At 36.2% G+C, this 72,089-nt stretch overlaps 1 long non-coding RNA gene and 1 pseudogene across 4 annotated transcripts; one reads left to right on the top strand and one right to left on the bottom strand.

The window, feature by feature from the left end:
* Positions 1 to 18,148: 18,148 nt before the first annotated feature.
* Positions 18,149 to 18,629, bottom strand: LOC125112566 (60S ribosomal protein L21-like; annotated as a pseudogene).
* An 8,729-nt stretch (positions 18,630 to 27,358) lies between these two features.
* Positions 27,359 to 41,005, top strand: LOC125112558 (uncharacterized). 4 transcript variants are annotated; one of them, XR_007131176.1, is made up of 5 exons: positions 27,359 to 27,577; positions 27,960 to 28,003; positions 31,886 to 31,932; positions 32,953 to 33,035; positions 40,929 to 41,005. It is a non-coding gene; the product is annotated as an uncharacterized LOC125112558 (long non-coding RNA). The 4 variants fall into 4 exon arrangements; XR_007131179.1 differs by lacking the exon at positions 27,960 to 28,003; XR_007131180.1 differs by lacking the exons at positions 27,359 to 27,577; positions 27,960 to 28,003 and adding an exon at positions 30,479 to 30,508.
* The last annotated feature ends 31,084 nt before the right edge of the window (positions 41,006 to 72,089 follow it).

Here is a 72,089-nt window from a genome sequence, read left to right as displayed (position 1 = left end):
AATAGAAAAATATTTTTAAGTCTAAAATATATTCATCTACTTGAAAGTCATAATTGATAATTTATTTAAAGAAATTATTGTTTAGTTTAGATGCTCTGTGTAGGCCACATTCCTTGGTTTCTACATGTATTGTTTAATTTAAACATCATGGCAAACTTATGGGGTTACTATCTCTAGTTTACATCTAAAGAAACCAAGGATAGACAAGTAGAAACTGATGGAGATAATAAGATTTAAGTGCAGGCAATCTTGTTCCAAAAATGGGATCTTTAACATTATACCCTATAGAAAACAGCAAAGATTTACACACACAGAAATGCTCTAACAGTGTATAACAAATTTCCTTTTACTTTTTTTCTGGCATTTAAACACTGTCAAGTGATAATATTGGGTTCATTATTCCTTTCTTTACTGAACTCCATTGAGAGATGTCTTGCCAGGGAGGTCTCTGATCATGAAGTTATCAATAATTAAAGCTTTATTTTTAGTTTACAAAATAGGCGATCTGAAGTAATGCTCTTCTAGTAGAACCTATTTCTTTGGGAGCTCCGCTATGCTTCTGAAATTCTTTTCCTTTGAGCAGATCTTTCCAGTTAGAGAATTGTTTATATAGTAAGCCTCTATCTTTACCCCCTGCTTTTTCAGTAGCTTCTCAAAATTATCAGGTTGCCTTTTTAGAAATTAAACACCTGAATTTTTGTCAATTTTTTTTGTAATAAGCTTCTTTAATTGGAACTAGTGATAAATACATTTATTAGAAGTTAAAGGCTACAACTAATTTTTTATGTAGAAACATCCTAAATAGAATAACCCCTCTTCGGCTTGGAGCCCTCCTTGTTAATAGGTAATTATTATCTAATTATCTCCCAATCCTTGCTTATATATGAATATGAAAGAAATACCATTAATCTTTCTAGTCTTACTCACAACTGCTCATGCAGAAATTCCACATAGCTTCCTCAGGTATTTCTGTGGGGCTCATAGGGATGCACTGCAGGAATTCACACACCTGTCATCATCTGCAGTGCCAGAGGCATCCATCAAATCCTTTCTTTCTTGTTCTGTCTCCTCTATGACGTTGTAGAAGCGTAGCACCCATGTGAGTGGTGGCAAAGCACATCCTGGGAATATCATAAAAACACGGTGTCTACATACGAAGGATGCTGTCCAGGTATGCACCCATAGCTTCTCATCCTTGCAGGGCTGGAGATGTGCTGAGTTCTGTGCAGTCAAGGAGGAATTAACATCTCTTCAACTCTGTATTGCCTTGTGTCACCCCAGTCTAGAAACGGCAATATTTCTGCCCAGAGTCTCCCAGAAATAGCAACCTCTCTTCTACTCCTGTGTCATTTGTCATAAAGAGCTTAAATCTAGTCCAAGTGATTGGGCAGAGAATAGATGGCCAGAAATAATCTCCATTTCTTTTTAGTTCTTTCTCCCTTGGGTCCCTTTATAAAAACTAATGTTAAAACTCCTCTCGCAATGTTCTGCTAAATCCTTACCCCCTTGTCCCCACATAGGAATGCTTGGAACTGGAGTGGCAGTTGCATAACTCCACTCAGCAGCATCATTTATCCCAGGATTTACTTCTATTTACTTTTCCATGGCTGAGAGCATTTTGGTTCCACCGAGTTATGATTCACTTTTATTGGGGAATAATTAGGAGAAGAGAGAAACTAGAAATAAAAAAGGGAAATGAAAGAGACAAAATAATAAGAATGGAAGAACTTGCAATAAAGTTTGGGAGCTATAAAAGTCAACCAGAGTGTCAGAACTGCACTCCCAAATTTATTAGAAAAATTGAATTTAGATAAACCTTTGGTTTAAAGTCATTCTTTTTTGCTTTCTTTAGGGCCACACTTACAGCATATGGAAGTTCCCAGGCTAAGGGTCTAATTGGAGCTACCACTGCTGGCCTACACACAGCAATGCCAGATCAGAGCTGTGTCTGCACACTACACCACAGCTCATGGCAATGCCAGATCCTTAACCCACTGAGTGAAGCCAGGGATTGAACCTGCAACCTCATAGTTCTCAGTCGGATTCTTTTCTGCTGCGCCACAAAGGGAACTCCTAAATTCCTTTTGATTGAGCTAAAATTCTATAACCATGTGTCAAGGAGAGCTGTTGGAAAAAAATACCTTTTTAGAATAGCTGAGTATATTAAACAAAGATACTCCTGGTGGTATAGTGAGTCTAATGATCCATTATTGCCACTGCTGTTTCTTGGGTTACAGCTATGGCACAAGTTCAATCCTTGGCCTAGGAATTTCTGAATGCTATGAATGTGGCCAAAAACCAAAAAACAAACCAAAAAAAACTCTGGAATTTTCCATCTGAAACAAATTATTATCCATTTCCAGGACAGTGGGGAGATTACAAAGGAAATCAATAACTCTAAATCATACATCAAATAGCTGTTGACATTTAGATGGAGCCTCAGGTCCTGGAAAATAAAAACACGTCTAAGTATATATATTTTCTGCAATCAAGACAAAATGATTTTTAAAAAAAATATCGCTGAAGGTTTTGGTGAGAGAAAATCTAAAGTTATTCTCTAGTGACCAAAGGGAAAATAAATAGAAATAAATATTAATGTATCATTAGTAATGATTTGAGATATACAAAAGATCTTTTATGCTTTACTTTAGTAAAATCTTTTTTAGTGTTCATAAAAGTCAGAAAGTCCTAACTCATAAAAGTTACAGTTACCTGTAACTTTGATCCCCCAAATGCTGAATTTCCCAGAAGATCTTACGCTTCTCAATGAATAAGACAAAAATCTTTTTTTTCTCTTTGCAACTCATCTTCATAAGGATTCATAGGATTTTAAATTGTTTATCTTTGTATTACAAAGATAATATATTTTTGTGAGTTTAATAAAAATTCCATTATTATCAAGGAAATGCTTTATTCTTTTAGTGGGACCTATGTTTGTTTTTGAAAAGTCTAGGCTGTTGGTCTCCACAATGTTCGTGTGTGTTGTAGGTGAACAGTAACAAAGGAGACACAGTATCAAAGTCATACATCACAGGATCAGTTTAAAACCTCCACTTCTGCATGTCAGAGGGTGTGAGATTTGGGAGTGAGAAGAATCCAACTGGATCCCTCATCATCATTCCTACTGGCTGAGAGAAAGAGCATTTCACCTGGGATAGTGGCTTAGAGGGTAACAAGAGTCTGTCTTTCAGGAGTTCCCATCATTGCTCAGTGGAAATGAATCTGACTAGCGTCCATGAGGATGCAGGTTCAATCCATGGCCTCCCTTGGTGGGTTAAAGATCCATGGTGCTGTGAGCTGTGGTGCAGTTCACAGACACGGCTTCGATCTGGCATTGCTGTGGTTATGGTGTAGGCCAGCAGCTACAACTCCCAATTTGACTCCTAGCCTGGGAACCTCAATATACCTATGCCATGAGTACAGCCCTAAAAAGCCAAAAAAAAAAAAGTCTGTATCTTTCAGGTGAAGTTCATTAGCATCTAAAAAATGTGAGCACTTGAATTTGCAAGGCAGAGGAGAAGAGAAGTCTTTAGAAGTTTCCCAATGAAGGAAGGGGTTGGGAAAGGAGATCAGTAGGCAGAAAGGAAAAGAAGAAAAGGAAAGAAAATTAAGGGAGGGAAAGAGAGAAATTGAATAAAGGGGGAGAGAAGATCAGATAGAAAGAGAGAGTGAGAGGGAGAGAGAAAGACAGAGAGAGAGATTTCCATGGTGCATGAGGAAAATTAAGTTAATGTCAACATTCCTGGTTTTTCCATGTTCTACTGTTCTGTGAAGATCGATTCTCCTTATACCCCTATTTTATTTTGGGGATATGTGTGATATGGGGAAACTAGTGAGGCAGAATAACCTTAGGAAAAGTGATGGAAACTATGCCCTGATCATTTCATAAGGATTTCAGTGAAGATAGAGCTGTATATTTTTCCCTTTTTCTCTTCCCAAACTAAACAGTTGTAGGAGAATGTCCTCTACTGCTTGTTGAAGAAAGTATGGAAAAATAGAGTGGGAAAAGTCTGAACAAAAATGTTTTTGGATCCCTGATGTTCTTTAAATTATTTCTTCTTGTTAAAATCTCCATGAGGCATATAACTTTTTTTCTGCCTTTAGAGTTAATTCCACACCGAAAAATGAGAAACAGAAATTCCCTGGTGGCTCAGCGGGTTAATGATCCTGGTGTTGTCACTGCTGTGGCTTCTGTTGCTGACGTGGCTCAAGTTAGATCCCTGGCCTGGGAAACTTCAGCATGCCATGATGCAGTTAAAAAAAAAAAAAAAAGGAGAAGAAAAGAAAATTGAGAAACAAATCAGGAAAAAAAAATGTAAATGAATATAATAGAAGTAAGTCTATTAATCTTGTAACAGAGGGCTTGGTTATGGCAAGTGATTTTTCATGTCTAAATATCTTATAGATGCTTTTATCTAATGTTATTTCCAGAGGTGCATACTGTAGATACGTAGGCAGTTTGCTATAAAGCTACGGCTTGCAAAATTTGAAGTCCGGGTGGTCCTCCGACGTGAACTGATGTGTGTGATTGTATGGTCCTCAAAGACACAGCTTATGTGTAATTTTATATTACCGCATATGCTATTCTTAGACCTAGTTTACACAGAGGTTCTCTATAATAATGACAGATTTATGATTCATCAAGACGTCATGAAAAAGATGAAAGAAGACTTTAGAAAGCAAAAAGAATGTGGTAAACATGGAAAGAATATATATTCATATATATAAATGGAATAAGAAGGAGGCCTCAGGATTAGATTGTGATTAAATCCATGGGAAAGCATTGGTTGAGACTTTTAGCCTTTTATTTAACCTTTTATTCCAAAAATAGCTAGTTTTTACGTGGCTTTCCATTCAGATGGTTCAACCGAAGTCTTTAATGAAAGAACTGCTTACAGAGCTGTGGCCAGGGACAAGGCACCAAAAAATGAGATGGAAACATCTAAAAATAATCAACAATGGGTATCTGTTACTACCCCTAAGCCTGAAGGGACAAGGGGAGGGAGTAACATACTGGTAAAATAAAATCTGTACTGGGAGTTAAAGCCTTGCAAGGAGAGCCAAAGAGCCACTTCTTAGGAGCCATAGTGAAGAACGAATGCTGGCAAGGCCAGAAAACAGACCTGGTATGTGTGTATTTTTGGGGTGGGGAATGTTTTGGGAGTGTGGTTATGGGGAATAAGGAAAAAATCACCCCAATACCCCAGTGAGCAAGTCTTTCTGTACCCTATCACTGTACATCTGGGCATTTAATCCTATGAGCTCCCTTTCTGAATCCAAAGGCATTTAACTTTGGTACCTTTTTACAGTGCCTAAGTATAAGCTACTTGTTTTCAGGAGGCTTGTTTTCTACTGCACATATATCCTTTGTGCAGTCCTTGGCCAAGCTGTGGGTGTAGGTGTGTTTACATATGGATTTATTCTTTTTATCAGTCAATCAGAAATAAGCCTTTTGGCTATGTTAAAAGCCAACAACACCAGCATGAATTCATGTTTGTGTATTCTGGAGTTTTCAAGCAACTGAATATACATTTTCTCATTAAATTCTCATTATTATCTAATAAGGTAGGAATTATTGTTTCTATTTTATGGATGGGAAAACTGAGCCTCAGGTAAATGAAAATGCTTTGGCAATCACACAGCCAAAAAATAGCAGGTCTACTTTTTCTTTTTTTACATCATATGAAGACGTTCAAATGAATATAAACTCATGCACATGCTTTTGTTTCTAGTTGAAAGGAAAAGTACATTTTAAAAATGATGCAGAGTGCTGAGAAAATGAAAGTCAGAAGATCTTTAGTTAGCTTTGCAAATCACCTGAAAATATACTATCCGTAAATGCAGGATTTGGTCTGTAAAATTAGCCAAACCTCTACCCACATTTATCTGTTCTATCCAATTTCCTGATTACTTTTGCTCATCTCCTTTTATTCTTTCCTCACAGAGAAAGGCTCCTCTGTCTACACAGAGAAGCCTTGTGCCCAAACATAAATTTCATTTTAAAAAGCCTAACAAATGATGAACAAGAGGACCAGCTAAATATGTCATGTTTCTATTAGTTCTATTATCAGAATTCTTTAGATCCACTGCAAGATTACTTTTAAATCTGTCCTAATTTCTGTAAGATACCAAATTAAACATAGACACTTATTTTTCATGACCGATGTAGTTAAAATTTGAAGTAATTCATAATGGTATTGAAATATATTACAATAAAGTTTTATGCACCTTTTCAAAAGATCAGAAACAAACAAGCTGATTAATTTATTAGCTATTTAAAAGGATTAAGGAAATACAAGTTCTGCTAAGGAAAGAAACTAAGCCAAGAGTATGATTTACTTAATGTCCAAAGGCTTCTTATTTGGGAAAAAATAGGAAAGACACAGCTTTACCAAAATTTAATTTTCTTTATTAACTGAAACTTTCTATTTAGGGGATCAACACTTTAATTTTTATTATGGATGGCAGTATTTCGCAATTAGATCATACTCTTTTATGTCTTCTTAAATAGGGAGCACTTTACCCATCGTTTATGAAATGGCTCATTTTAATGAAATTGATGAGTGTACTCTGATACAAACACAACTTCAGGAACTACTAAAATGGGAAGGATTATCTACTCCCAAACTAAATGGCCATGGACAGCTAAAATGTTTCAGTGCCTCCATTTGCTTTTTAATTCATTTTTTCTAAGTGTTTAATAACTTATACAGCAAATTTAAAAGAATTTTACAGTTAACACCCATATACCCCAAACCTAGATTCTAATATTAATGTTGTACCATATGAAGTATGTTCTTTATCACATAGCTATGAATCTATTCATCCCTCTACCCCTCTATCAATCCACCTTATTTTTTAAATTCACGCAAAATTGCTGACATTAGTATGTCTCTGTATAATCCATCATGCATATCAAAAACTAGATTCAATATTTGATAGTTTCTTCTGAGCTAAAACTTATAACGACATTACAATTGCTGAGCTTTGACACATACATACACTGATATCCAAATTCTATCAAAATATCATATTGTATTTTGCCTTTTCTTCAATTTTTAAACATTTTTGTAATTGTTTTTATTTATTATTGTTTGTGTGTTGCTTGTTTTGATTGTTGTAGGTTGTCTCTGTGCCCAGGGTCAGCCTGAGTTGTAAACTTCATATCTTCTCAGGTCTTTTGTGAGCCTCTCCCTTGACCTGCATGGTCACTTGCTAATTTTTTCCATGTTGACTGTGGCTTTTTGAATGTCCTAGTTTTCAATGTCTCATCTCCAAAGGAGAAAAAGAAAAGGGTGCCAGCTCTTTAAATCCCTGAGAAGTCATCTCATTTGGAGGGGGAGAGGCTAGCGACAATGGGGGTTGTGCAACTATGGCTGCTCACTTCTTTGCACATTTGATCAGAAACAGTATCAGCGATCAGGGCACATGTCCTTGATATTTGAAGGCCAGCGTGCTTTTTGTCCACCTTGACTTCCCTCAGTTGTGTGCAGGCTGCTCCAGGAACAAGTGCACAACCACAGGGCTGGGGAGAAGGGCGGCATAGCGGCTACTGCACTAAGATACTAGATGGACTGAAATTAACCAGAATTTACTAACCAAGCCTCCCACCAGAGTTTACTGTCCAAGCCTCCAATAAACCCCAGAGTTCCATAATGGTTCCACCAGATAGATTCTGCGGTTCAATTGTTATCCAGGTAGGAAGACCAATTCCTGGTGTTTCCTACTCTGTCTTTCCAGAGCCTCTTTCCCTCCCCTTGCTTTTGATAGTGTTTCTGACTCTTCCCCCTCCTGTCTCTTTGCTCATTGTTTTTGAGAATATTCTTGAATATCCCATAGATGGAGCTCAAGATTTCCTGACATTGTATTGATATTCCTTCTTGAGAAAAAATTTTAAAATGAAAGTAACAGAGTAACATTTTCTACTATTGCTAAGTTCTCTTCCACCTGCTCAGAAATGGATCACATTTTGCATAAAGGAATAAAAATATTTAATATATCTAAATTATTTATTAAAATTTTTGTTATTCCAAACTAATGTTTACTTGCTTGATATATTTTCAGAAAATTGGGAAGAAGCATGTACAATTGTAAGTCTCAGTATTAAAAATAATAATGGCTGTGATGATGTGTCTCATTTTTTTTTGATGTTTTTGTGGCCCCACCTGTGGCATTTGGAGGTTCCCAGGCTAGGGGTCGAATCGGAGCTGCAGCTGCCGGTCTACACCACAGCCACAGTCACAGCCACAGCCACATCTGATCCAAGCCACGTCTTCGACCTACACTATAGCTCACAGCAATGCTGGATCCTTAGCTCACTGAGGAAGGCCAGGGATCAAACCCTCGTCCTCATGGATGCTAGTCGGGTTTGCTAACCACTGAACCATGAAGGGCACTCCCTGTGTCTCATGTGTTTTTATTTCCTGCTCTGGGATAAGAAATGAAATAGGTCAGTATAGCACCTCTGTTCTGAGTCTCATCACTAATAGTGTTTTGACAGCTCTTGAGATTGAGGAGTAGTTAAAGTGATGGAGAAAGGTGGGTAATATCTGGGAGGTACTAGATTTTGTCTTTATCAGGAAATAAAAGATACTGAACCACTCTGATAGGTCTCTCTGTCTCAGGGTTTCTGTGGTTTCCAAGTCTCTTGCTGTGGCTGAGGGAGAGGACGGGCCTTACATTTTCAGACTACAAGCAATTATATATGACTGTTGCTTTTTCCCACTGTGAATACCATTTCTCATTTAGGAATTCAGCATGGGGTCAATAGGAAAAAAGTTTCAAACTTTCAAATGTGGCAAACTTTTCCTAATTCCTAATTCTCACTTATTCTCTGACCTTATCAAGTTTTAGAAACCTCTTCTAACCTTGGTTTCTTCATCTGTTATCAATAACAATCCATAGCTCAGAAGGCTGCTGTAAGTAATAAGTTTGACACAGTGGTTATCTATCATCAAATAAAGTTTTGCTTACTTCTAAGTTGAAGTCGAAACCCTGACAAAATTCAAACAGTCAAATATATTATTATTGTTTTTAACTAAAAGCAAATAGCTCAGAGATATGCTAACATATCCACTAGAAATGTGAAAGAGCCATTTGGGAAAAAATCAGTAACCTGCCACTCTGGGTGAATTTGTGGATGAGGAAAGTAAATGAGCCTTGAGGCTACATGATGCCTCTTTCCTCTTCTTTATCTTCCAAGTTCAAAATTCAGTTTCCTACTCTAGACTGGTTGTGTCGAATCCAACTCAGGCAGATGTCAATATTCACCAGGTTTAATCTGAAGGGAGCAGGACCCTAAATAATTTTTTACTTATATTATCTCATTTATTCAGAAACCATGTTTTAGAGATTTAACCCTGTTTTAAAAATGAGGAAAATGATGTCATAGCGAAATTTGGTGTATTGATCAATGCAAAAAGTGGTAGTAAGGACTCAAATCCAGGCAATCTGGATCCAAAGTCTATTCTCTCAACCACCGGGTTCTTCTGCAGAGCCCTGTATAATGTAGAAAGATAAATCAGCGAGAATGGGCAGATCATTGGGGGAGAGAGCTGACAACAACTAGCTTGAGAGGCTGTCTCACTCCTTGATAGCTTTGGAAAGGAAGTACCATCAGGTGAAGAATATCAGACAAATAATTTAGCCTCAGCAAACAGAGGTTGGGTTCTAGCTGGAAGCAGGTAAACAATTCTTCAGTGCACTTGCTATGCTTCAGAGCTTTGATGGGGGCTTAGAGGAAGTGACATGAAATTTTATACCTAGGAATCAGGAAAGAGTCAAGAGTTGTCATAGTTGGCTTCAAGAACTAATCTTTGATTCTTCTGTTAGAAAATCATGCAGGGATTTTCGTGCAGCGGCTTCAAACAGTTTTTGACAAAATACTAGTCTCACGGCATTTTGCTCTGCTTTTGTCTGTGTTATGTGAGGAGGGTAGGTATGAATGTGAGAGTATGTGGAAGAATCTGATGGGGAGGATTTGCTAGTCAGATTAGTGAGGGTCCAGGACTTCTCAGGATTCCAATGTCCAAGAAAGAATGAGAAGTAAGAAGTCTGTAGACCCTGTTTTATTTTTTCATAATCTCCTGAAAAGACACAGCCTTATCTTTGGTTAAGTGATCTGTTACTATGTTATTGAAAATGTCATTTGAATTTTGTAATATTCTAAAAAAAAGTTAAATTACATGTTCTTATAAATTTTAGGAAGTTATGACATGTTTTATTTTCTACTTGGGAAGCCAAAATGCAAGACTTTAGATTGAAAGAAGAAATCAAGCTATGTAAATAACCTGGAAGAAAACAAAAGTAAATACAAAATGTCTGCAAAATAGACTGTTAGAAACCTAATTTAAAAATAATAAAAATTTTGCATGTAGTTAGTACAAAATTCATTCTTCTCAAGAAAGTACAAAATGATTCGTAAACACAAACACACCTCCTTTCCAATTCTATCCCTCCCAAGGGTCTTTCTCTCAAGGTCACAGCTGTTACCATTTTTTCTGAAGCCCTCTTAAAAAGCATATACAAGTAAAAAGTATGTATAAGATCTAATTATATATTGTGTAATAATTGCATATTATATATGATTTTTACATTCACGAAGTCATAGCATTCATATTTTCTGTACTTCTGTTATTATAGCAATTTTTTTCTAATAGTGAATAAAGATCCACCTCATAGTTTGATCAGCTGCATAGTAGCTTTTTGTAACCATACAACACAATTTATTGAAATACTGACCTAAAAATAGGCATTTAGGTTGTTCCCAGATTACTTTAGCCAAATTTTTAGCAGCAATCATCAAATTACCAGCAGTGGTATTATCGAGACCAAAATTATTTTAAAATTAGAAATTTACCTTTTTATAAAAAGTGAATGATACTGTCTACTAACATTGGGTTTTCTTTCTTTCTTTTTTCTTTTTAGGGCCGCAACAGCAGCATATGGAGGTTCCCAGGCTAGGGGTCTAATTGGAGCTGTAGCTACCGGCCTTTGTCAGAGCCTCAGCAACGCCAGATCTGAGCCACATCTGCGACCTACACCACAGCTCACGGCAAGGCGGGATTCTTAACCCACTGGGCGAGGCCAGGGATTGAACCTGCAACCTCATGGTTCCTAGTCGGATCCATTTCTGCCGTGTCACGACAGGAACTCCATAACATTGAATTTTCTAAGCTTAAAAACTTGGAGGAAAACCCTCAAAGAAGATTGAGTTATGAAATTTTTTCCTGACATCAATGTAAGTATAAACAAAGTATGATTAAAAAGTGATCGAATTGCCAAGGGAAAGGGGAGAAGGAATGGGAAGGACTGGGCATTTGGGGTTAGTGGATGAAACTATTACATTTAGAATGGATAAGCAATGAGGTCCTGCTGTATAGCAGGGAACTATATCCAATCTCTTGGGTTAGAAGATGATGGAAGATAGTATGAGAAAAAGAATGTATATGTATGTATGATTGGGTCACTTTGCTGTATAGCAGAAATTGAAACAACATTATAAATCAACTATACTCCAATAAAAAATTAAAAAAAAAAAGCGGTTGAGGCAAGTTGGGAGTCTGAAATGTAGACTGGCCAGACAGGCTATGTGGAGCAAAGGGAGTAGGCAGTGAGTATATTCCTTACTTGAAAGTGTAGATTTTTTACACTTACATAAAATAAAGGGAGGACAGAAGAGGTTCAAATTTAGGAAAATAGGGAAAGTCATTAAAGTAGCCCCCTGGAGTTCCTGTCATGGCTCAGCAGTTAACAAACCAAACTAGTATCCATGAGGATGCAGGTTCAATCCCTGGCCTTGCTCAGTGGGTTAAGGATCCTGTGTTGCTGTGGCTGTGGTGTCACCTGTATCTCTGATTCAACCCCTAGCCTTGGAACTTCCCCTAGCCTCAACTTCCACAGGTGAGGCCTTAAAAAGAAGAAACAAAAAGGCCCTCGGGAGGACTATTTATATATATACACTGCTATATATAACATAGGTAGCAAAGATCTACTGCATAGCACAGTGAAATCTACACAGTAGTCTATAATAAACTATATGGGAAAATAATCTGAGAAAGAATGGAAATATCTATACGGGAGTTCCCGTAGTGGCGCAGTGGAAAAGAATCCAACTAGGAACCATAACATTGCAGGTTTGATCCCTGGCCTCACTCAGTGGGTTAAGAATCCCGCCTTGCCGTGAGCTGTGGTGTAGGTCGCAGATGCGGCTCAGATCTGGCGTAGGCTGGCAGCAACAGCTCCGATTCGACCCGTAGCCTGGAAACCTCCATATCCCGCAAGTACGGCCCTAAAAAGACAAAAGACCAAAAAAAAAAAAAAAAAAAAAGAATGGATGTGTCTATGTATAACTGATTTACTTTGCTGTTCCCCCGAAACGAACTCAAAATTGTAAGTCAACTATTCTCCAATAACATTTTAAAAAAAATAATAAAATTTGAAATCCATGCACAACCACAGCAACAAAGAGGACAATTTAGGTCTAAAGAGATGGGGTAGGGGAAATGCATGTCAAGAAAAGAACAAGCAAAGGAAAGCAAAATGAAGGGACACAAAGAAGCACATCCACAAAGAGGCAACATAATTGGAATTACCATTTGAAAGAGGTCTCAGCCTCTGCAGAAATATAATAAAATACATGAAGAATATGAAGGGCTAAGGGTTTTTTTTTTTGCCTGTCAATCTGTGTTTTTTTCCCTATTATTTACCCATTGTCTCAATACTTTTTATAACAACTCATAACCTAGTAAGTTAAGAAAACAAGCATTCATTTGTTCTCTAAGTCTCCTGAATTATTGGGCAATTCTTCCTGTGAATATTGGCTGAGCTGAGTAGTTCTGGTATTGGGATTCACTCACAAGTCTGGCAGTTTTCTTACAGTTGGCTCATTTAGGATGTATTTGGCTGTTTCCCTAGGTCTCGTCTTCCAGCAAGATAGCATGAACATGCTCTTATGGTGATCATAGGAATTCAAAAGAAAGCAAAAACGCCTCATGCATTTTTTTTGGCCATATCTGTGACATGCTGAAGTTCCTGGGTCTGGGATCAAACCCATGCCAGGTTTGTAACCAGAGGCACAGCAGTGACAAAGCTAGATCCTTAACCCACCTAGCCAGGCACCACCTCCACACGCACCAAGTTAATTGCTATCCCTTTGGCTAAAGCAAGTCACATGGTCAAGTGCTGGGTCAGTGTGGAAGGGCGCTAGCAAGGGATGGGGATATGGAGAGCCTTAAAAAATTGAAATTATCAGTACAGTCATCTACCACTCATTCTCTTTTGCTTCTTGGCCTTTCTCTATGCCTGTATCACTTTTCTTGACATTTCCATCCCCATACCAACAATTCAGTGTTTGGACTACAGGTTTAGTACCACTTCTTAGCAAGGTGTTCCCTGGCCCCTCCTGGATTGGGCACCCTGCACATCCCTTGCCATACCACTTACTTGGTTGGATATTCTATGAGGAGGGGAGCCCAGAGCTTGGTTTTAGAATTGCCAATGGAATTTTACATGCATCCTCAGGAATCCTCAATATTTTCTAAATAAACCTAAATTACATGTTAATTAAAAATTAAATAGGGAATTCCCATTGTAGTTCAATGGTAATGGATCTGACTGGTATCCATGAGGATTTAGGTTTGACACCTGGCTTTGTTCAGTGGGTTGAGGATCTGGCATCACTGTGAGCTGTGGTGTAGCTTCCAGACATGGCTCGGATTTGGCATTGATGTGGCTGTGGTGATGGCAGCAACAACTCTGATTCAATCTCTAGCCTGGGAATACACATGCTTCGAGTGTGGCCCTAAAAAGCAAAAACAACAACAACAACAACAACAAAAAAAAAACACGACTGAAAGTAACTCTAAATATTAACTTTAATTATTGAAATTATGCATATGAATTCAAATTCTTAAAATCTAAACATAAAACATTAAATATTAAATGAGTGTCAAAGCACATCTTATAGAGCAAATGTGATTTTACTATAGTGGAAAAATCTGTCATAATCTGTGTGCTTATCTTTCCTTCTGCGTTTAATGTGAGTGACACAGCCTATTGGTGAGCCTCTGATGTGTTCAGCTGTGAGGGTCAGAGAAGAACAGCTGCTTCCTATCATGGTCTCCAAGTGGAATGGCTCCTACTGGCCATTCTGGTCATTACATGACGAAAGTGAAGGCCTCTCAAATGATTTCTTTGAAAGGAAAGCTGGATTCTTTCATCAGCATCCTGGAACTCAGTCTTCTTTGAGCACAAGCCTCAAACTAGCTCCTCAGGAGAACAAAAGAGGGCAAAGTTATGGTTTCTTCTTTTTTCCTCTCCATTAGAGAACTCATGATGAAAACTAACTCCTTCTGGCCTTGAAGGTGAAGGAGATGATAAAACCAATCACACAGATCTTAAGGAGAAGATTGAAGGATTTGCAATAACAAAAAAGTGCTCTCCTGAGAGGGGGGTGTCAGTAAACTCAAAATACATTGAAAGGAGTTAGTGCGATTTCTCTTCTGGAGGTCCTAGGAAACTAGATAGATTTTAAAAAATGTGTTTGGGACTTTTTCAGTTGTAAGCCGGAGAAATATATTTTTCATATCGATATCTCCCATTTTTGAATACTTTAGTTTTACCATTTTGTTCCAAATCTTTAAAGTTAAGAAGTGTTCTAAAAAGTACCTGTACCTGGGATTTATTCTGTCAATTATGGAACAACGGAAGACATAGACACAACTGTCATGAAGGAGGAAGTTTATATTCACAGATTCCTAGAAACAGGGGATATGCCAGGCCACAGGGGTTCACATAGGGAAGGGGCCAGGGATGGTCAGAGGCAGAAGAAGGGTAGGGAGAGCATAGCCTAGAGCCTTTATTGGACTTTTGCAGGAAGAAATAGATGAGCCAGGTGAGGTGTGCTAAATTGAGGTTTGGAGAGTTTGAATAATTTCAGTGGCTATTATAGGGATAGTCCTTAGATAGCTAGTATATGCCTTGGGGTGATTTAGGGTAAGGTGAGTATTGGCTTTTTGTGAGAGTGCTTGATAAAGGAGATCATTGAGGATGGGCACTTTGGATTTGGATTGGTCGGTTTGTATATGAAGACATAAAGGGCAGCACTTTGCTATCTTAGTACAAGAAGAAATTCAAAATCAGATTCAAAAGTGGTATAGAGAATAACTTAAAACTATTTTAACCTTGTACTTTTTGAAAATTGTTGGATGTTCCCACTTAGGTAACTTGTTTAGGATGCCTGTAACAAAGAAGGATCAATCATCTCATTCAAAATAGTAATATAATTTAGAATTTGTTCTATGTTTAAGTTAGGCAAATTTTTACATTCCTGACATTTTGTATGCAAATTGGAATCCCAGCAGTAATATTTCACCATGAGATAATTCTCATACGAGGATTTTGACTATTTTCTCTGAACTTCTTTACATCATTAGGACTAATATTCTTTTCTCGGATTTTGTAGGGAGAAATATTTTGTTAGACCCTCCTTGAAGACCCTCCAGGAGGGAAGTAGTGGGATTCGGTTACCAACATTCTTCAGCAGCAAAACTAACTACATATCTTTACATTGTTTCTCTATATCTCAGCTTCTTCACTTGTAAGATGAGTTACAGTCATTTCATCTCTGGCATCATGTTATGCTACTGTGATATTAACCAGATCAGTCCTGGAGTTTTATATTTTAGCTCGAGTTCCACCTTTCAAGCCTCTGGCCCAACTTCTCACCTACTCAGCCGCTGCCTCTTAGAACCAGAGTGGATCAGGAGACAAGCGGTTGCCTCTCACATCCGAACTCTTCCATTACCAGAATCCTTCTCAGGGAAGATGCCGTGAAAAATTCCTGTGGGGCTGGATCTGTAATATCTAGACTTGGAACTAGACTTGGAGAATCTCTATTCCAATGTCAAAATTAGGCAACAAAACAAACTAGTGAGCAAGGATTTTTTAAAAAGAGGAGAATGAAAAAGAAGAAAAGTGTTACACAGAGGTAAGGAGACATGAGAGGTGGAGAGTCCTGCTCATGATGGCTTTCTGGTCTTCTAGCTAGTCTTCTGTGTACAAGGTGCAGTCTTCACCTTGTCAGCAATATGATTCCTTTGCATTCTTCTAACTACTTTCCTCCTCCCTCCCATATTCTTTTTGCTTGCAAACCTCAAGTTTGCCTCTGTCAATTAGAGTACAGGGAACCTAACATGGTCAGATACAGAAAGAACTTAAAACACTAAGAAAAGGAGTGTTTGCTGAAGGCAGGATTCAAATACAGATCACATGAGGAAGATGATAGAGCAAATATTTGTCCTGGTGATTAGAAATCTTTTAGAGGCTGTTATACAAAAAGCAAGATTGTATAATATTTTTCTTTTTGCTTGTATGGTCAGCTGAGAACCATACAGAAGTAGTTTTCAATGCAGTTAAGAATCTTTGGAGCTAGTCCATACTGGTTTGTGAGTTCCCTGATAGACACTGAAATTAGTGAACTTGATATGGATGTTCTCTCGGCAGGGATAATGTAGAGACAAAAATTTGAGCAGGTTACTGACTATAAGAATTTAAGTCTTGGGAGTTCCTGTTGTGGCTCAGTGGAAACGAATCCGACTAGTATCCATGAGGTTGTGGATTCGATCCCTGGCCTTGTTCAGTGGTTAAGAATCTGGCATTGCCATGAGCTGTGGTGTAGGTCACAGACACAACTTGGATCCTGCATTGCTATGGCTCTGGTATAGGCTGGTGGCTACAGCTCTGATTCAACCCTTAGCCTGGGAACTTCCATATGCTGTGAGTGCAGCCCTAAAAAAAAAAAAAAAAAAAAAATTAAGTCTTATTTCAATGTATTCAACTAATTAATAGTTCCAGATAACCATGACTCATTCTGGTATGGACCCATTATACCATTATGTATTTCCTCACCACAATTAACACTTGAGAAGATATTGTTTTCTAATGTCCCTTAATTTCTTTGTACTATTACACTTCATCTTCCCAACCAGATTATAAATTCCAGATTTTAAGAATTCTCCTTATGTATTCGGAGATATGTGAAACAAATATTGAAATGGAATTGGTGCAGAAATTTTTGACAAAGCCTCAGAAAAATACTTCACAACTTAAAAAGTAATTTCTTCAACTGTTGCTGGCACCATCACTATCTCACCCTCCTTTATGTTTCTTCAGAGAACACAACCTCTATCAATAAAAATTACCCTCTAGAAAAATACTTCACAACTTAAAAAGTAATTTCTTCAAGTGTTGCTGGCACCATCACTATCTCACCCTCCTTTATGTTTCTTCAGAGAACACAACCTCTATCAATAAAAATTACCCTCTTTAAAGTAGTTGCTTTCTCCAATTTGTTGACATACCTGTGTCTTGCACTGTTGAACAGTATTACAATAGTCAATTAGCCCAAAGGGTAACATTTTTAACTGTATGCTTTTCTCTTGGGTCTTTCAGAGTAAAGATAAGAGTCATTTAAGTTAGATTTTGTTTTCATTAACTCTATTTAATTGCAAAAAGCCCTGCTATAGCATTAAAAATGAGTCCCAGATGAGCTGTGTATACTCCAAATGGAGGATAGAAATAATAGCCTCGACCAGTTATGAAGAGTCTCCATGCATGAAAATATGGGCTTGATTTCACATGATTTGGATGGATGGCTATATAAAAATGAGTTGATATTTTTCTTTAAGTAATGAGATACAATTGTTGCCATATTTAAAAGTCTGATGAATTTAACTTTGCATGCTTTTTCCCTGGTCCCTGGCTTTAAAAAAAAAGATTTTAAAATGTATTTTTAATAACAAAAATAATTCTTAAATGTTATTTTTCCATTTAAAGATATTAAACCCTGAGGATAAATAAAAAATCTGCATACTTACTTAAAAAAATCTCAGTTTCTTTCCTGAAGATAACCAAGTTATTAGTCTATAGAATTGAGACCTAAGTGCATATATAAAAGTGTATTGCTTCTATTTGCATAAATATTGTATGTATTTTTCTATAACTCTCTTTCCTGTAATGTCTTGAGGAATCATTCTATATCTCAATATGATATATTATGTTACTTTTCCTGCTGCATTGTACTTCAACACGTTGCTTCAACATTTTTTTTTTTTTTAACAGTCTAGGTCTCTTAGTTTCTTTACACTTATCATGCCATGAATTCATAAAGAATCGGTTCCAACAGTTCAGGCTTCTTTCCATTGGTTCTCATGAAGTGAGCTTCTCTGGGTGGAGCATGCTGGCGCTTCAGCTGAACCCAAGTCCCTTTCTCTTTGGCTTCCTTCTTTTTCTGATCGTTTTCCTTCACACGTTTCAGGAAGCTGTCTCGGCTCTTAGAGTGTTTGATATGCTCAATACACTCATTAATTCTCTTGGCAAGAAGCTTGACCTTAACTGTTTACAACAATGCCAACAGCATGCTGGGTTACATTGCAGACTCTTTCAGTTTTGCCGTGGTAACATTTGTGTGGCATTCCTTTTTGAACAGTGCCCATTCCCTTGATGTCTACAATATCACCTTTCTTGTTGAATCCAATGTATGTGGCCAAAGGAACAACTCCATGTTTTCCAAAAGGCCTAGAGAACACATAGCAGGTGCCCCTCCTCTTTCCCTTTGTGTTGGTCATTTTGGTGAATTACTGGAAGATAGTGCTGCAGGCCAAAGTTATTTAGCCATGCTTCTTGATAAAAATTTTGATTTTGTTCCTATTTACATAAATGAGCATAGTCATCTAAGATAGAGAGCTGCAAGATTACTGAGTCCACATATTTTAAATACTAATAAAGATGGCCAACGTGGCTGTATTAAACTTCCACTATTAAGAGTATTAAAATACTCTCTTTTCTTCCTACATACTTGGAAACATTGATGTCTGTCATTCCTGCTAATCCAATGCATAAAAATAGCTCATTATGATTTTATATTCTCCCTTTTCTACATTGTGACAATAGTGTTTGTTTACACATTTCCCACTTTTTGATTGAGTATGAATTCTGAATATATTTTCTTTCTTCTTCTTTTTTTTTTTTTAAATTGCCACATTCTCAGCACATGGAAGTTCCTGGGTCAGGGGACTAAATCTGAGCCACAGATGCTGTCCCAACACCCATACTTCTGCCACACCCACAATTACGCAGCAACTGTAGCTGCTGCTGTCAGATTCTTAATCCATTGTGCCATGGCAGGAACTTCAATATTTTCTTTATTTAACATATTTTCTTCTTGTTTTTCATTTAGCTTCTTGATTTTCATTTATCTATTAAGATTTAACTTCATGCAGAATTTTAAATTTAAATGTAGTTAAAATTGCAAGCATTTTCTCCATAGCTTTACATGTAATTTTTTGATTTTCGAAGGTGTTCCTGACATCAAGGACATAAACAAAATAACCTGTGTTATAGTTTAATATAATATTTATAGTAATTGATTCTTATTACTACTGTATAAGAAACTCACTAATCTTATGTTTATCTTGAAGATAGTAACTTGACTGAAATCTTACATTAATTCTATTTTGTTTAAAGCACTATTTTCTTGGATTTGCTAAGTAGAGTAACACATTGAAAATGATTATTTCTTTCCAGTATTTCTACCCATATGGTTTTTGTTTTCATCTTCTGCTTTTGGTCTTACTTCATTGGTATGTGTCACAGTTGCATATACCATCTCCTTGATATTTTTGATTTATCCTTAATACCCATTTTCCTTAGCTTAAAGTCTTAACAATATTTTTGGAACTAAACATGGGCCGCATAACATTTCTCTGCTCTGGAATAGCTGTACAATATAAGATATATCTATTTCTGAAGGTTTGGTAAAATTGCCAGTAATAGCTTGCATTTTGTGCATAATTTTTAGTTTGTGCTCTTTTATTTCCAAAGTGAGTACATTGCTTATTCTTGAGACAAATTTTGTATTATTCAAAAAAATTTAGATAGAACTTCAGATTTACTGTTGTAAAGTTATATATAATTTTGCTTTTTTTCTTTTTTGGGGAAAAATATTTGGCTATAGTTAGGTCTCCTTTAGTAAATTTTTGTTGGAGAAGGTCATTAAGAGGCCATAATGGCCAGTTGCCTTGAGAGGTGGAGCTGGGTAATGAGAGGCTCCTCGCTCCTTGAAATGTCCCCACAGCGGCAGCCATAGTCAAAGCCTCAGCTTCGAGGGAGCACGTGTTGCTGAGATCTTCTGGATGGGACATGTGACTGAACCCAGTTAAGGCCTCTCTACAGTCATTTAAGATTCTGGCAGGTGGATGCTGACACCTACTTATCTTGCCACAGCCCAAACAGGCCTCATATGTTAAATTTCCTTGTTAAACCTGCCACAAACCAATCTGGAGTGTTTTTCCTCTTTGGTCTCCCCTTGCCTTTGTGGGGGGGGGGGAATCCAGTTTGTGAACCAATATTGTTTATTTGCTTCTTTTCCTTCTTTTTCTTTCTTAATCGAGTTGGATGGAGGTGTATCTATATTATCTAGTGGAGTACTAGAGCAACTTGTATTCCATGAGGCCATACCCACATCCTCCATTTCTCTTACTTCCATTTTTTCTCTTTACTCCATGCACATTTTACTCCTTCACCTTCCTTTTATCCTATTTCTTATTTTTTCCTTCTTTCTTTGTGGGAATATAAGACTTAATTGGGTCAAATAACTTTCAAAATATCCCCTTACTTCCACTTTAAAATATATAGTAGTTTGAAAGTAATACATGTAAAATTTCCTTTGTGGTTTATTTATATAACTTTTTTTTCCCAAAATTGATAGGGTTCTGATTTTTAAAAATTGTTCCAAATGAATCACAATAATTGGAATTTTTAGTTTAATTATCTTCTAATTAGATGCTTAAATTCTCTTTCTTCCATTATTTTTTCTCTTATCTCTTCTTGCTGATTATTTTCATTTGTTTCAAAGAAATGGCTTCTGTGTTTCAGGGTTTCTGGTTAATAGTATTATTTTTATATTTGAATTTAACTTACAAAATAGTTTAGCTAGGGCTTAAAATTGTTTTTGATAGCACAGTAAATATTTTTTCATTCTTATTATTCCCAGATGTCTTCTTTTGTTCCAAATATTGAAATGATAATAGATTTAGAAGTAATAATAAATATCAGAGAAAATACCATTGATAAAATCCCATCTCTAAAACACATGTTAAACTTCATTGGAAAAACCCAAGTCAACTGACAAATGGAGAAATAATTTTTATTCCCCCACTACTGGACATTTTAGATGAGATGTCTTCAGAATATGCTCCATATTTCTCGGTCTCTACTTTTACAATTTGTGTAATGAAGAAAAGATGTGGTTTATTGTTTATGAAGTCTTACAGCAATATGGCATATGAATCACATTTAGAAATTTCTAATGCTTTAATAATAAAATGTAATATTCACCTTCTAAAATTGTTAGCATTGTGCACATTTTAGTAAGGGAAATTTTTAACTTTTTTTTTTTACGTTCTAAGATTAAAGTACCAAATTTGTTATGACAATGAAATCTTCAAAATAGACTTTACACGGTTAAATATGTGCAGAGGTTGAGATAACATTCCAGTTTTATTTCAAGTTCTAAGTATCTCAGAAAAGAACTATTAATTTCACACACTCTCATATAAAACAACACATTTTGTGAGAAGCTCTCTTTTTTAGTAAAATGATTTCTTAAAAAATGTTGGGGGACATTTAACCTTAAGTTTACTTCATATATATATAGACATATTGACTCTTAAATCATTTAAACATTCCTTCTCAGTGTTCCTGTTATGCCTCAATGGTAAAGAACCCAACTAGTATCCATGAGGAGGCAGGTTCAATCCCTGGCCTCATTTAGTGCATTAAGGATCCAGTGTTGCTGTGAGCTATGGTATAGATCCCAGACATGGCTTGAATCCTGCATTGCTGTGACTGAGGCTAAGGCCAGCACCTATAGCTCTGATTTGACCCTTAGCCTGGGAACTTCCAAATGCCTCACCTGTGGCCCTTAAAAAAAATAAAAACAAAAACAAATTCTTTCTCACTGCCTTTTCATAATACAGTTCTAATAAATCTTTTACTAAACACTAAAATAACCTAACAGACATTTAAAGAATAAGGCCAAATGTGTTAGCCAACAGCATTCTTTCTGGAATCATAGTTAATTTCTGTTTTTCTATTGATGGGAATCACTTGGCTCTGTAACTGCTCTTTATGCTTCTCTTCTTATCAAGTGCTCTGTGGTTGTTCTGATATTTCTGGTCAAGGATCTTGGAGCCACACTGATTCCCATAACTTTTTCACTCTGGACTATTTGAGGAAGACTCATGTTTTTTTTCTATCCCACATGACTTCACCAAAAAAAAAAAAAAGAAAATAGTGACTACAGTTGACCATTGAACAATGCAGAGGTTAAGGGGACCCACTCTCTTGCAGTTGAAAATCTGAGCATAAGTTTTGACTTCTCCCAAACTTAACTACTAATAGCCCCCTGTTGACTGGAAGACTTACTTATAACAAGGACAGTGATGAACACATATTTCATGTTATATATATTATATACTGTATTCTTACAATTACATAAGCTAAAGAAAATGTTAGTAAGAATATCACAAGGAAAAGAGAATACATTCGCAGTATTGTATTGTACTTATCAATACATAAATTTACATTCTTTGTTTACAAGATGAATCATTTGTCTGTCAGTACCTACATCAATATTGTCTGCTAAAATACGCTGCAGATGATACACATTTTATCAACATTTGACATCAAAAATGAAAAGAAAATGTGGAAAAAAATAGTATTGATTTACAGGTATAATGATTTATGCATTGATAACAAAGAGGCGATTTGATAACTTTATGATAGTCTAGTATATTCAATACAATTGCTTCATTGTAGCCTAGCCTATACACTAATGAATGAATCATTATAAATTTTTATATCATACAGAACTAGAGTCATATTCAAAATAGAGTATTAGAAACATTTTTCCATTTTTTAAAAAGCAGCTTACCTATGATGATAGGTTGATAAACAGTCTCTTCAATAGCAAGAAAGAGAGGAGCATATTGAAGAGTAATTTTGTTTGTTTGTTTGTTTTGGGGGGCCCCATCTGCAGCATATGGAAGTTCCCAGGCTAGGGATTAAATTAGAGTTGCAACTGCTAGCTACACCACAGCCACAGCAATGCAAGATTTGAGCATCTTCTGTGATCTACACCACATCTCGGAGCAATGCCGGATCCTTAACCCACTGAGCAAGACCAGGGATTGATCCCACATCCTCATGGATACTAGTCAGGCTCATAACCTGCTGATCCACAATTGGAACTCCCAGGTAATATATCTTTTTAAAAGCAAAGTCATAAAGCAATAAGAAAACTAGCATATTATTAGTTTTATGCTAAATATCACTCACCTTATGCGTATGTAAGGATGGGCAATACACTTCAGTACAAGTCTTGCATATAATGTACATGATGATGACTATTATGACGCAAAGATGTCCCATACAGCTCTTTAACATCCAGTTATTAGATTTTCCCATGAAGATACTCATGGACATACACACAACAGAAATATTTATTAACAGTAGAAGCATGATTATTATTTACTGGTCATTTGGTGGAAGTGGATCATCATAAAGGTCTTTATCTGCATCATCTTCACACTGAGTAGGCAGAGGAGGAGTAGGAGAGGAGGGGTTGGTGGTCCTGCTGTCTCAGGAGTGGCAGAGATGGCAGAAGAGGTGGGAGAGGAGGCAGGAGAGGCAGGCACACTGGGTGTAACTTTAAGGGAATACATTGTAATCTCTATCTCACTTTTTTCTTTTTTATTCTTTAAAAATGTTTCTATATGGTATCACTCTTCTTCTACCGTTTGCTCAATTTCATTGCTGCTATCATAGAAGGTCCATGTTATAAAAGATGTTAAAAGTAGTCTTGAATGGTTAGAACCCTTCTGCCAGATTTTCTAATGTCAGTTTATTTTCTGCCACTGTGTCTTATATGTCTTCTTCCTTATCATCTGGCATTGGTTTGGAAGTACTCATCTCCATCAAGTCATAGTCTGTTAATTCCTCTGATGTGCTATCTATTAGCTCTTGTCTTTCTCCAAGATTCGTATCTTGAAAATTTCATCCCCCTCCATTATTGTTTGTCACATTCACAATCTCTGTATTTCCTCATCTGGCACTGCTGTAAATCCTGTGAAGTTATGCACAACATCTGGACACATTATTTATCCACAGGAATTTACTGTTTTGGGCTTGATGGCTTTCATGGCTTTTTCTATATCAAAGATGGCATCTTTGATGGTGTAGTCATTCCATATTTTCATGATGTCATCTCTCTTGAAGTTCTCTTCCATAGTGTTGACAATCCTTTCCACAGAGAATGGTGATTAATCAGACTTAAAATTTTTTTTGGCCCCCTAAAGGCTGAATTAAAGGCATTGTGCTTGGTGGCAAATAGACCACATGGATGCCTTCAGTGTGGAACTCATGGGGTTCTGAGTGACCAAGGGCATTGCCCAGCATCAGAATAATTTGAAAAGGCAGCTCTTCACTGGCCTCAGAGACAAAGCATTGATTGAACCAATACAGAAAAAGAGTTTATTGTCCATGTGATTAAGAGACTGACAGCTGGAGTTTATCATTTCCCTTCAAGATTTAGCAATTTTATAGATAAGGGAGTACTTGTTATAAACTGCATTTGCACGAAACAGTAGAGTTAACCTATCCCTTCCTGCCTTAAATCTTGGTCCCTTTTCCTCCTATTGAAAAAGTGTTCTTTATTGTGTTTTTTTCCCCCCAGAATAGGGAGAGCACTTTTGTCTACATTAAAAACTTGTCCAGATAGATATCCTTTCTCCTCAATGACATTTTTCATGGCATCTGGGTACTCACTTGCTGCCACTGGTCAGCAGAAGCTGCTTCTCCTGTTTTCCTGACTCTATTTAAGCCAAATCTTTTTCTAAAATTATCAAACTATTCTTTGCTGGCATTAAATTCCTCAATGTTAGATCCTTCACCTTCCTTTTGCTTTAAGTTGTCATGCAGTGAATTTGCTTTTTCTCAGATTATATTAGAGTGGTTTAATTCCAAGTTTTTTCCAAAGGTATTGGTGCTTCAGTGGTAGAATTCTCACCTCCCATGCAATGCCTTTTTTTTTTTCCAAATTGTCACAAATATCCAAGAAAATATTCCAATATACTTTTAAAAAAATCTGTGTACAGTGAACTCACATAGTTGAACCTGGCATTGTTCAAGGGTCAACTATAAATGGTAATTTCCATGTTATCGTAAAAAGTGCTGGTAAAAGCTTCCACATGTTTGGTCCAAGAGGAGTTAACAATTACACTGAATGAACTTGTGTGAAGGAGAAAGAAGTGAATACATAATAATGAGGGTGGGTAGTAATCAGGAATGAATGGGAGAAAAGAAAGATTTCCTAAATAAGAAGAGAATGAGAAAATAGGCACCCTGTTACCAACCTAATTCTTCCCGGTATTTGGAAATCTACTTTCTGATTCTTACAATTTTATCTTTTGTCACCATCAGAATTACACCCTCAGCTTGAGAAATGCTGAGACCCCTGTCAGATCTCCTTTAGGAAGGTAAGCAATAAACAATGAATTTGAGGTGGAGATATGTGGAGAGCTGTCCAAAATCATGCCCATAGAATAACTTGCTATATTGACTAAATAATAAAACATAAAATCTAACACAGATAATGTAATACTAGAATATTTCAGAACCATATTGGCTGCATTGCACTGGTAAATATGAAGGGTAACTTCTTATTGAATCAAGTGCCCATAGGAATTATTTCCTGGTCTTTTTTCTGCATCATCTCACTCATTTAAAACTGAACAATGTTGCCTTAGCAACTGAAGAAAAATATATCTTGGACACATCTGTTGTTTATCCTGCATCATTTCAAAATACACTTTAGATGTGCTGGTATGCAAAGTGATCCTTCATTTAATGAATATACACAGTTTTCACAGAATTGCTATAAAAAGTTCTATTTAAATTAGTTTTCAAGATTGTAGATTGTTAGGTGCAGAAAATAAATATCCACTGTTAATGGAATATATTAACATAATAACTTCCTGATTAAATTTGAGATGTTTATATAATGAAATCTGACCCACAAAGACAGCAACTTCACACTTTCTTCTCGTGTTCAGCCAACAATATCAATAAAACATTTAAAGAGATGCATTAGACATATTCAGTTATTTTAATTATGTATCAAGCTTCATGCTATGTACTTCAATGACCCAATTAATATTGTATAATAGCTCTATTCCTCTTTAGAGCTAAGTAGACCTAATCACATAAAGTAACTTTAAGATTAAAGATGCACTTCACTTTAAGTGAATCTGATTATAAGAAAACTTGGTCTCCTCTAACAGTTTATCTTGCAGTGGAAGGAGGGAGAGGGGTCCAGGGTGCCAGGCACTGTATCTGGGGCCTTACATAAATAAACTCACCCCCATTTTCATTATATTTGGTATGGTCATTTGTGGTCAGTGATCTTTGATGTTGCTACTGTAATTGTTTGGGGCACCACAAAGCATGCCCATATAAGATGGCAAACTTAATCTATAAATATTGTGTGTATTCTGCCTACTTCACTGACTTACTATTCCCCCATCTCTCTCCATGTCCTCAGGCCCCCCTATTCCCTGAGACATGATGGTATCAAAATTAGGCCAAATAATAACCCTACAATGGCCTCTATGATTTCAAGTGAAAGGAAGGGGCACAGGTCTCTAATTTTAAATCAAAAGCAATACATGCTTAAGCTTAGTGAGGAAGGCAAATTCATACCTAGAAATGTGCTTATGTTACATTTTTATAGAAAGCGAGTGATGAAGTAGATGTACTGTTAAATCAATAGAAAGCATTAAAATTCATTTTACTGCAGTGATGAGGAAACTAGACAGATTCAGTTTGGTCTTAAAATGCAAGTTCCATTTAGAGCCAAAACTAATTTGCAGGACAACTGAATGGAAGAATTGTAAATACCCATGGCAAAACATGTATTTGTCACCAAAATCAAGATAAAATTTTCATGCCCAGTGTATGTTTTATGGTAGAATAACTAGAAAGACTGGTTTCTGGAAGCAGACGAAACCTAAGACTTTTTCAGCTCAGATTTTATTTTACATTTTTTTACTGAACTGTAAAAAAAGAAAGGAGTCTGTGTACATTCTAAAATACAGACTTTTATAAAAATGTATTCATGCTTTATTATCTATGTGTATATAGTATATGTTACATGTAACATATACTTTGTGCACATGTGTGCATTTTTCTCATTTTCTCTTCAATTTTTTTCTTCTTTTCCTTGCCTCTGTTAGATCTTATTATCTGTAATCTGGAAAACTGCATCCTGAAATATGCTACGACAATCTTTTCCTTCTGAAAGACTGAGAGTTCTGTTTATTTGACAGCAACCCAGAAGCTAGCGAATCAGAATTGTCAACTGGAGAATAAGAATTTGAACTTTAAATATAGACTTCATTCCTTCTTCCAGCAAGCTACTTGCTCTGAAAACTGACCTGCCTGGAATAGTTCTTTATTGCAAGTAAGAAAATCTTCACTTATAGAATGATCTAAGTTTTCTAAGAGTTCTCTTTGCTTGCTTCCTTGCTTACTTGGTTTGTTTGTTTCATAGTTTCTGGAGGATCTATGGAGACTTATCTAGAAAATTTCCCAATGGAATTGAGCAAAATAAGCTGTTGAATAAATATACCTCAAGGTGCTCAGTGTCCTTACTTGGTCTCCAAAGTGACTTTTTAATGTATGGTGATACAGTTTTTGCTATGAGTCTATTTCTGTTTTATTTCTGCTTCATGCAGCATTGGAATATTTTGTTTCAGGGACCATTTGATTATGCTTTTCCAGTGGATGATATTTGCTTCTGTTCTTATTCTTTGTCCATTTATTATATGCTTGTATGATTTTAGGGAAATCCCAGTGATTGCTCCCTCTTCTTTGTAAATGGATCGAGGTGGGTGATTGTAGTCTGGTCTCAAATATGTTTTAGAACATCTCCATTTGAGGATTTGTTAACTTTTTGTGACATTGTGTGATTTTGTCCTGTTTGGGAAACATTTACAAGTCAAAGTCAGAAGTTCTCTTCTGAAAGGGCTCACATTCCTTGTAATTAATGTAACGTTCTGTTATTTTTATTTGAAAATATTGTCAAAATCATAGTGAAGACTGTAATCATTTTGTCTTTATGTTTTGATATAATAACCAGTCTCCTGATAACTCTTAGTGATATTGACTTTCCCACACCCAGAGAGCAGATCTTTAGGTATCAGCCGGCATCATTATCAGAACAGACACTTGTTAGTCTCTCCCAGGGGATTGGATTAGGAAAAGCAGACCTTCAGTCTGAAAACAGATGACTCTGTGAAAGCAGATTTCTACCAAGTCCTGGCTATAAAGAATTAATTATGTAGGATTTTCTGTAACTGACATAAGGGGAATTCGATTATAGCTAATATTATATCTTTTGATGGGTATATTATAAAACAATTTTATTTCTCCTTGGCCTGTTTCTAATCCTCAATTTGACAGCATATATTGTGCCAATTGAAATAAAATTCTCTTTGAATGTTGTCTTGCCCCAACAAACCTTCTCAGATTTTTTGGGGAAAAAAATCCAATGGAAAAACTTAAGATAATCTTATGATAACCTAAAGGTTATGATCAGAACTTAAAAAAAGTTAACCTATAAATTAATGATTTTTATTGATTAGATTTGTCCTCAAAGCTAATTAGACAAATGGTCAAATGTTGTAAACAACGCTTTTTATAGAAAGGTTGTTATTTGCATTGGTTCAATAAAAATCTGTTCTTTCCCACCATATTTTAATTGAATAAACCAAAATTTATAATCAGGATCATTCCAGAGATACCATACTTAAAAGTAAACCCCTTACAGAAAGTAGACCAGAAGTTACCTGGAATGGAGGAGAAAGCAGAATAGGAAGTTATTGCTTAAGGGCTACAATTTTTGTTTGGGATGATGAAAAATTTTCAGAAACAGGTAGAGCTAAGTGTTGCACAGCACTGTGAATGTAATTAACACCACCGACTTATACACTCTAAAATGGTTTAAATGGCAAATTTTGTGCTATGTATATATATTTTACAACACTAAATGTTTTTAAAAATATATCATTAAGTGTAATAAGGCTATTATAAGCAACAGGACTGTTTTCCAGTTTTGAAAACAGTTCTTCAAACTTCCAGGCAACTGCTCTGATATCTACTGCTGAATGACCAAAATACAGTTTAGAATGAGTTTGATATCCTTTTTTTAAAGGAAAATAATCCATGGATGGGGGAGTGCCATGCTTCCCAAGCAGTGAGGCACTCTGTTACTGAACACAAGTTCATGTGCCCAGCTCACAGCAGGGCCAGATAAACCAAAACCTCAAGAGTTTGGAGCAAAGTTTTATTGCAGGGCCAAGCAAAGAGAACATGTGACTTGTGCTCAAAAACCTCAAATTCTCTGATAATCTGGGGGGAAAAGTTTTTATAGGTAAAATTTGGGGTGAGGGCTGCAGGGTGTGACTGTCTTCTCATTGGTCAGTGGTAGGGGAAGAGGGTGCTGCTCTAGGAATCTTGGGTTCAGCCTGAAGTTACCATCCTCCATCTAGATGGGGGCCTTCATTCCTGCAGAAGAACTCAAAGGTACTGTTATCTATATTTCTTGAGGTGAACCAGGACCCTGCCTCAAGGCTACATTATTGTTTCTTACCTCGTCCTCCTTCTTTTCTGCATTTCCACCCTCCCCTGATTAGCAACCATTTGGAACTTAGAGAAGGTCTAGGAGGTTGAACAAAGCTTATTTCCTACAAACAAGAAATTGGGACACAGAAAGAATTTATACCTGGGAGTCTCACAAGGTCCCGCTTGGTTTCAACTCTTCCCAAGAGATTTTGGGTGAGAGTGAGTTTATAGAACTCACATTAGAAGCATTAGTGATAGGGATGGAGTGGGCACAGGTAGTTTTAGAAGTCCCAATAAAGGACCACAGATAATGAGGGAAACTTAGGGGACATTGGGAGATCACCATAAGTAAATAAATTGCTCAAAAAAGCTATCAGACCAAGGCAGGCTTGCTTGACTAGTGGAAGTGTGAGAATTGCCTCAGGTCCTTGAGTGAGGGATGGGTTTATGCCTGCATTCGGGTTCAGACCAAGGGCAGGAGTTTGAGGACCACCCTTCTGCTGATTTGAATACATGCCTTACCAGATACCTAGGAGGAGCTACTACTCCCAGAAAGGAAGAGGCAGTCTTTTCCAACCCCCACTTCCCTTGGATGATAAAACTATAGCCCACCAGATCCTAGGGGCAGAGCCTCCTTGCCTGCCCGATTACATCTCTCTCAAGTGTCCTATCTTAATAAATCTATTTCTTGCCTACCACTTTGTCTCTGGCTGAATTCCTTCTGTGTGGAGACATGAAGATCCTGAACCTCAGTGAGTCCAGACATGGGGTGAGTGATTCTAATTTAAAACCTTGGGTTTAAGTCCCAATCTGGGTTTAGGCTGGGTTCAAGTCCTGGCACATGGGTTTAAGTCCCAATCTGGTTCTGGCTAGGTTCAGTCCATTAATACTGTCAGTTTCATTAGTGCATTAAAAGCAACAAGGCAGAAATAAGGCATGGTTGGTTAAGAGGTTAGGGATTTCCTGGTAAGATTGTCAGGTCCTATTCTCTAGGGTAAGGTGAACTGGTAAAGCTGAGTTGGAGGATTGCAATTAATTTACATTAGGTTTCCTAGATAGTGAGGTGGATCCCATAAGTTTGGGCAGACTTAGGTATACATTTGTGATGCAGGCCTGGCATCCTCCATTTTGTAGGTTCAGATATTCAAATTTCCTTTATCACTACTCCTAAAACTTAGAGGTGATAAAAGAATGTCACTTGCAGGCAGACCAAGAACTGAACCTGGGAACTCTTAGAAAAAGAAACATACAGGTAAAGGCAATGCCTCATAAAGGAGAATGAAATAGTGTTTCTAACACTATAGAAGAAACAATAAATATGACTGCAGTCTTTTAAAAGCTTCCAGACAGAAATGAAGCTTATAATCTTACTATCTCATCACTTTGGTTAAAAATGCAATAAAATATGTTAGTCATCGCTTACTGTGGCATCTGAAAAAACACAGACTAAACTAGATCAGTGTATCAAATTAATTATGCTGAATTAGAAAGTCATAGAAGAGACTTACTTGGCTAAATGCAGGCTTCTGGTGCTGATTCTGATCATAGGGAAATTTGGAACAAGTGAAAGTAGTATTTCACAGTTCACCCTCCTCTGACTTGGGGCCCCTCTCAAGTCACTGAAAAGATTTAAATTTCTAAAGGCCTTGTGTAAGAGACAATCCATGAAGACAGGGCAATTCTAAATCAATGGCACTCCAAGATAAGCTAAAGTATTGCTTTATCCTTATCAAAGTTCAGTTCTTTATCAAAACAAACCCCAAATTTATTCAATCAGAATTTTGACTACTGCTGTTTATTTCCAGCCATAATTACAATCTTTACTGATTATATTATGCATAATACTTTAAGCAAAACAAAACAAACCATATCTCACAGTGACCAAAATTTCTTTTTTTTTCTTTCTTTCTTCACCCTAGAACATCAAATGCTTTGACTTTGTAGAAACCTGCTTCATGTCATACTCGTGAAAGTAATTTTTGGTAAAACATACTTCATAAAGCACAGAATCACTCTCTTTGGGTTTCCATAAAAACTGAAAAAAAAAATGTAACTTTGATTCAGAAATGTAACCTTGTTCCATACTTTTTTTGTAGCTGGCATTATATGTCACATCTTTGTCTTTTATTTTTTTATTTTCTTCCAGTTTAGACTCTGGGCATGTACTAACTCCGGTGGCCTGTTTTATATGAGGTGATGTTTTGGCTTCAGTTTTCTTCATGGCTTTGATCTTGCATTTTTCCTTTTAAAATAATCTAGTCCCTTTGGAATCTGAATATTTCAAAGAGTCAAAGTTTCTACAAATAACTTTCTTTTGATTTCAATTTCAGATTGTATTTTCCCTTTTTTTGTGACATAAGATACAGGTTTTAAACTTAATGCAGTTCTTATTTCTTTCTTCCATCAAAGAAGGCAGGTTTTTTTTTTCTCCCTAGTGGAAAAAAGTTAGAATTCCCTGTCAAGAAAATGTCAGCATTATTGATGAAGTTACTTCTACACATATATTGTTTAAAACTAGTGGAGTAAAATTTGGAATAGAAAAAAAACTGAAAGGTCACAATTTTAATCAGATAACTTTTCTACCTTATATTGAATAGCACTGGATTTGATTTTTAAAGTTGAAATGCTGAATATAAAATGATTTAGATATCATAAAACAGCAGACTAAAAAATCATGGAATTAAAAATGACAAACATAAGAACTAATCATTATTTTTTTGTATTCTTTTCTGCTTTAAAGCATTTTTTCATAATCTCCTGATTACAATATCATTCCACAATAATTTCATTTTCAGTGATGCAATTTTTTAAAGATGTTCTAGAAATGATTTACTCTTGGAAAGTTTTTACCAAGAGAATTTAAATTCATGGTCAACTCCCACTGGAAGAGGTAATTTAGACTTTAAATTGACATTAAGCTACTCTAAACTAGAATAAGGGCATAAATACCCAGTAGGACCTTACTTGCTGGGTCCTGTCTTGAGAGGTGAAGGTAAAACTGATAGGCTTCTGGTTATTCCAGTTTATTTCTTCATTTTAAATGTGTTCTCTCTTGCTCTGACTCAGATATTTACAGAGCTATGTCAGTTTGATTATTTTCTCCTAAAGAGTAGCATTCAGGTGACTCATTACAGAAGTGAAATTCAACAGTGGTGATTAACTTCTCATCAACCTCTTTCTTCCCCCACCTCTATCCCATTTCCCTGCTCATAGGAAACTCAATCAACTGTCACCCTGTGACAATATTTTTCTCTGTGTGGTTGATTGGTGGTTATGGATTCAGTAGCTGGATGCTGGTGAGTTTCACCTTGGTATAAATTGGTCAAATGATGTGTTTCTGCATAAAAAATGCTTGCATGTATGGTTAACTCCAAGAACAACCCTTAAATTAGGTTCTTGTCCTCTTTCAATAGTAGTGACACAATTATCTCTTAGTTGGTTTATTCTTCTGCTCATCTAGGCATAAATTTTAAGTACAGCAAAAAAATCTATTATCTGGCCCAGCACTTTTGACAACTGATGAATCAAGGTTCTACCAGAGAATCAGAGACATTAGGTTATATATAGATAGGTTAAATCATCAGAAACTCTTACAATGGAGACAGCATGGACTTATGCATAACAAATCTTAATTTTGTCTACTATACTTTGCCTACTAGCTCCCCTGACACACTTCTATCCTTTGTTTTTAAGTTAAAGAAATTGACACAACTTTGTAAATCAACTATACTATAATAAAAGAAACAAACAAAAACAAACCAAAACAAACAAAAGAAGACCACAGGTTTATCATAGCAGAGACAGCTTATCTGTGCTGCCACAGCATCATGATTCCTGTATTAATGCTTTATATTCATTTTACATTAAATTATTTTTCAAATAGATACAATTCATAAATAGATAAATAAATATATAAAGAAATAAAGGTGGGACTTAAACCTGAATTCTAAGCTATCCCTAAGAGTTACTCATTTCCCCCTGGATGTCTCCCATGTATACAATGGGTAGACATATTAATAAATTTCTGTTAGTTTTTTTTCTCTTGTTTACCTGTCTTCTATTATAGCATTCCCAAATGAGAACTTAGAAAAGTAGAGGGAAAATTATTTTCTTCTCCCCTAAAACTGGGTACAATATCCTAGCCAAGTTAATGAATAAAACTGACTATCACGCCAATCTTTCCATATTTGGCAAGAGATGACATCAGTAATAGATGTTTACACTTGAGTCCACACTTCAGTGGAACAAAATCCAGAACCAAACCTTGACCTTCTTTCAAGATTTCTCTCTTTCTTTCTTTTATCTTTTTTTTTTTTTTTTTTTTAAGTGCCACATTCATAGCATATAGAGATTCCCTGGCTAGGGGTCAAATCAGAGCTGTAGCTTCTGGCCTACATATAGCCACAGCAACACCAGATCTGAGCTGCGTCTGCGACCTACACCACAGCTCATGGTAACATTGGATCCTTAACCCACTGAGCAAGGTCGAGGATAGAACCTGTGTCCTCATGGATACTAGTCAGATTCATTTCCACTGAGCCACAACAGGAACTCCTCTTTTCTTTTATTTTCTCTTTTATTTCTTTTCCTTTCCTTTTCTTTCTTTCTTTTTTTTCTTTTCCTTTGCTTTCTTTTCTTTTCCTTTTTTGCTGTGACCCTGGCACATGGAAGTTCCTGGGCCAGGAATCAAATTCAAACTGCAGCTGCAACCTTTGCCACAGCTGTGGCAATGCTGGATTCTTAACCCACTGCAACACAGCAGGGACTCCAATATTTCTTTTTTTTCTTTATTTAACAAAACTTATTTAGTACTCATTATGTACTAGGCATGGGGGGAGAAAAATAATTTTCCCTGTACTCCTTTAGGTTCTTGGCTGAGATCCCTCTGTAATAAAAGGTAGATTAATAATAGAAAAACAAACAGAAGTTTAAAAGCATGAATATCTCATGTTTACATGGGCGACAAGCAGTAAAAATGAGGAAAACTCACTGAAATAACCCGAGCAATCACCTTAAATATCACTTTCAGTAAAAGACAAAAGAATGATGTTGAGGGCAGCCAGTGAAAGGAAGTTATGAAAAACACCAAGGTTAAGATTGTTGTACAGATGTTAAGTCCTGCCTTCTCCATAGATAAGAGTTTCTTATGGTTTGAGGTATCTTTTTCTTACTGGTACAGAGAGGGAGAAACGAATGGAGATTTCCTTCATAAATGTAAACTTACCTTGCAAAAGGGTAACTTCTACTCTGTTTTCAGAGTTTCTCCTGTGTCTCCCATCTCTGTTGCCTCTTAAAAATAATCAGTTAGGAGTTGCCATCATGGTGCAACGGAAACGAATACAACTAGTATCCATGAGGTTTCAGGTTTGATTTCTGGCCTTGTTCAGTGGGTTAAGGATCCAGTGTTGCCGTGAGCTGTGGTGTAAGCCAGCAGCTATAGCTCCAATTAGACCCCTAGCTTGGGAACTTCCATATGCTGTGGGTGCAGCCCTAAAAAGCAAATAAATAATAATAATAATAATAATAATAATAATAATAATCTGCTAAAAATATTCCTTATGGAAAAGAGACATATCTGAGGATGGCGTAGTTATGTTATGCACACAGGCATTTTTCTAAGCACATTGTAACTAATTAATTATTTAAGTAACATAATAATGCCTTGAAATACATGCTTTTATGAGTCCCATTTTACATATTGAGAGATTAAGCAACTTGCTTAAGACACACAAAAAAGATTGAATCCAGAGTCTGGTTGCAGACTGAATATATTCACCACTATGCCATGCTGGCCTTTGTGGGTTCAAATGCTTTCAATTACTTAAGAAATTGGGTATAGGTAGACACTGAGGAAAAAATTATTTTCCAGTCATCCATCTTAAGAAGAAATTTTAAAATATTTTCTTAATTATTATACTCAAGTAGTCAGCATAGGTTTGGCTCAGGCATTCTCCCCATTGTACTACTTTGACTCTCATGTTACAATCATGATAGCTGTCTGGGGTTTGGAATATTAGGTGAACCTTCATATTTGAGTTTTGACCTGTTACCATTGTTCCAACAGTCTCTTAGTCATGGGATAGTGCTCCAACCGCAGGTCCATCTTTGCTAGTTTGACTTTGTTTAATTAGAGGCTGTGCTGTTGCTATTGTTTGATAACTTATAGATTTGGGGAGAAATAGAGAAAAGTAAAAGAAGAAAATTACCCATAATTCAACTACTCCAAATAACTTTTTTTTTTTTTCTTTTCTGTGGTTGCACCCACGGCATATGGAGACTCCCAGGCCAGGGGTCCAATCAAAGCTATAGCTACCAGCCTATGCCACAGCCATAGCAACACCAGATCTGAGCTGCCTCTGCGACCTACACCACAGCTCACAGCAATGCCAGATCCTCAACCCACTAAGCAAGGCCAGGGATCGAACCCACAACCCCACATTTCCTAGTCGGACTCATCAACCACTGAGCCACAATGGGAACTCTCCAAATAACTTTTAATATTTTTTGATATTTATTCCAAAATTCCTTAATGCATTTTAAGAAATATTTTTCCTTGAGTGTAAAAGGCCATCGAATATGAGAGCAGCATTAATTTAATAATGCACTTAAGGAAATAAAACTTTTAAATGACCACTTTAAATGTACACAAACGAATAGATATATTGGATAAGGATTTGTGGCAGCTGTGGTCATAATTTCATATATATATTGGAATCCTGTCCTATTCCATTGACATTTACAGAATAACAATTTTTCATAGCAATAGAAACACATCATGGGCTTTCTTTTTACAGCTGTTTATAATTTTACCTTGTGGACTTACTGCATTTATTTAACCTTCCACTATTGTTGGCATGAAGTTTGATTCCAGCTATAAATAAATGGACATATTTGTGCATGAATCATTTTCATATTTCAGAATATTCTCTAAAGATGGATTCATGGTAGTAGCATAATTAAGTTGAAGGGTAAGAAGATATTTATGGTATTTGATGTCCATTGCCAAATAGCTTTCCAGAAGAATTTATAACAAAGTTTTATAACAATGTCTAATGGGAGACTTTTATTCCATGTCAATTTATTTCTCAAATTGTGTAGGGATCTTGCTAGCAAGATATGATATAGTAATGACTTGAAATTCCCTTTTGTAGTTGAAAGAGATTATACTTAGAAAAGCCAAATTAAGTCCTAGTTTTGCCACTTCTCCATGAACTTGAACATCACTAAATATATTTCCAGTTTTTCCATCTGTAATATAGAAATTATTTTTTCTATGTAGTTTGCTTTACTAATGAAATATTTGAAAGGATTTTGGAAAATGCAAAGTATTATAATTATTAATTCACAGAGAATAAAACAAAGGAGTTTTATAATATAGTATAAAACAGATACTAATCCAGGCCCTGGGAATTAGAAAATTTGACATTAGATTAAGATCATCAGAGATTTGGTTCATTTTGGATGGTATCAGAAGAAAGTAAGTCTATGTTATTTGAGAATTTTGTGTTGATTTCATTTTCTTGCATAATGCAGAGTTTTTTCACTTTAATATTATATTATTTCAACAATTCCAATGTATGGCAGAACATCTTAGATTTGTACCAGGGAATCCAGTTGTATAATGGTTGTGGAAAAGGGAAGATAATGTTATCCATCTTCCAGGAATTTTAATTGTATGGGTATGTGTGTGTGTGTGTGTGAAAGAGAAGAATGATAGTGCATGTGAAATTCAAAGCCAAGATATGTCTGTAGGGAGAAAAATATTCTTCCTTCTTCCCTTCTAGATTCTTAGGCTAGTCTAATAATTAAATTAGTTTAATAAGAATTAACAGAGGACAAACACATTTTATTAAGTACATAAGACAGCCCCCAAAAGACAAACTCAAAAGTTGTCAGGTGATTGAGACTCCCATGCCATCCTGAGCTCAAGAATAGGATGGAGCCTGGGGGAGGAGGGGGGGCCTCCCTGGACAATAAGTAAATGATATGTTTGCTAATTTGCTAATTAGATCTTTGACCTGCCATATATATAGGTCTTTCATATTGGGAAAAAAAGAAGTGTTGTCTCTGGTAATAGTTCTCTTTCTGGTGCCTGTCTCCTACCTAAATACTTTTAGGCTGTTAAGGCAGAGGTAAAAACTTGTTATGAGTCTACTGGATCTTGAGTGCCTTCAGCTTAAAATAATCCACATGCTAGAGTGGCACATTTAGGGGTGGCATGTTTTGCCTCCCTTCACAGGTAAAGTTAAAAAAAAATGATTGAGCATGATGATTGGTAAGAAGAGATATTTTATGTGGAAAAAGGAAAGGCATGTCAGTGGCATCTATTTAAACTGCATGTTGTACTTTTTTTCTTAAATTACTGATAACCAAATCATGCAAGAAATTATGTGAGGCTGTTGTACTAGAATGGCTGGCTAACAGACACCTGCTGTATAGCACAGGGAACTCTGCACAATATTCTCTGATAATCTGTATGGGAAGAGAATCAGAAAAATAAATGGATGTGCATACATCCATTATATAACTGAATCACTTTGTTGTACAGCATAAATTATCACAACTTTGTAAATCAAGTACACTTTGATAAAACTTTAAAAGGAATGACAGAAAAAATCATGTGAGAGTGAATTCTGTCTGAAGAGAATGAAAATATGGGAAGAAAGGGCCCATGTGGAGTAGGGGTGAAAGAGTGAGGAGAAAAACAAGTGAGATCTTGAGGTGACGCAAAAGGGGCAGAGAGAAGGCAGCAGGAGGAAAAGGAGACAGAATTTTTTAAGTTCTGAGGAAGTAGTATGGTCTGAAGTCCATGGAAGAAGAAAGGAAATGCACTTGAGAGCATCTGGAGATTGTAGTAGAAGATTCAACACAGTATAAATATTAAAATAGCATTGGTAGAACCTAAGCAGAGACAGTAAAGCAATAGAATAGAGAACACACAAAAGCTGAATTACAAGAAAAATAAAAGTATATGATTTGGGCATAGGGAGCATACTATAAAAAATCAAATGTCTGAATATTTATTTATTAAGCTTTGGGGAAAGAAAAGTGATGACTTTAATGCAAGGAAGCTAAGTTAAGAAAATATCTGAATATAAAGAATTTATTTTCTCTGAAGATGGGATTGAGGGATTTTCTATTTATTGCTAGGGATGAGGCTTATAAGAAGCTAGCCAGAGTTGTCATTAACACATCCTATGACTATTCAGAAGATATACACCATGGAGGATGTAAGATATACGATCATGGAGGTGGACTCAGGAAAAGATAAACTGATTTATGTATATAGGTCACCCCATGGGAATTTATGGTGATGTATTTCAGAAAGAGGAGGAAACAATGAAAGGATTTATCTCTCTGTATTTAATTTTGATCTACCAGGACAACTTGGTGATCAAAATGGATCCCAAAGAAGCTTGGGGAAAGGGTGACCATATAACCTTAGAAATCATGATCCTGATTAGGAATAGCCAAATGGGTCCTGGACATTAGGCAAAGCACCTTAATCCATTATGAGTGACAGACACATATAAAGAAGAAAAAGCGGGGCATTTAATCAAAAACAAGCACAAAAGCCTGGCATGAACCATTGTGAGAGTGTGCCAGTTATTAAGCAATTGTCTTTCAGTTTCAAGTCCACTCTGTGTGCTCCATATGTGTTTGCTGAGGCTGACACTCCACAGACCACATTTCAGCTTTGTCAGCTTTGCTTTTTGAGCTCTGGCCATAGGGACATCAGAAGGACATGAAAAACTGGGGGAAGGAAAAAAAGATGTTCTCTTTTCCAGGGGCTTGTATCTATTTGCTGTTACTGTGAGCATCATGCCAGCAATGCTTTTCATCCTAACAGAGGCAGCTCCTTCCAGGAGCAGCAGCTGAATCTAGTCTGCAGTTATCCCTTTTCTTGTAAAACCAACCTCCGCTCCACACCCACCAGGGACAACACCCCTTCCGCAGATGTCCAAAAGGCACACCTTCACTTATTCCTCCTCCAAGCCTCTAGACTGTTACCATGCCAACTCTCTCCCTTTGCTCCTCCTTCTCTACAGTGGTCATTGTTTTTCAGAGTTGCTACTATCATTGCATTTGTGTACCTTTTTTGAATACACAAATCCTTTTCCTATTTAGCTTTAAACCTACTTAATTCTTAGGCATCTAAAGAGTTAATTTTGGCAAAAAAAAAATTACTGAGGTTAATTATTAAGGGTTTCTTGTAATAATCAGAATACTAAACATTTTAGGGACTCTGTTAGCTTCCAGATTGTAATAGTTGTGGCAGACGCAGCACAACAGAAAGAGACCCTTTTAACAAGCCATTTTACTTAAAAAAAAAAAAACTTTATTCATTTATTTATTTTTTGCTTTTTTTAGAGCCACATCTATGGCATATGGAAGTTCCCAGGCTAGGGATCAAATTGGAGCTACCAGCCTACACCTCAGCCACAGCAACTCAGGATCTGAGCCATGTCTGTGACCTACACCACAGCTCAAGTGAGGCCAGGGATTGAACCCACATCTTCATGGATACTAGCTGGGTTTGTAACATGTTAAGACAAAAAAGGAACTCTAAAAAACAGTGAAATGAAAGGCCAGCACAATATATTAATAAGAGAATTGAAACCTAAATGGATGAGGAAATAGTAGAAACTCAAGATACTTTAGGTAAGAATAAGATAGGCAAAAAAGAAAGATAAATTAAACAACAGCTAGGGAGGAAGGAATTGTTGACATGATTTTACTAAAAACTGGCAAGCCAAACAACCTTGACACATTTCCACCAGTTACAAAATATTACAATTTGTAAACACATACACAAATCAAACATTCCAAAAGTAAAAAAAAAAAAAAAAATTAGGACCCAGTCATAGAAATCACATAAATGGTCCAAGAGGTTATTTGCAAAAAGTCTCGGCTGATAAATACATATATATTTTATAGCCACACCTGCTGAAGTCCTGTGGGGCTCATGGGCAAACACAAGCTTTCCTGTGTCCCCCATTTCTTGTTTTTAGGGAGTATGTCTTTAACCTTCATGACCTACCTGAGTTCCAAAGGGCAGTTGCTAATCAGGGAAGGGTGGGGATACAGAGATAAAAGAGGAAGTCAGGAAACAAGAGTGCAGTCTTGGGGCAGGGTCCTGGATTCTCTTCAAGGAATATACTTTACAATATCTTTGCTTTTTTATGCAGAACTGAAACTCCCATTGTGTGAAAACAAGAAAGGAGGACCACCAGAACCAGTCCTGAGGCCACTGAACAACTTTGAAGAAGAATGAAAGCTTGCATCTACCCTTTATCCTTATCTAAGGCCTTATTTTCTTTTCTTTCTCCCTCTTTTCTTTTTTGCTTTTTATGGCCACACCTGCTACTTATGGAAGTTCCCAGGCTAGAGGTTGAATTGGAGCTGTGGCCACAGCAATGCTAGATCCGAGCGTCATCTTTGACCTATCCCACAGCTCATGGATCCAATGCACAAGGCCAGGGATCAAGCCCACATTCTCATGGATACTAGTCAGATTCGTTTCCCCTGAGCCACAATGGGAACGAACTCTCCCTTATTTTCAACTCTGAAACTATAAAACCAGTTCCTGTTCGCTCCCAAAGGAGGGCACAGTCTTTAAGGCATTAACCTGCTGTGGCCTCCTTTGCCTGTCAGAGCAATAAAGCTTTTATTTTTTTCCCTCCTTTGTCCAAAACCCTGTCTCTGCATTTCTCTTCATCGCTAGTGGACAGAAGCTGAATTTTGGCAACACTACAGCATGTGGAAGTTCCCAGGCTAGGGATTGACTCCAAGCTGTAGCTGTGACCTCTGTCATATACCTTAACCCACTGCACAGGGCCAGGCTGGGGATTGAACCCAGGCCTCTGCAGGTACCAGAGTCACTGCAGTTGGATTCTTAACCCACTGAGCCAGAGAAGGAACTCCTCTGCTGATATCTTTGTGAAGAAGAGAGAAAGAGATGAAATGAATACTTGTGAACTCAGGTGGATGTGTACTGGGTTAAATTTCCATGGCCAAAGTTACTGATTAAATGATAAATGACAAGCAGTGAAGCCTCCCTCCAGCATTGTATTACAGGCTCTATCCTTGGTTTTGTCCTATTCCACATTTCATTTTAAATCAATGATATCAATTCTTTCCTGCCAAAGACCACCACAATATATCTATAGTTGGGGAGTTTGATTTATCATTTGTTGCACTTGCAAGAGAATTCTTATTATGGGGAATTCTATGATAAGTGTTAGGGGACCATTGACTGAAACTGCCTGCCTTGGCCAAACACCACAGTAGCCACTTGATGAGTAGTCTCACAACAGGAGGCCCTGATAAGAAAAATGGCACTTCCCTTAAGACTAACCTGGAAGATTTAGGAGGTGTTGGAGGCATGAATATGTGGTGTGACAAAGAATGGAAAGAAAAGACTGGTGCCAGAGAGTGGCTGTAGAGGTCAGTCTATACAAAGTCTTGTGACTTTTTCATGACCTCTGAGGCAAAAAAAAAAAAAATGAGAAAAACGTCAAAGAATGGCATCTTGAAAACAAGATTGCTGAAGTATTGATGTTGCTGATGGAAAACCATCAGCTCTGACATTCTCAGGACTGGAGCCTTGGGGGATTTTGGGGAGAGGCCATAGATGGCTTGCAGCAAACAACAAATTATGGCCTGGGAGGGGTAAAACATTTATGATTACTTTATGTGCTTAGGAATGCCTGTCCTACCATATCTTGCTTCCAATCTGTTTGAAGTAAAATCCCGATGTATCCCCTGCACCTATAAGGAAGTAAAAAATAGTAAATAAAAACCTTGAGTTGGCTCAGAGGGTTGCTATTACCTCTAGAAGGCAGTAGCCCCCTGATCCCCACTCTATTTCTTTGTCTTTGTCTTCTTATTTCTGTGGCAACGCTGACTTTGGGACCTGGGTTGGCAAGCGACCTCGTCAAGGAGGGTCCAGTAGGAGGGAGAAGACAACCAATCTCCTAGGATCCTTGGTGCTGGAATCCATCTTGTCTGAGAGGTACATGCACCACCAAGAGCAAGTATGGGCTGAGTAAGATGACTGGCCAGAGATAACTCAGAAACTAACCTCATTCCCATGAAACCAGAGATTGAAAGCCCTATGGCAGAGCAGTTCTCCTGAGTTCCCTTACCCTGTTCCTCTCCCCCTGGTACCTCTTCCCAATAAAGTCTCTTGTTTTGTCAGCACGTGTGTCTCCTAGGACGGTTCATTTCTGAGTGTTAGACAAGAGCCCATGTTTGGGCTCTGGAAGGGGTCCCCCATTCTGCAGCAATAGGATTTGGGTTTTAGCTGAGTCATTTTGGAGAGGGTCTAAGGAAGTGGGGCTTTGGATGCAGTCAAGAAGCCAAGATAATTCTATGATTGGGTACCTCATATCTATAAAGGAAGCAGACTGGAACTAGGATGAAGCCATAATTGATTTAATTTTTTGTATATATAATGATTTTTATTTTTTTCATTGTAGCTTGTTTACAATGTTCTGTCAATTTTCTACTGTGCAGCATGGTGACCCAGTTACACATACATGTATAGATTCTTTTTTCTCACATTAAGGAACAAAAACCAAGCAGGAGGCATAACTCTCCCAGACTTCAGGCAATATTACAAAGCCACAGTAATCAAGGAAGTGTGGTACTGGTACCAAAACAGAAAGACAGAAAAATGGAACAGAATAGATAACCCAAAAATAAACCCAGACATCTACAGTCAATTAATTATTGACAAAGGAGGCAAGAATATAAAATGGGAAAAAGACAGTCTTTTCAGCAAGTTTTGTTGGGAAAACTGGACAGCCACAAGGAAATCAATGAAACCGGAACACACCCTCACACCATGCACAAAAATAAACTCAAAATGGCTGAAAGACTTAAATATAAGACAAGACACCACCAAACTCCTGGAAGAGAACATGGGCAAAACACTCTCTGACATCAACCTTACAAATGTTTTCCCAGGTCAGTCTCCCAAGGCAACAGAAATAAAAGTAAAAATAAACCAATGGAACCTAATCAAACTGACAAGATTTGCACAGCAAAGGAAACCAAAAAGAAAACAAAAAGACAACTTGCAGAATGGGAGAAAATAATTTCAAATGATACGACTGACAAGGGCTTAATCTCTAAAACATACAAACAACATACACAACTCCATAGCAAAAAAGCCAAAAACCCAATGGAAAAATGGGCAAAAGACTTGAACAGACATTTCTCCAAAGAGGATATACAGATGGCCAAGAAGCAAATCCCTAATTATTAGAGAAATGCAAATCAAAGCTATCATGAGATACCACCTCACACCAATCAGAATGGCCATCATTAATAAGTCCACAAATGACAAATGCTGGAGGGGGTGTGGAGAAAAGGGAACCCTTCTGCACTGTTGGTAGGAATGTAAGTTGGTACAACCACTATGGAGAACAGTATGGAGATACCTTAGAAAACTATATGTAGAACTACCATATGACCCAGAAACCCCACTTTGGGGCATATTTTTCTTAAGGATCTGGAAGGCATCTTTTCGAAATATAATCATCAAGGAAGATCCTGACCTTATTTCCTAGTTTTTGTGGGTGGATAGGAGCCTCAGATCAAGTTAAAAAACTATTTTTACCACACAGATATAACAAGTGTGTTTTCCCTTTGGATAAAGTCAATTAGCTAGCATGCATGGTCACCCCAGTCACCAGGTGAATTTAGGGTGAACTATGTGTGACAAGTGGCATGCAAGTTTTCTTTCTAGAGGACTAGTTTGGGTTTATCTTGAGACTGTGTGTGTAATGGTTTGTATCTGCTCGGCTACAGAGAAGAATGAGATGTCTTTCCCTCAGGGCCTTGTCTTTAGCAGATTGCCTGCGATACATATCACATTCTGGTATAAGGGTTATTCAATAACAAAATGGTTTTCTTTCTCTTCTGCCTTGGTGGAAAGGTTTCCTGCATTAGGAGAATATTTTGTTTTTTAATTATATCTCCTCAACATGAGGTCGTCACAGATCAAGGACAAAGATGGAGCAGTTATGCAGTTCCCAGTTCTTTCCAGTAAATCACCCTACTAATAAGTAAAGAATGCCCCTTTGTGTGTACACCATTACCATTTTGAAAGAATGTGGGAGATGGACTGAAACCCTTAAAAAGGGTACATGTGAAATAGTGTTCTTTGGTTCAAGGAATATATAACTTAGTTTGCAAATGCATTCGAATGTGTCAAATAGTAAAGAGAAAATGAATTCAAAGTTCTAGATACATCCCTATTACTTACTTGTCTTATAAGTGGAAGTTTTTACCTTTTCACCACCTTCTTCCAACTCCCTCTCTTCCTACTCCCTGCCTCTGGTAATCACAAGCCTGATCACTTCTTTTTTTCATTGAGTTTAAGATGCCACATATAAATGAGGTCATGAGTATTTGTCTTTCTCTGTGTGACTTATTTCACTTAGCATAGTGCCTTCAGGTTCCCTTCATCTTGTCATAAATGGTAGAATATCCCAATTTTTATGGCTGAATAACATTTTGTATATACACACACACATACACACACCACAACTTCCTTATCCACTAATCCACTGATAGACATTTATGTTGTTTCCATGTTTTGACTTGTAATTAATGCTGCAGTGGTTATAGGGTGCAGATATCTCTTCAAGACAGACACTTTATTATCTTTGGACATATTCCCAGATGTAGGATTTCCGGATCATAGGATAGTTCTATTTTTAATTTTTTGAGGGTCCTCTGCACTGTTTTCCATAGGGGCTGCATCAATTTACAATCCTACCAACAGTGCACAAGGGTCAAGAACAATATAATGACTCTAGTTCCATTGCTATATGATGTGCAGGAAAGTTGTTGAGGTCTCATCATAACGAGAATTTCCTTTTTCTTTTTTTCTTTTCTTTTTCTTGCATCAGTATGAGATGATGGATTTTAGCTGAACGTACTGTGGTAAACATTTCACAATATATGTTCATCAAACTATCATGCTGTGTGCCTTAAACTTGTATAGGGATATATGTCAATTATTTATCAATAAAACCAGAAAAAAAATTGGAGATAAGATATAAGACCACAGATTTATTCCCATTTAAGTAATTGTGAGCAGAAAGGTTCTTCTAGAAGGAGGGCAAAGTTTAATTATCTATCATCTCAATTCATGACCCCCCTCACCATTTTTCTTCCTGAGGTGGCTTCTAAATTCCAGGATGTACATGAAGTTCTATGGCACTGACCATATGGATTGGTGGGTAGGAAGTGATATAGGGAAGGATTCTGGCTGCTGGCACCATTATTTGTGCCACACCATCATTTGCTCAGATGTGAGCCATCCAGTCTGGCTCATGGGTATAGTAAGCCATTGTTATTGGCATCTGCAGGAATGCATATCTTCAGCTATTCTCTAGTCATATGATCACTGATCCCTCCCTGAAGTACCCTCCTGGCTCATTCTCTTTCCACTAAGTTTTGAGAACTTCTTGGGAATAAGAAATATTTATATCTTACAGTCCAATTGGGGAGGGTCATAGATTTTAAGTGAACCTTGGGAAAAACCACAGAGGGAAATACTTCATAATATCATTTCATCATAACTTTCTCCTCTGCCTCAAACAATTTACAGGGTTATTCTGAGAAAAAATATGAACAGAATATAATACATGTAATTTACATGGTAAATTGTTTCCTAATTAAATGTCATAAAAATTTGTCATAAAAGACTAACAATTCAGAAGGTGGTAGAAGGAGATTGGAGTAGACATTATGAGGATGAATAAAGTATAAATTCTTATAGCTAATCAATTAATTTTAAGTCACTAAAAAATGTCAGTCTTTTTTTTTTTTTTGAAAAAGGGAAAGTTACTAATCTATTTAATAGCAGAGGACCTCTATGAGCTGAAAAATCTGTCCTACAAATGTTTGTTTTTTGAATTCTGTAACATGTTTGAAGTCTTGCTTAGTCTATACCTTTCCAAATTTTCATTACATTCTGTTTGTTTCTTCATCTAGAAATATGCATTTTATTACGAACAGAAATTTTTCATGTGTTTGGAAAATTTAGAGGCAAAATCTCTCCTTGCTCAGCCGAATATTATAAAGTACTAAATAAATCCATATGTGCTTTAAAAGAAGCATTTGTATGAGATTGGCTTTCAAAGCTTAAAATGGGCTAATTTAGGAAAGTATAAATGGAATCTTTTAACTACATGGCAGTGTTGTTACATTGTGAAAAAATGGCAGTAGTCTCCAAGGGTGGAGTTTACATTTTTCCTATGGTATAAATAACTGTGCATTGGAAAAAAAGAAGAAAGACTACCATGGACTAAAATGGTAAAGGAGAACTGGCAATTTAGAACTCTGTGACTTTGTGGGTTGTGTGGAAACAAGCAGGAATGGGGTTTTCCATTGTCTAACATAGTACACATAGGGGATGGGTGGTGAGAAAGGAAGTTGATGAATTCCCTTTGGGACATGCTGAGTTTTCAGTGCCCCAGAGGATGCCAATTCAATGACTACAGACCTGGAGTTAGTAAAAGAAGGTTCAGCTAGAAAGAAAGATTCAGGGATTATTGTCTTAGAGGTGATACAAAAATTTTCAAATATTATTTATGGTACAAATTATAAAGATCTGAAAATCATAAATATTTAGTGGCTTCTAGGTCAAAATGAGCTATGAGAGTAAAAAAAGTCAACACGCCCCCCCAACACCCCCTCAAAACCCCCAACTACCTGCAAAATATGCACGGGGTTTGCAAACTAGGTTTAAGTACAGGGAAAACAAAGAATTGGAAACTTAAAATACATGAATAGTTTCAAACCAGCTAAACACAATAGGCGATCCTATTGCAGGAGACACAGTTGTGAGTAAGATTGTTCTCTTGGCACATCATCTTCAACTTTTTGGAGAAAATTTATGCAGTATGAAATCACCTCCAGATGCCTGTGCTTCAGCCTGCACACAGCATTCCCTCTTCAGTGTCTTCTTATCCTGAACAGCCCCCAGCAATTTTTTTTTTAGTCTTTTGTCTATTTAGGGCCACACCCTCAGCATATGGAGGTTCCCAGGCTAGGGATCAAATCAGAACTGTAGTCACTGGCCTTCGCTACAGCCATAGCAATGCCAGATCTGAGCCACATCAGTGACTTATATCATAGCTCATGGCAATGCCTGATCATTAACCCACTGAGCAAGGCCAGGGATCCGACCTGCATCCTCATGGTTCCTAATTGGGTTTGTTAACACTGAGCCACAAGGGGAAATCCAGCCCCCAGCATTTCAAAGCTTTCCTTCTTGGCCCCTCTACTTCTTTTTTCCTCCATGAAAACCTTGATGTCTTGTTTTCTTACTTTTTCCCTTAGCATCTGCTGAATCATCTGATGTGGGATATGCTCAATGCTAATGAAGAGCATTGTGATTATATAGATATCTTCTCCTTCTCCCCAAGTAACATATACACACTTTTATTCTAAATGCAAAACTGCGATTTTAAACATACAAAGGTTGAGGAAATTGGTGGTGGTGGTGGTGGTTGGGGGGTGGGGGGGGGATTAACTCTTGTGGTTAAGCTGTACAAAAAAATGTACTCTCATTATTTATTGTAGGGGGCAGTTAAAAATGTTAGCATTGGATGATTATGATTATAAAGTTACATCTTTTTTTTTTGGCTGCATTGTGCAATGGCTTGATGTGGGATCTCAGTTCCCAGACCAGGGGTTGAATGCAGGCTGCAGCAGTGAAAGCACTGAATCCTAACCACTAGACTATCAGGGAACTTCCAAAGTTACATCATTTTAGAAAATTTCACAAACAAAAGAAGAATAAGAAAGAAAACCAAGTCTGCATGGGAGTAACAACTGATAGCATTTCTATGCCTCTTATTAATGCATATCTATTTTCAACATCACTTGCCACCATCCTTATCTTGTACCTATTTGTCTATCATCATTATTGATGAAATTGACTGAGTGCCCACTACATACCAGCACTTAGTTAAGGACCTTGCAAGGAGTATCTCAATTCTCAAAACAACTTATGCTGTGGATATTCTTTTCTCTATTTATTGGAGGAGGAATTGAGACTTAGAGAAGTTAGGAGCTTACCGAAAGACAAACAGCTAGTAGTGGAAGAAGCAGGGTGTCAAACTGGGCACCCTGAATCCTGACCTATACTCTAGGGACTATGCTCTGTTAGATTGTGTGCTGTGTAACATCTTCAAAGGGCTACCATAATGAAGAGATCTCTCTTCACAATATATGTGTTATTTTTCTTCCAGTCAAGGCTTTTTAACTTGTGTCTTTTGAATGCTAGTTGGGGTGAAGTTGGTTTACTAAGGTACTTTGGTCAATAATTCATAATTGGAATAACTCTTGTATCCATCCTTCATTTGGAAAAATTTTACTTTTGTTACTTATAGCTTTGTTCTTTGCCTGGTACTTGGCAATATTGTAATTTGTTACCACAGCTAATTGTGTACTACTGTTGAAATGACTATGTGCCCTGAATTGAGTTATAATGTCTAAGTGTAGTAGTAAATGATATAGTATTTTCTAGGCACAAAATATGATAAAGAGGAAATTTGAAACATTCAGACCATGCTATACAAATTAATCATGCTGTTGGAAACTCACTGATGCTCTTTTATGATAAAATCAATATAATCACAGTGCTTATCTTAAATTTATCTTTTTTTTTCTTTTTAGGGCCATGTCTGTGGCATATGGAAGTTCCTGGGCTAAGGGTTGAACCAGAGTGTCAGCTGCAGGCCTACACTACAGCCGTGGTAACACAGGATCTGAGGCTCAGCTTGTGGCAGCTTGGGATCCTTAACCCACTGAGCGAGGCCAGGGATTGAACCTGCATTCACACTGACACTGTGTTGGGTTCTTAACCTGCTAAGCCACAATGGGAAATCCATTGTCTTAAATTTATCAATTCCAGATACTCTTTATCATGCTCTCTGGTGTTAAAATTGCCAGATTTAGCGAAAAAAAAAATAGGATATTGAGTTAAATTGAATTTCATACGAAACAACAACAATTTATTTTAGTGTAAGTGTGTATCAAGTTGTGCACATAACATACTTAGGCTTGAAAAAAAAATCAATTTTTATCCAAAATTCAAATTCAGTTGGGAATCCAGTGTTTTACCTGGCAGATCTATCTGGTGAATCTCCTTAGTAGCAGGCAAGTGCTCGTTCAATCACTTCAGTGATTTCAGAGTTTCCTTTGAAAAAAATAATGTCCTTCAGTCAGTCCCTCTTTAACTTCTCCCAGGGTGGGAATGGGCAGACCTCCATCTTGCCCCAAATCATGAGATGCTTTCCTAATGACACACATTGAATGACCACCTGGTGTGTGACATATGTAATTCTCTTTCCCAACAACACCCATGCACTTAGTAAAGAGCTCAGTCATGAGAATAGGATTATATTTAAAAAGACACTTTAAAGATCATGCTCCATTGTTCTTGGAGATTCTGATGTGTCCTTCCATAGCAGGAAACGGAGGCTGTAGGAAGTGGGATTAAAGACCCTTTATGTGCATCTATTTTTATGCACTGTATTTTAATAGCATCCTACGTATCTACCCTCACTTATTTTTAACATTTTACTAATTATCTTACTTTATGCTATGTTGGTTTCCATATAAATGTGCAAGAAGCCTTAAATCATATCTGGCATTATAGCCTTTTGATATGGTATAATATAAAGCATAAAGCACCCCTGGGACATAGCACTGGCCAAAAAAGTTGAATGTAATTAAGCATTTAGAGTTAACTTCCATTGATAGGACAGATTGTTTACTAAAGGACTCAAATAAAAACCACAACATTGTGGCTAAACTCTAAAGATTACTCTCCAGGGAATATCTACTTTTATGTTTACTCTCTTGCATAGTCCTCTTCCTCTTGAGTCTAGGCTTGATATCCTTGAGATTTGCTTTTTGATCAATAGAATGCTATGGAAGTGACACTCTGTGACATTCTAATCTGGACAATAAGAAGCCTTCAGCTTCTGCTGCTGGAACATTTGTTTTTGTATGTTCCCTCTTGGAATCCAACCTCCATGTGGTAAGCAACTCAAGTCACATGGATATGCCACAGACAAGCCTTCCTGTTGATGGCCTTACTGATTTCCAAGCTGAGAACAAGCATTGACCTACAGGTGTGTGGGGAAGCCAAACTGAACATAAGACCTGAGCCTGGTCAAAGCCATAGCACTGAGATAATAGACAGTATGTTGTTGTTTTCAAATTGAGGGATTTTTAGATATTCAGCAATAGGTAAGTGGAACTTCCCAGAGGAAACAAACAGACAAACCCAGAATGTGGAACATTCTGCAGGACAACTGACCCAGTTTCTTTAACAGGTCAGCAACAGGAAAAAAAAAAAAAAAAAAAAAGGAAGGAGCATATTCTATTTTAGAGTAAAAATGACTTTAGAGACATAGAGTCCAAATATCATGTGTGGATCTTGTTTAGATTCTAATTTAAGCAAAACAACAATAAAAACATATTTTTGAACAATTTGAGAAATTTGAATACATTTATAGGTTATGATAATTTCATTAAGAGTTAAGTAATATAAGACAGAAGCCCATTTTTTTTTTTTTTATGGCTGCCCCTGTGGCAATGGAAGTTCCTGGGCCAGGGATTGAATCCAAGCCACAGCTTCCGCCTATGCCACAACGGCGGCAGCGCTGGATCCTTAACCCACTGCACCGAGCAAGGAATTGAACCCAACCCACTGCAGTGGGATTCTTAACCGACTGCATCACAGTGTGAACTCCTAGTACCCCATTTTCTTAATAGTTTCAATATTAAACTATATGAGAATGAAATGATAACATAATTACCATTTACTTTAATGAGCAAATGGAGATAAAAAGAGAAAGAGGTGACGCAAGAAGCAAAAAGTCTTGATAATTGTTTACTCTGATGAAGGATAAATGAAAGTCCATTGTAGTAGCTTCTCTACTTCAATGTATATTTGAAATTCTTCATAATTAAAAATAAGTAAAATAATTTCTGAGGTAATGAATAATGTAAATTATTCACTTGTATAGGTAAACGTGAATATTATAGGCATATCCATATAGATATACAAATTTACAGACAATTATTCAAAAAATAAGAATTACATATCACCTTATAGATGCAATTGTAGGTGACTTACATACTAAATTCACATTCGTTTTGATTTAAATATACCGAAATTATTTTAAACAAAAAGGTATATAAAACATTTTATAATCAATCCTATTTTCTTTTCTTTCTCAGTACATTCAGAATGAAATTTAAGATTTAAACAAAAACTTTCTTCATCTCTTCTTGATGTTATTCTCTACCCCACTACAGCCTTTTATTTCTATTTATACTAACATGTGAATAACTATATTTTATTTAAGGTGAAAGTCTTTCTAGAAATTGTCAGCAATTAGAGGACATAAGTAAAGTATCTAATATTTTGTATTAGATTCCCAAATTAAACTGTCTTCAATGGTAGTTATGCAGAGCAGGACAATTGTTGGTTTTATCTACATATACAAATTCTAAATAGTTAAATTAATTATTCAGTATTTACTAAGGAGATATTAGTTAAGTTTTAGTGACTCTGCGTCTGTAATACGTTTAGATGAATACTTTATGTAAAGAATCTGGTTAGGAGTGGATCGCTGTAATGAACCTGACTAGTATCCATGAGGATGAGGGTTCAATCCCTGGCCCCATTTGGTGGGTTAAGGATCCTATGCTGCCGTGAGCTGTAGTGTAGGTCACAGATGCAGCTAGGATCCTGCATTGTTGTGGCTGTGGTGTAGGCCAGCAGCTGTAGCTCTGATTCCACCCCCAGCCTGGGAATTTCCATATACTGCAAGTAGAGCCCTAAAGAAAAAAACAATAAGGAACCTGGTTAATATTCCTTCTTTCAAAGATTCACTAAAAATAAAGAAAACCGTTACTTCATTAAAATGTCAAAAGTGGTCCCAACGTACAAATTTTAAAGTGACCTTTAAACCATTTTGGTGCTTTCCATTTCAAATTAATATTATAGTAAATTAATCAATAATATCTCACATTTTTCTTCATGAAATTTCCTTTTATAAACCTGAAAGTAACCTGAGAACCTCAAATTAAATTTATGTTAAATCACAAAAGTAAAAACCAAGAGTTAGACTTAAAATAGTCAATGATAAATGGACTCAGCTTGATGTAGACAGCTTTATAAGAATCTTTAAAATTCTTATAATGTTCCTGCTGTGAGCTGAAACAGTGCTAAAAATTCATTCTTTTCAAACGGCCCTAAAAAGAAATGATTCTTCTGAATATGCAAAATGTTAAATTAATTATTATGTTATATTTTTAAAGCTTTCACAGACCCTGATATTATCTCAGATTCCTTGACAAAGGCCTTGATTCTTGAGTCTTTTTTCAACAGGATAGTAATTTGTTCAAGTTAAGAGGAAGCCTATCCTGGTGTGAGGGGGACAGAATAAAAATAACATAATTACTTTTTGCAGATTAGTTATTAAATGTCATCTTCACATTTAACATTGATATTGATGTCATGACCAGAGAGGTTTTCTTTTTTCTTGCTATTCTCTGGGAAAAATATAAATTCATAACTTAAAAAATACTATCTATTTCCCAAAACTTTTGTTGAAAAAGTGATTGATTAAAATGATTGTTAGGGAAGGAGAGTCAAAAGAAACCTGCCATAGTAGTAAAATTAATTAGCTTTAAAAACACTATGTGAAACAAAAGTTTCTCTGTGTATGTTAATGGAACAAAGCTTTGTATTTTGTGGGTCCATTTTGATCTGATTAGAGAAAGACTTCTTTAATAATTTAGAGCTGATTTTATATATATATATAAATATATACACGCATACTTTGCAAAGATATAAAAATCAACAATAGTAGGAAATTAATGAGGTTCCTGCCAAATCCAGGGTGTTATAGATTAATTGCTCATAAAATATAATCTCTTAAAAAACAAAGCTTGAAGGTTTTCTTTTCATTATTTGAATATTCATGATCAAGACTTTTATATCCTTACGGTTCCACGTGTTCCCTGCTCTTATCTTTGCTACGCTGACAGCAGAGCAGTACAAGCCCACAGCTCTGGTGGTGGTGCTGTGCCTCTGGTGATCCTGGCTCCTACCTGATTAGCCTGGGGGGATAGTGCCAAGTGGGTAACTTTGTCTTTTGAAATACACAAGCCAAACTCTGTGTTCCTTTCTTCTTTAGTGCTCTCTATCCGAAAAGAATGGTTACCTTCTTTTTCTGTAAAAAAGTCATTTGCTATAGAACAAAACTCAACCTGATCATTGATCCTGAAGGTGGAATAATGCCTAACAGCCAGAATAGTCATTGTTTCTGAGCTGTTCCCATTTTAGTAACCTCTGAGGTCTTAAAGTAGTATTGTACAACCATCACTATAGTCAAATTTAAAACATTTTCATTACCCCTCAAAGAAACCCTATATCCATTAGCAATGACTCCCCATTCACCTGGCCCCCCAACCTCCTGCACGTGACAACCACAATCTACTCTCTGTCTCCATAGATTTGCCTGTTCTAGACATTTTGTATGAATGCAATCATAAAATATGTGGTCTTTGTGACAGGCCTCTTTCATTTAGCACAATGTTTTTGTTGCATGTATCAGTTTTTCATTTTTCGTTTTGCAAAAAATATTCCATTGTATATATACACCTCATTTAATTTATTCCTCAAGTAAGGTGTGGAATTTGAGTGGTTTCTACTTTTTGACTATTATAAATATTGCTGCTATGAACATACATATACAAGTTTTTAATTTGATGTATATTTTCATTTCTCTCGGGTATAAACCTAAAAGTGGCATTTCTGGGTCATGTAATAATTTTGCTCAACTTTTTGAATAACTGTTGGACTGTTTTTCTAAAGCAGCTGTTCCAGTTACACTACTCTCAGCATAAATGAGTGTTTGCATATTCATGAATGCTTGTAATTTTCCCCCTTTTAAAAAATTTTAACCATTTTAGTGGATATAAAGTTATATTACATTGTGGCTTTATTTTGAATTTTCCTAATGACTAAAGATGTTGAGCATTTCTTCATATGTTTTTGATCATTTGTCTTCTCTCTTTGGAAAAATGCCTATTCAAATATTTTGCTCATGTTTTAATTAATTTATCTGTCCTTTTATTATTTTGTAAGAGTTCTCTACATATTCTGAATATTCTTATCAGATGTATGATTTGCACATTTTTTCTCCTATCATTTTGTGGCTGTCTTTTCATTTTCTTTATGTTGGCTATTGAAGCACAATAAACTTCAATGTAGTCCAATTTATTTATTTTTTTCCTTTGTTGCTTGCACTTTTGATGTCATATTTAAAAAATTGTTGCCTAGCCCAAGAGCATGAAGATTTACTCCTGCATTTCTTATAATTTTAGTTTATATATTTACTTCTGTAATCCATCGTGAGTTAATTTTTGTATGTGGTATGTAGTATAGGTCCAAGTTCATCCCTTTGCATGTGAATATCCAGTTATTTCAGCATCAATTGTTGAAAAATTATCTCATTGAAATGCCTTGAGATCTTAGTTGAAAATCAACTGACAGTAAATGTAAGAAGCTCTATTGCAAATCTCATTCTATTCCATTAATATCTGTCAATTCTTATGCCAACACTATACTCTTATCATTGATAGGTGTTAATTTTTAAATAGGGAAAATGTGGAAATGCGTGTCTTCTATATGTATTCTTCTTTTTAAAGATTTCTTTGGCAATTTTGGGTCCTTAGCAGTTCCATGTAAATTTCAGGATCAACTTGTTCATTTCTGCAAATAAGCTAGCTGGGATTTTCACAGGAATTACTATGAATCTGTAGACAAATATGGTGAATATTATTATCCTAACAATATCAAGTCTTGAGATAGGTACATGCAATGTCTTTCCATTTATTTAGATCTTTCATTTTCTATCAATAATGTTTTGTAGTTTTCAGTGTCCAATTCCTGCAATTTTTTGGTTAAACTTACACTAAATATTTTATTACATAGAAAAATTTGTACTAATATTACTTTTGGAAGGATCAATGCTAATATATAGAAATAATTGATTTTTTTGTGTATTAATCTAGTATCCCTCAAACTTGCTTAGCTCATTTATTAGTTCTAATGGTTTTATAGAAAATTACTTGGAATTTACTCTTACAAGATCATGCCATCGGCAGATAGAGATAATTTTACTTTTACCTTTGCAGTCCACATGCTTTCTTTCCCCTTGCCTAATTGCCTTGATCCCTGAGTAACTGCAATGCAAGCAGTTGGAGGAATAGATTTGGAGAAAGTGAATTAAAAGAAAAGTTCAAGCAACATTTCAGGCATTGACAAAGACAAGATAGAGGCATCAGAACTCCACCTAGGTCCCACAAGAAGGGTAGGTGTCTGTGTCATTATGCAGAAATACAGCTCACTGAGGGAGATGATTAAGGACTCTGTAAACATTGTAGCCAAGACTCTTGCTCCTTGGAGAATTATCTTAATATGATTTTGATGACTTTCCTTAAGAGGAACAACTTCGATTTTCACCAAGAACGCATAATCTTAAATGCTTACTCTACCTAACAGTCAATATATTGGAAAAAAAGAAAAAAAAATGGATTTTTTTGAGTTCCTAGTCCATTACTTAGTAGCTCTGTAAATTAGAGGATCAGTTATGCCTACTGGTTTTTACTTTGCTGATTGTTAAGTAGGAAAACTAACGGTAACATGATCTTAAGGAGATCCTCAGCAAAGTCTAGCACTTGGTAGATAGTAACATATGTGTTTCTAAATTCGTAATGAATTAATTTTCTATGTCTCAAATTGTTCACATTTGCAATCACATTTAAATTAAAACATTATTTAAAATATTGGTATTTTTTGTTCCAACACTTAAAACTTTTTGAATTGAGGTCATTTGAAAATCGGTATATAGTCATTATTTTAAGTATAATGCATGAGAAACTAGAATTTTACTTATGTTATTAATCATTTTCATTCATGAAGGAATACTTTCCACTTTAGAAGACCCTTAACCTCATCTCATAAAATCAATGTTATTTTACAGTAAACTCTTCCTCTAAGTTGTTCAAAATCACCAATGTTTAAAGTGGCAAGTTCAATACAGACATGTGGATACTTCGGTAGTAAAACATCTTTTTCTCTTATTTTTATGGCATTAGTTTAATGTTTGACACTGAAAATAAACTAGGTCATATCTTCCCTGACCATTTTTTAATACATTTGAAAGCAATAAAATTTCAACGGAATAGCCTTTTTAGTTTACTTTGGACCTGAAGAGATTCTTTTTAATTATCTGAAAGACATTATAAATGGTACAAGAGGATCTAGAGTTTATTTGATTCGTTTTAAGTAAGGTCATTTTCAGCTTAGCTAGCTGTGGTTTTTAGTTTTTATTTAAGGGTCATAGTGCTGGAAAACATTGGATGCCTGGATTTTTTCCAACAGATTGGATTCACATTGGTACCCAAGAAGGTGATATCCAAAGATGAATGTGGAACTTTATCCTGTTATTTTTCTCCTCTTTTTAAAAAAAACCTTGTTTCGGCTCTGCCCATGAAATCGATCAGTTCACCTGAAACCTCACTAGATATTAACCTTAGGCATTACTTTAGAAATTTAAGAGAATGTGGCAAATTCTGGTGTTCAATTCCTACACTCAGTTCCAGGAGAGACAGAGTGGGAGTCAGGGAGAGACATGGTTTGCACTGAGTGGCTGGCACTGCATGGCCTTTTGCTCTGGAATCCATCCAGCTCTCACACGCTTCTCCAGGAATCCCCTCTGTCTCAAGGGGCTGACCCTTGGAATCTGCCTTTCCCAGACTCCCTTGCAGACTAACTTGCAGCTAGGTTCATTCATCAGTGGGAGGCAGGCAGTGTTGAGAACCCTGGGAGCAAAGAGAACACAGAAGCCAGGGATCTCTCTTCTGGCAGAGTTGGATGCAAGTTTGTTGGGGCCTGAAGCTTACACAATTTTTTGAGACTTCTTCAAGAAATAAAATTACTTATACAAATTAATGTCAAAAGTGTAGATGTTTCCGTCATGGCTCAGCAGTTAACAATTTTGACTAGCATGAGGACACAAGTTCGATCCCTGGCCTTGCTCAGTGGGTTAAGGATCTGGCGTGGCCTTGAGCTGTGGTATAGGTCACAGACTTGGCTTGGATCTGGAGTTGCTGTGGCTGTGGCATAGGCCAGCGTCTACATCTCCAATTGGACCTGCGGCCTGGGAACCTCCAAATGCCCTGGGTATGGCCCTAAAAAGTAAAAAAGACAATAAATAAATAAATAAATAAATAAATAAATAAATTTTTAAAAAATAAATAAAAATTTTAAAGTGAATATTTACTTAGAATGAGAAAACAAATCATAGGTTAAGAATTTTTAAAAATTGGCAAATATCACAAACATCAAAAATTGAGGTAAATATCATAAAAATTTTCATTAACTTACTGATAAACCTCTCTATATTTTTTTCTATAATTTTTGAATACATACTCATTAGTCACTTCTTCATATGACAATGATTTTGAAATATTTTATGTAAACAGAGTACAAGATTATTCAGTCTTTCCTCTAGCATGGATGGTGAAAACATGTTCTTTCATTATTGATAAAGGAACATTAACTATTGTTTAACATCCATTGCTACTAAAGGCAATTTTTCCTTCCCTTAAAAATACTGTATTTTATTGAATCTTGAATCTTATGCTGTCATTGCTAAGATGCACCATTATGTATGTGTCAAGAAAGAAAAAATGTCAATTAAACTATGGCGTGGTGCTTTGTTATCACATATAATTTTTCTGCAGATTTTTTTTTCTTCTGTGACTTCAAAAAATATGTAATACTACATTTCCTGAAAGAAGGCTCAATTGGGGGCTTTCAGATTTTTTTTCTCAGCTGCTGGCACTCTTTCTAAAAGTTTTGATGTTGGCACTTTATTAGTCATTACAGATGGTGTGAAAATAAAGCTTTTAAACACATCCACCAAGAAGTCCTTGTAAATGGCAATTAAACTCAATGTGTGAAACTAAATTCAAGTAACAAAATTATGATCAAGTTTGCACATAAATAGTAGCAATTTATGTAGCAATTCTCTAACAACAATGGTTGGAGGCCATCAAAAGACACACTATGATCACACCTTTGTTAAAATATTCAAAAATCTGCACTTTATGTTAGCTGAAATACATAAAGTGGTTACACAAAGCCAGCAGCCTGTCAGGACAGACTGCCTCAGTTTCACCTTATATTTCATTTTGTAGACATGATGTAGAATGTCATGTCATTTTTTTTTTTTTCTTTTCTGGAGAGTGTAATTGATCCACTATACTATCTTGGCCAAGGCTCGCCTGCAGCAGTGTGCTAGGTGGCTTTAGCAAATAGATGCAAATATCTTCTTTCTTCTGTTTCATGGGTAATTTAGAAGTAGATGTAATATGTTCAATCAACATTTATAAGAAGCCCTTCCATAACTTCAGTGTTAGTGGCTGTATTAAAGCCAATTTTTCTCTCACAGGGTACCAGACATTCTTACACTAAGCACAGATTTTTGTTTCTTTCTTTTCCAAAGCATCTTTGACCTCTCCACTTTTCTCCTTTTTTTCCCTATTCTAGAGAAGGGAAAGAGGCTGAATATTTACAATGGGCAGGTTTTCTTTCTACTCCTTTTGGCAAGAGAAAAGATATAACCTTGAAGACAATTATGGTGTCTAGCAGTTTAGTTTCATTCAGACTAAAAATATGAAAATTTATTTTTGTGTGTGTGTGAATTTTTTGCACTAATGGAATAGGTCTTCTTATAAGAAGTTACATTTGGACATATTTTCCTTAGTAATAAAAATGATGAAAAATAATGGCTATCTCACTAGGGTTGAAAGTTGAACTAGATTTTAATTTAATGAATAACATGCGTAAAATGATTAATTCTATGTTGAACACAGAATAACTTTTATTTTTTATTAAAGTTTAGTTGATTTACAATGTTGAACCAATTTCTGCTGTACTGCGAAAGTGACTCAGTTATACATATATACACATTATTTTTTTATATTATTTTTCCATCATGGTCTATCAGGATAGCTATTTTATTTTGCTCAGTGTCTTGACATGATACTATACCTAGAGAATCCTAAAGACTCTACCAGGAAACTGTTAGAGCTCATCCATGAATTTGGCAAAGTCACAGGATACAAAATTAATACACAGAAATCAATGGCATTTCTATACACTAACAATGAAAGAGCAGAAAGAGAAATTAGGGAAGCAGTCCTGTTTACCATCGCATCCAAAAGAATAAAATACCTAGGAGTAAACCTACCTAAAGAGACAAAAGACCTGTACTCTGAAAACTATAAGACACTGATGAAAGAAATCATTGATCCAAGCCATGTCTATAGCCTACACCACAGCTCATGGCAATGCCAGATCCTCCACCCATTCAGAGAGGCCAGGGATTTAATCTGCATCCTCATGGGCACTAGTCTGATCCATTTCTGCTGTGCTGCAACAGAAACTACCTAAATTATATTTTTTAATAAGGATAAATAAAAATAATTTGATTTCAAACAACATGTTATCTATATTACTAGGATGTTGAACCGACTGAAAATGTGCAGGATATGTTATGCTAAATATCATCACAGTAGATCACCATATGCCACATTTGAATGATCTTTAAATGATTAGCACATTCTGGCTATTATTTTAAAATTTACTTGTCACAAAGGGAACCCTATGATGAACCTAAATTCTCTAAGGTATAAAGGAAATAATCTGTACAATCCAGGCAGGAAGCTCAAAGTGGTTAAGGATTACTGTTTGGGATATTAACTTACCATAAAATAGATTAATAGAGACAGAAAAAAAAAAAAAGAGAGAGAGAGAGAGAGAGAAACCTGATTCAGTAATTCCACATCAAGCACAGAGCCTGATACGAAGGACTCCTAGGCACCTGAATGCAGATGAGCTGTCCCATTGAGCCCTGGACTCCATTCCTTGACACTAGATTAGTTTCCATTGAGGAAGCTTCAAATTTGCTCTTTGTTGGGGATAAACACATCTTTTTCTCTTAAACATTACCCAGAAAAAAAATTAAAGTCGAAATCTACTTCAAGTCTTTAATAGATGGAACTACAACAGTGAGTGGCTATTCAGTAGACATTGCTTGACCTTGACTGTGTGGAGGGCAGGCACATTTCTGTGCTTCTCAGCACCCTGCTATGCTGCAGTGCCCTCCTTCCCTGTACCTAAAACCCGATTCAGTGATGTTCTCATAGGCTACCTGATGAAACTTAGATTCATCTAGGTTAACTTCTTGTTCACAAGGATGAAACAGAAGGGTAGAAAAGTGAGACAATTTAAGATAATGTGTATGGCACTGGGAAAGTGACATTCTTTGTCAATAAAAAAACATATAGAAAAATTAACTTTGCTTATCTTGGATGGGCACTGAGGACTTCTGGTATAACTAGTTACACATATTTTCCTTCGTATTGTTGAATAGGGACAATCGTCTTTGTATTTTGTTCATTTTTTTTTTTTTTTGCTTCTAAGGGCTACAGCTGTGGCTTATGGAAGTTCCCAGGCTAGGAGTGGAATCAGAGCTATAGTTTCTGCCTATTCCACAGCCACAGCAAGATTGGATCTGAGCTGTGTCTGCAACCTACACCACAGCTCACAGCAATCCACTGAGCAAGGCCAGGAATGGAACCCTAATCCTCATGGATACTAGTCAGTTTCATAACCCGCTGAGCCACAATGGGAACTCCTTGTTCAACATTTTGTTAAATTCTTTGCCCCAAATCTTCTAGACACCAGAAAAGAAATTTGCATTCAAGAATATATAGAGACTTGTCAAGCTTCTAGGAGTTAAGAAAGAGATAGACTCAAAGGACTAAAAATCTGTAGTAGGTCATTAGATTTGTTATAGAGCTTCACAAAGTACTGTAGTTACCACAAAGGAATACACTATTCTCTCTCTGTTTTTCCTGATCTTTTAAATTCCATCTCATCTGGGTTACATGAGAATTATATGATTTAAATTATACATATTCCAGGGCCCCACCCCAGAGACTGATTTAACAAATCTTGAGTGAAGACAGAATTGCTGCTGGTTTTAGAAAATTCCTCATGATGCACATATGCAGCCTTGTGGAGAACTGGAGCTCTAAAGGACAATCCACAAAGTGTTCTTGCCCTCTTGGAATCCCCAAGACATTTTCAGGAGGTCCATGAGTTCAAATCTATTTTCACAATAATACTAAAACATGATTTGCCCTTTCCACCGTTTCGTGTTTGCTCTGAAAGAGCCAAAGGCAATGGTGCATGAAATTGTCATCGTGGCTGAATCAAGACAGTGGCAACTAAGTGTTTTAGTTGGTACAGTGCTCTTCACTATGACATATTTTAAAGAAAATGAGGCCATTAAAAAAAAGCTACTTCCACTTAGGAATTACCTTGATGTAGCAATTTTATAATCATTATATTTTTTACTGAAGTATCATTGATTTACAGAGTTGTGTTAGTTTCAGGTGCACAGCAAAGTGATTCAGTTAATGTTATTTATATATATAAGCATATATATTATTTTTCAGATTCTTTTCCACTGTAGGTTATTATAACATATTGAATATAGTTCCTTATGCTATATATTAGGTCCATGTTTATAATTAGTAATGTGTATCTATTAATACCAAACTCCTAATTTATCCACACCCTTTTCCCTTTGATAACCATAAGTTTCTTTTCTTTTTCCTTTTTGTCTTTATTTAGGGCTGTACCTGCAGCATATGGAAGTTTCCAGACTAGGGGTCGAATCAAAGCTATAGCTGCCAGCCTACACCACAGCCACAGCAACGCCAGATCCAAACCACGTTTGTAACCTACGCCATAGCTCACAGCAGTGCTGGATCCTCAACCCACTGAGCAAGGCCAGAGATAGAACCCATGTCCTTATGGATGCTAGTCAGATTCGTTTCCACTGAGCCATGATGGGAACTCCCATAAGTTTATTTTCTATGTCTGTGAAGTAGCAATTTTTAATTTTATTAAATCTCAACCCTTGAGTATACATCTTTCTAATATTTTGTGTGACAAAATGGAAAGTACACGTAAGTTCTTCTTTGTCAAGAAATGAAGGGGTTTCAAAGAAAACACATATGGGATTGAGTTGGAAATTGAATTAGCTACCTATTTAGCTGCTTTTTTCCATGAAGCATCATTTTTACTTGAAAGAAAGACCAACAACTATGCTTACTCAGAACTGAGTATTTGACAGATCTATTTTTCTTTCTCTTTCTTTCTTTCTTTTCTTTCTTTCTTTCTTTCTTTTCTATTTTTCTGTTTGTTCTTTATGTCGTTAGTTTCGTCTGTTGTCTTTCTTCTTTCGGTGTCTTTTTGATTCTTCGTTCGTCTTATTTCCTTTCCTTTCCTTCCTTCCTTCCTTCCTTCCTTCCTTCCTTCTTTCTTCCTTTCTTCCTTTCTTCCTTTCTTCCTTTCAAAATGAATCAACCAAGACTGTCACTTCAAGGAAAACAACTAATTATATGTGTTGCCAGTGGGAAAATTTGAACTTTCAAGTGAAAATGAAGATTTTGGAAAATGTGTTACTGCCACTGTAAGTTTGCGGTTTCCCCATACTTATTTTCTCATTACAATGATAGTGATATTAACAAGGTTTTTAAAAATATTACATAATGAAATGTGCAAACATCCAAAAGGTCTGCATACCACAGTGAATATTCAAATGAACAATGCAAGTTACAAAACCATGATGAGTAAGAGATCCATTGAAATATAGGATATATCAATAGATTTTAATGTAGAGGAATATGCTATTTCCTTGAGGTGATTGCAGATTCCACATTGCAAGCAACTTATAAAAAAATACCAACCAATATTTGGATATTATTAAAAAATAATATTCACAATTACCTGGAAGCTATTAAAATTCTTGTTTTTACAACTTCATATTTTTTGAGGTAGATTTTCTTTCTGTCTTTTTTTTTTTTTGGTCTTTTTTGCCTTTTCTAGGGCTGCTCCCACGGCACATGGAGATTCCCAGGCGAGGAGTCCAATTGGAGCCGTAGCCACCGGCCTACACCAGGGCCACAGCAACGCGGGATCTGAGCCACGTCTCCAACCTACACCACAGCCCAGGGCAATGCTGGATCCCCAACCCACTGAGCAAGGCCAGGGACTGAACCCGCAACCTCATGGTTCCTAGTCGGATTCATTAACCACTGCGCCAAAATGGGAACTTCAGATTTTCTTAATGTACTTCAACCAAAGCTATTATAGCAAAAGTTTGAATACAGAAGCAGGTATGGTAATCAAGCTGTCTCCTATTTAGCAATTTTTTTAATTTAAAAAAAATTATGGCTGCACCCATGCCATATGGAAGTGCCTGGCCTAGGGACTGAATCAGAGCCACAGCTGCAAATGCCACAGTTGCCGAAATAATGAATCCTTTAACCCACTGTGCCAGGCCGTGGGGGGAAGGGGTGTCAGACCTGCACATCTATAGCAACCTGAGCCACTGCAGTCAGATTCTTAACTCACTGCACCACAGTGGGAACTCCTAGTTGGGGTTTTAAAGACATTTCAGAAGCTTTAAAACAATGCCACTCTCTCCTATTTTTTTTTTTTTCCTTAAAACATGTTTTAACTCCTTGCAATAAAGCAACAAATGCATATCGGAGACTAAGATGGCAATTATTGAACAATCTAACAGACTTAAAATGATTCCAGAAATCACTAAGCTGATTAGAAAAATTTTTATTTTTCCCAGGTTTATTGAGATTGAATTGCCATATAACATTGTATAAGTTCAATGTCTACCACATGATGATTTGCTATATGTATATACTGTGAAATGATTACCACAATAAGTTTAGTTAACACATCTATCCCTTCACATCTTTACAATTTATTTGCTTGTGATGAGAACTTTTAAAATCTACTTTCAGAAGTTTTCAAATTTACAATACAATATTGTTAACTATAGTCACTATACTATACATAACATCCCTAAGACTTAGGTGTCTCATAACTCAAAGTTTGTGCTTTTTACCATCTTCATGAATTTCCCCTACTCCCCACACAGTCTTTGTCAACAACAAACTGGTTCTTTTTTTTCCTCTGAGTTTTATTTTTTGCATTACACACTGAAGTGAGATCATAACAGTATTTGTCTTTCTCTTTCTAACTTATTTCACTTAGTAGGATCATCGCTAGGCCCATCCATGTTGCTGCAAAGAAAGTTATTTTATCCTTTTTTATGGCTGAATAATATTCTATTATACATATAATTCCATATATATATGACACATTTTCTTTATCAATTTATCCATCCATGGACACTTAAGTTGTTTCTATACCTTGGCTATTGCAAATAATGATGGAAAGAACATGGAGTGCAGATGTTTTATTAATTTAGTGTTTTTGTTTTCTTTGAATAAATATCCAGAAGTGGAATTGCTGGATCATATGGTCATTTTATTTTTAATTTTTGCAAAATCTTCATATTGTTTTCCATAGAGGCTGCACCAATTTACATTCCCCAAAACAGCATGCAAGGGTTCTACTCTCCACATCTTTGCCAACACTTACCTCTTTGAGAATCTCTTGTCTTTTTGATAATAACCAATTTAACACGTGTGAAGTAATACCTTGTGGTTTTGATTTGAATTTCCCTGATGATCAGGGATGATGAGCATCTTTTCATGTACCTGTTAACCATCTGTATGTCTTATTTGGAAAAATGTTTTTTCATATCTTCTTTCCCTTTTGCAGATATTTTCTCCTATTAAGTGTCTGCATTGATGGTTTCTTTTGCTTTGCAGAAACATTTTAATTTGATGTGGTTTCACCTGTTTATTTTTTGCTTTCATTGCTTTTGCTTTTTATATCAGATTCAAAAATATGCCCATGACCTATGTCAAAGAACTTACCACCAGTGTTTTCCTCTAGGAGTTTTATGCTTTCGGTCTTACATTAAAGTTTTTAATCCACTCTGAATTAATTGTGTATGGTATAAATATAGGTCCAATTTCATTCTTTTTTCTGTGGCTGTACAATAAATATGTTTTTATTGATTGAATGAATTAATGACTAATCACTTGCAAAACATTTTTTTTTTTTCTGACAGACTTTTTTTCTTTTTCAGTTGTACCCATGATATATGGAAGTTTCTAGGCCAGGGATTAAATCTGAGTTGCAGCTCTAACCTATACACAGCTGCAGAAATGCATTAACCCATTTTACCACAGCGAGAACTCCTGACAGACTCTTAGTATCCCAATACATTTTTTCCCCATTGCTACTTTGACAATTATTTATAAAATCACTGCATAACTTTTGCATCTTTATATATACAAATTAGGTATATTTATCATGCACAGTCTTCTAAGAAATCTACCAAAAGAGAAATTAAGAGGAATGATATTCATATTCACATATTTTAGTTTAGAGGTGCCATGTTTGGATGAGGCTGATTTGACTAGCTGCCTTGACAAATTCAGATTTGTATTTCAAATATTTCAGCATTGTGGAAAGCTATTTTCATCAGGTCAAGTATTGAATTCATTAACTATTTATCAGATGTGTGGCGTTAAGCAGTATTAGGCTCCCAGCAGATGGCTCGGGACTTGAAATTTCTTGTCACAACTTTATCTTGCATTCAGTTTGGTTTTATGTTCTATGGAGATATATTTGCTTTGTGTTCTATTTGGTTTCCACATCTGAAGAGTAGTCTCACAAGATTATCCATGCTTTTTCCTTCTCCTTTTATCTCCATCTTTATTTCACCCCAAGTTGCCTATTTTGAGACTTCCAAACCAGTTTAATTGTATTGCTTTTCTTCCCCTCCCTTTCTAGTAGATCTATTTCTTCCAAAAGAGGAAAGAAATTAAAAGTGATAATACTAATTTCTTTCTTTGTACCAATGTACACTTTTTTTGCCATTAATCCTCATTCTTATTATTGCCACTTTTACTAAGTATCAGAGAGATATACTGATTTTCCAGAAAATAAATTATTTAAAAAATGGTGGTGATAGAATTTTTTTTACCAGATTTCTCTCACTGTAACAGTTACTCTCAATCATTATATCTCTCTTACTTTTTCAAAAGGACAAGCCCCAGCCCATTATGTTTTGATAATAATTAGGAGATTAGTAATTACCTTCTGTGTCACATGCCCATTTCTGGTTTATTGTCTATTCTTGGTGCATCAGTACTTAAGAAGCCAGGAGTACTGCTAATAGACATCATCTTCGTTTTCTCTTTATAACTCTAAGTACTACTTCTGTAATAGAAGTTCTTCCCTTTAACATCTATTAGTTTCCAGTTTTGAAACTGTTTAAATAATGATAGCCTGATGATAGTTTCCAGTTTTGAAACTGTTTAAATAATGATAGCCTAGTTGTCCTGAGAGTGCAGCATCGTTCCAGGTATTATGCCAAGGCATTACCTGTTGTAGCCAAATAACAAGCTGTGCAGCAGAGATTGTTCATGGGGAGGCAGTAGATGCTCACATTGGTCAAGTGAATCATAAAGATCTGTGTGAATCCAAAAGAATGGGCATAATCACCTCTTGATCAGGTAGGTAAATTTCCTCCTGAACTACTAGCTTTTAACCCATTATTTTCAAATTGAAAGCTGTGATTTAGAGTATAAAATCATTTTATATGCTCTAAATCAAAGCCATTACAGTCTGAAGACATTATACAAATATGCCAAATATAGGACATCTGAGCAGATGACTTTTCTCGCCATTATCAAATACCACATGTGCAAATTAGTTACTTAATAAGACTTGTTATTTAGGGAGCACGGTACGTTTTTATCATACAAGTTTTTTTTTTTTCATTTGTTTTGGATACACATGTAGCATGAAGAAATTTCAGGTCCAGCCATCAAACTCCAGCTGCAATAGTGACAATGCCAAGAAGAAAGTAAAACCAAACCCAGAAATAACTATTATTAACATATGAAGCTTAACTTTCTAGCCATGTATTTATTTACCAAAAATAAAACATCCTGTTTGGTGTATTAGTTTTTATCTGGATACATTAGCAAATACTTTTGATGTCACTAAGCATTTTTCAACAGTATTATTTTAGTGGATACATAGTATTCTGTATTTTCCTTTTGCCAGGCTTTGTTTAACCAATACTCCATTGCTATTCATTTAGATTAATTTTAATGATAAGAGATTCATTTAACTATTCATTGAAATATATATTGAATGTTTACTCAGTTTTTGAACTTCCTATAGGGTATTGAAGATGTACATAAATTAAAATATTGTTCCTTTCAAGAAAGATAAGATTTTAATGAGAGATACAGGGAATGAAATAGACTAGTATTTTATTATGAGTACTATGACAGAAAGTATAGAGTACTATAAGAAGGCATAGCTGCTCCTCATGTCCCAATTTTAGATATTAGAAAACACATTTTAGAGGGAATTATCCTAAGAACTGGTGATAAAGATGGTGGTGCTCTCCAATTGTTCCATATATTCTATTTCCTCTCTTATTTCTGAGCAGCTTGGTGGAGACATCTGACTAGCTTCAGCTTCTGACATTGGACAAGAGTTCTGAATATTGAGTTGTCAATAAATAGCTGCTCAACTTTTGATAGGTCAGCCTTTCAGAGATTGAGTATCTTCCTGTGTAAAATGAGGTAGTTAGATTATGTGGCTTTCAAGGTCTATTTCTATGCTGATAACCTAATTTTCTCTGAAAATAGCATCAATTGAGTTAAAATTATAAAGGAAGGGAGTTCCTGTAGTGGCTTGGTGGAAACACATCTGACTAGCAGCCATGAGGACAAATGTTCGATCCATGGCCTTGCTCAGTGTGTTAAGGATCTGGCATTGCTGTGAGCAGTGGTGTAGGTCACAGACTTGGCTCGAGGATCTGGTGCTGCTGTGGCTGTGGCGTAGGCCGGAGGCTACAGCTCTGATTTGACCTCTATCCTGGGAACCTACATATGCTGTGGATGTGGCCCTGAAAAGAAAAAAAAAAATTATGACGGAAGTGTTTGAGATGTTAAACCAGAATTCCTTTCTGAGTGTAGCAATAATTCACCTGATAACCTTCTGGGAAAGAGTGCTTTTTTTAATGCTTCATTGCAGATGCTCTCACTGCTGTATAATATTTATTCAATGTTCCCATAGATAGCAGCTGCTCTTTAAGGTATCCAATGATAAGAAGATATTCTCATTTTGTAAGTACTTTAATTTTTTAAAATGGCAAAAATAATCCATAAGACCTAAAGGAATGAAACTATGAGATTGGGAATATTACACCAAAGCAGGCAGCAGTGTGAATATTTTAGCTGGAAGGCCCTTTTAATTATCATCCAAATCAAGGTTATAGGTAGTTTCTTATATGCACAACTAGACTGGAAAGATATAATTAGCTTTTTAAAAAGAGCATATATGCATTTTCCTGTGTATGTTTCTACTTGAAATTTACTGTAATTTCTGATATGTATTTTAGGAAATGATCTCCAAACAACCTAAGCAAATTGTATTATTGCTTTGATTAGTGATTTGGCATGCAACTTTTTTAGTTTTTATCCTATTCCAGCATAATGTTCCTGGTTTCATTTTCAGAAATAAAACTTGATATGATGGGTCAAATTCTGGTACATGTAGGAGGCCAGGCTTTGTGGGGTGGGATTGTCTAGAGTACCTCATTGTTTTGGGGCTCTCTTTGAAGTGCCCAAGTAACTCCTATGAAGGCAGAAACTGCTGGTTATTTCCACTTTTCTTAACACCTAATTAAAAAGAAAATGCTTTTTTATGGAAATTAAGATTTTTACTTTTATTGTAAGTGGTCTATTTAGCATTCCACGATTCCTTTCATAAATTTTTGCTTTAATGTACTTGGATGGTGATTTTATAGCAGAATAGGAAATTAAAATATACAAATTCACTTGCTCCAGAGAGTTCATTTTGTGACTTCAGCTTCTGGGAAATTGGATTGGTTCATTTTACAGAGAGAACACAAGGTATGGGTAATGCCATGTTTGAAGATATGGCTGCTCGCTTTCATTCCCTTGCATCTTAGTCTTCTCCATCTTTTCTTATCCAAACAGTGACACTGGGAAGTAATTCTAGAGTCCCTTGTATTTTGATAAAATTACCAAATTTGTGGCTTCAGACTGAGGTAGCTTTGGGAAACCTATGAATCCCTATGGGGTATACTAAACTTGGGTTCTTGGGTTGGCAAGAAGCAGGTATAACCACGAGGAAGGAAGGAAAGAGGAGACCTGTAATTTCCATCAGTAGATCACTGAGTTAAGTTCCAAGGGCTTTCAAGGATTTTGTCTTATTACTAAACCAAACCAAAAACAAACAAACAAACAAAACCCCTAATGGACCCTGAGCTTTTAACCAGGCTGCACTTTGACCAGGCAGTGGATCAATGATGTTGCTGCTGTTGCCAAGCAACAACACCTTTCACAATTGCCTGGTGTGGTTATAGTGCCAAATACATTTAGACAAGTTGCCGGTCAGGATTTTGCCAACTTCCAGCTTGACATCTATGAGTCTTGCAATAAGTACAATACTTCGGCAATTTTAGTGTTAAGGAGACAGGGTACTCTGTGGGCGCAGGCAGTTTGGTTCATTTTGATATCCCCCAGAAAGCCTTCTGTAGTTCATGTAGCAGATACCATACAAGCATTCATTGTATATATGAATGTAGCCCCCTTTATCCATGGTTTCAGTTACCTGTGGTCAATCACATTTCGAAAATATTAAATGTAATGGAGTTCCCTCATGGGGCAGTGGGTTAAGTATCTGGCATTGTCACTTCATCAGTTTGGGTCATACAAACTCCTGTATGTCATGGGCATGGCCCAAAAAATTTAAATGAAAAATTCCAGAAATAAGCAATTAATGAGTTTCAAACTGCTTGCTGTTCTGTGTAGCATGATGAAATTTCATGCCATCCTGCTCGGTTCCATCTAGGATGTGCCTCATCCTCTTGTCCAAGGTATCTTATACCCTAGTCCTCAGATTGGTACCACAATGCTTGTGTTCAAATAACACTTTTTTTACTTAATAGTGACCGCAAAGCATGGGAATAGTGATGCTGGAAATTTGGATATACCAATGAGAAGCCATTATACGCTTCCTTTAAGCAAGAATGTGAAAACTCTTGACTTCATAAGGAAAGAAAAAAATTGGATCCTGAGGTTGCTAAAATTTATGATGAGAATGGATCTTTTTATCACTAAAATAGTAAAGAAGGTAAAAGAAATTCATGCTAGTTTTGCTTTCATACTTCATCCTGCAAAAGTGATGGCTACAGATATTGATAAAGTGCTTAGTTAACATGTAAAATACATTAAATTTATATAATAAAATATTTTCGAGAAAGAGACAATAGTCATATAACTTTGACTACAGTATATTGCTATACTTTATCTAGGTTATTATTATTGTTGTTTATCTCTTACTGTACCTGTTTCAGGCATCCACACAGGGGTCTTGGAAAGTATCTCCTGTGGATAAGGGGGGCTAATAACTCCGCTATTGTGAGTAGCTACAAAGTGGCTCTTCATGCAGCAATAGTGAGGTTTGTGTTTATTGGTGTTGCCAGATGGTACAGTTACTCCTTTTCCTTCTGTTAATCTAATAAAATGAGTTATTCCAGGGAATTATCTCACAGTGAATTCCAGTAGAGTTTTCCTCTATATCAAACATCTGTGTCTTCCTATTCAGTATTGTACTATTTTCAAGTTCCTTCATGTGTTTGAGTTTATGTATGAAATCTGGGTCACTAAGGGAGTTTATGTATGAAATCTGGGTCACTAAGGATTTGGTTTCTATATGATGAATTTCTAAATTCAACCTCTCTCTTTTTTTTTTTAACAACTTGGAAAGGGGCATTTCCAAATTTCCATTTATTTTTGTGAAGACACTGTCTTTCATCTACCAATCAGGTTTATTCCACCTTGAATTTAAATGTTAGACATAGACAGGAATTTGTTCACGTAAATATACTTAGAAATGATTTACTAGTTACCATTGTGTGAGCATTTCCCTAAACACTTAAAGATATAACATCTTATTTTCTGCCCATAATATATTGTGTGGGACCACTCCAACTTAGAGAAAATGAATGCGCTATGTAGATATAGGGTTGAAAAAAAAGATTCCTTTCTTGATTGAGGTGTAAAGCAAATAAGAATTTGTAACAGTAATGTGATAGAGCACAAACATTTTCCCTTACTTTTCACTTGTAAAATAATCTCTTTATGTGTAATAATGT

Source organism: Phacochoerus africanus, chromosome 1 (genome assembly GCF_016906955.1).
Source record: "Phacochoerus africanus isolate WHEZ1 chromosome 1, ROS_Pafr_v1, whole genome shotgun sequence".
Taxonomy (NCBI): domain Eukaryota; kingdom Metazoa; phylum Chordata; class Mammalia; order Artiodactyla; family Suidae; genus Phacochoerus; species Phacochoerus africanus.
The sequence above is the reverse complement of the archived record's forward strand: the minus strand, read 5'-3'. Positions and strand labels throughout refer to the sequence as shown.